This window comes from Ipomoea nil, unplaced genomic scaffold (assembly GCF_001879475.1).
Source record: "Ipomoea nil cultivar Tokyo-kokei standard unplaced genomic scaffold, Asagao_1.1 scaffold2845, whole genome shotgun sequence".
In the NCBI taxonomy this organism is placed as follows: domain Eukaryota; kingdom Viridiplantae; phylum Streptophyta; class Magnoliopsida; order Solanales; family Convolvulaceae; genus Ipomoea; species Ipomoea nil.
Window position 1 is genome coordinate 6,113,602 of NW_017619273.1, and position 71,181 is coordinate 6,184,782.

The 71,181-nt window shown below is 32.8% G+C and overlaps 8 protein-coding genes across 9 annotated transcripts; 6 read left to right on the plus strand and 2 right to left on the minus strand.

Moving 5' to 3' along the window:
- The first annotated feature begins 1,057 nt into the window (after positions 1-1,057).
- Positions 1,058-5,595, plus strand: LOC109160125 (protein SIEVE ELEMENT OCCLUSION B-like). The gene is made up of 8 exons (XM_019308300.1): positions 1,058-1,268; positions 2,149-2,289; positions 2,424-2,806; positions 2,958-3,040; positions 3,409-3,563; positions 3,768-4,349; positions 4,445-4,558; positions 4,813-5,595. Exons 1-8 carry the CDS (start codon positions 1,125-1,127, stop codon positions 5,458-5,460), a joined length of 2,250 nt encoding a protein of 749 aa, XP_019163845.1. The 5' UTR covers positions 1,058-1,124; the 3' UTR covers positions 5,461-5,595.
- Positions 5,596-12,873: 7,278 nt separating this feature from the next.
- LOC109160124 (protein SIEVE ELEMENT OCCLUSION B-like) lies at positions 12,874-18,600 on the plus strand. 2 transcript variants are annotated; one of them, XM_019308298.1, is made up of 9 exons: positions 12,874-13,078; positions 13,446-13,574; positions 15,152-15,280; positions 15,416-15,801; positions 15,988-16,070; positions 16,431-16,585; positions 16,800-17,378; positions 17,472-17,585; positions 17,852-18,600. In XM_019308298.1, the coding sequence occupies exons 1-9, from the start codon at positions 12,935-12,937 to the stop codon at positions 18,512-18,514; spliced, it is 2,382 nt and encodes a 793-aa protein (XP_019163843.1). In that variant the 5' UTR covers positions 12,874-12,934; the 3' UTR covers positions 18,515-18,600. The 2 variants fall into 2 exon arrangements, with proteins under 2 accessions (XP_019163843.1, XP_019163844.1); XM_019308299.1 differs by lacking the exon at positions 15,152-15,280.
- Positions 18,601-24,579: 5,979 nt separating this feature from the next.
- LOC109160330 (thioredoxin-like protein YLS8) lies at positions 24,580-27,418 on the plus strand. The gene is made up of 2 exons (XM_019308653.1): positions 24,580-24,837; positions 26,888-27,418. Exons 1-2 carry the CDS (start codon positions 24,718-24,720, stop codon positions 27,194-27,196), a joined length of 429 nt encoding a protein of 142 aa, XP_019164198.1. The 5' UTR covers positions 24,580-24,717; the 3' UTR covers positions 27,197-27,418.
- Positions 27,419-27,833: 415 nt separating this feature from the next.
- On the plus strand, positions 27,834-29,588 carry LOC109160329 (nicotinamidase 2-like). Its single transcript, XM_019308652.1, has 2 exons — positions 27,834-28,274; positions 29,267-29,588. The coding sequence occupies exons 1-2, from the start codon at positions 27,941-27,943 to the stop codon at positions 29,527-29,529; spliced, it is 597 nt and encodes a 198-aa protein (XP_019164197.1). The 5' UTR covers positions 27,834-27,940; the 3' UTR covers positions 29,530-29,588.
- A 6,671-nt stretch (positions 29,589-36,259) lies between these two features.
- LOC109159714 (cytochrome P450 86B1-like) lies at positions 36,260-39,214 on the plus strand. The gene is made up of 2 exons (XM_019307809.1): positions 36,260-37,744; positions 38,643-39,214. Exons 1-2 carry the CDS (start codon positions 36,449-36,451, stop codon positions 39,045-39,047), a joined length of 1,701 nt encoding a protein of 566 aa, XP_019163354.1. The 5' UTR covers positions 36,260-36,448; the 3' UTR covers positions 39,048-39,214.
- A 4,834-nt stretch (positions 39,215-44,048) lies between these two features.
- On the plus strand, positions 44,049-48,250 carry LOC109160155 (phospholipase A(1) LCAT3-like). Its single transcript, XM_019308355.1, has 11 exons — positions 44,049-44,318; positions 44,445-44,536; positions 45,353-45,480; positions 45,650-45,785; positions 46,105-46,156; positions 46,475-46,575; positions 46,827-47,006; positions 47,094-47,251; positions 47,461-47,515; positions 47,657-47,710; positions 47,922-48,250. Exons 1-11 carry the CDS (start codon positions 44,105-44,107, stop codon positions 48,093-48,095), a joined length of 1,344 nt encoding a protein of 447 aa, XP_019163900.1. The 5' UTR covers positions 44,049-44,104; the 3' UTR covers positions 48,096-48,250.
- Positions 48,251-48,911: 661 nt separating this feature from the next.
- LOC109160157 (pre-mRNA-splicing factor syf2) lies at positions 48,912-51,956 on the minus strand. The gene is made up of 7 exons (XM_019308357.1): positions 51,834-51,956; positions 51,514-51,675; positions 51,253-51,390; positions 50,430-50,632; positions 50,092-50,332; positions 49,661-49,797; positions 48,912-49,404 (listed from the first exon to the last, which is right to left on the minus strand). Exons 3-7 carry the CDS (start codon positions 51,371-51,373, stop codon positions 49,177-49,179), a joined length of 930 nt encoding a protein of 309 aa, XP_019163902.1. The 5' UTR covers positions 51,374-51,390; positions 51,514-51,675; positions 51,834-51,956; the 3' UTR covers positions 48,912-49,176.
- A 1,974-nt stretch (positions 51,957-53,930) lies between these two features.
- On the minus strand, positions 53,931-58,136 carry LOC109160156. Its single transcript, XM_019308356.1, has 3 exons — positions 57,549-58,136; positions 56,789-56,919; positions 53,931-55,131 (listed from the first exon to the last, which is right to left on the minus strand). Exons 1-3 carry the CDS (start codon positions 57,768-57,770, stop codon positions 54,327-54,329), a joined length of 1,158 nt encoding a protein of 385 aa, XP_019163901.1. The 5' UTR covers positions 57,771-58,136; the 3' UTR covers positions 53,931-54,326.
- Between the last annotated feature and the right edge of the window lie 13,045 nt (positions 58,137-71,181).

The following is a 71,181-nucleotide window of genomic DNA, read 5'->3' on the forward strand; positions in this document are numbered from 1 at the left end:
ACAAATTACGGTGCAAAAATAAATCTGTAACATACAAGCTCAGTATCACATTCTCTTTTCACTCTTCTTTTACATTTGGAGTGTGTTGCAAGTACAATCAATAGAACTCTTGTTTCCTAAATTTTTTGATTTCCTTAAATTTCTAGCTACTATGGCTCTGTTTGGCAAACCTAGCTGAAAAGCTATAAGTTAGGAGCTGAAAGCTGAAAAGGAGCTAAAAGCTGAAAAGCTATAAGTTCGGAGCTGAAAACTGAAGAGCTGTTAAGCTAGCTGTTATGATTGAAAGTGTTTGGTAAAATTAGTTTTTTGATAAGCTGATAAATGTAAAAAGACTAAAAAGGACATCTTCATAAAATTTAAATTAGTTTGTTTACCTATTAAAATTGTTTTTAAAAAATTAACATTTTGAAATAAAACTATTAGCATAATCATGATCTAGCATCTCAAAATGAAGTAGCAATATTGTTGTAAATAATAATAATAATAATAATAATAATAATAATAATAATAATATTTGGGATGAAAGTTGCGGATAAAGGAGAAGAGAAAAGAGTTTTAATTGAGAATGGTAAATTATGTCATTTCTTTAAAATAATAAGGATAAAGATGGGAAAAAAAAAAACTTAGGAAGCTGGGAGCTTATTTTAAAACGCTACCTAATGTAGTGTTCCAAAATAAGCTCTTATTTTAAGCTAGGAGCTTATTTTGAGAACATTACCAAACAGAGCTTATAGCTTATTAGTAACTTAAAATAAGCTATAAGCTCCTAAATAAGCTCGGTCAAACAGAGCCTATAGTGCATTGTTATTTTCTTAATTATGTTGGGAGTGAAAATACTCCATGGCATGTGGGTATGTCCACTATACGATATATAAAAGCATAAAGTATGGTTTAAAGTTAAAGCAAATAAATTGATTATTCCACTTATTTGCTCCCAACTGAAGCAACGAATTATCCATTTGATCTTCATCCTATTCATTCCATTTTTTATTTTTTATTTTTGGCTATATATAGGAGAAGTTAGCCACACATTTTGATTCACAAATTAAATTTGCAACCCCATTTTGTTTGCTCAATCTCTTTCCCCTTAATCTTGCTACCTCTCTTTTCCTTGTTTCTTAAAAATGGAATACCAACCTTCGACAAGTTCAAACATCAATGAAAATATTATCTTGAAAGAAGTTATGGATACTCATGGTCCAGTTAGCAAAGATTTTAAAGCAAGTTATATCCTCCACTTTGTGAAAAAGATTCTCTTTCTTATCATGGTTTGTCTATTTACTATTTCTTTATATTTATATTGAATTTTATATTTCATTTGGTACAAGTAACCATGAGTATATACAAAGTATATGTTAGAAATGTTATGCTATAGGTGGCATATTTATTTTGTTGTATAATTTAATAAATAACATGATCATCATATCGTGTATAGTACTTATATTATACTTACTATAGAATTCAAATGTTTTATATTTCGACAAATATTAAAAAGTGCACATATTGTATGGATTTCCAACTAGTATAATCTTGACGTAATTAATAATTATATTGAATAGAGTAACAATTTGGTAGCTAGGTTATATATAGATTTTTGAGTTAATGCCACATGTATAGTGATTTTGCCACGTTTAGTCCTACACTTTCAAATTGGTCATCGGTCATTCGACTTTCAAATTTAACTATTTGTGGTCCAAGTTAACCACCCATGGTCCTTCAAGTTTGAAAGTTAACCAGTCGTGGTTCTCTTGAAAGGACCATGGTTGGTTAAAATTTAATAGTTGAAGGACCATGGGTGGTTAATAACTTGGATTACAAATGGTAGTTAAATTTGAAAGGCAGAGGACCATAGATGGTCAATTTGAAACTTTAGAACTAAACGTGACAAAACTACTATACTTGGAGGACCTCAAATGGTATTAACTCTAGATTTTTGAAAATGTTTTTGATAGATTCAATGAAAATACGTTGCTTGTAAACCTTTGTGTATATATCTAAATGTTGTCTAAATTCCATAAATAAATCAACAAAAATAATACATACTTCCCAGTTGGCACGCTGGATGCAATGGTGATAGATTTTATGTGTGATGATGTTATTTTGTGTGTGTGTGTGTGTTTTTTTTTTTTTTTTTTTCATCTTTGATAGGTGGGTGGAAAAACCATTTATGAAGATGAGGAGGAGTCGGATGATAATGAACCTGACAACAACACTATGTCTAATGTGCCTCATGAGATGGAACTCAAAGACACAGAACATTCCTATCAAATAAAACGGCTTTCATTTGAGGTAATTCTTTTTTTTTTTTTTAATAAGCAATTAAAATAAATTTGAAATACTATATATGTAATTTTACAGTTAAATTTTAGAATTTCAACAAATTAATAGTCTTCATGCTTAAATTTGGTTTCATATATACTCAGATAGCAATAAGGTGTTCAGAAAATGCTGCAGTTGATCCACACTCAACTGTAATGCATTTTCTGAAAATGTTGTGTGCATATCCATGGGAAGGCAAACTTTTGATGATGTTGGCCGCTTTCGCCATCAACTTTGGAGAATTCAACCTCCAAGCTCGCAAGGGAAGTAAAACTCCATTATTGGCTATGGCACCCTCTCATATCCAACAATCCATTTCCCTTTTTATCAAATCAATCTTACGTCTTACTGACGCCATGGTTGAGCTTGCACAATCATCTTCATATAATTCTTCACCAGTCATACCGCATGCTTCTTATTGGATCTTTACAAGTATCATAACTTTTGCATCCTATTTCCGTTGCCTTCCGAATACTCTTGATTCAGAGTAAGATTTCATTTCAAATATATACAATTTATATGTGTACATATTTTCATATTACTTGTCTACGTAATATATATGCATATGTTGTGGATGAGTTATTATTACATACAAGCTAAGTGTCATTTATCAAATATAGAGTTTGTTATTATTATAGGTGGCTTTCGGACAATGTATCAAAGCTATCCAGTTTAACTGTCACTCTCAAAGATATATTCTCTTATTGCGGCCCAATGCTAGGTTGATTTTAATGAATTCAATTTTGTATTTTTTATCCCTAAAGTCATAAGATTATTATAGAATTCGCCCATAATTATTGGTTGTACTTATTTTTCGCCCTTAAGTTATCATTTGTTTTACACCCTTCGTCCTTTTATTAACTTTTTCATCCCTAAGCTATACTAACGTTGCAAATTTCGTCCCTAATGTTTTGTTAGTAAAGTTAAGTGATGAAAAGTGCAAAGCCAATGATAACTTAGGGACAAAAAGTGGACACGACAACCAATAATTTGAGACGAATTCTACAATTATTCTATAACTTTGGAACGAAAAGTGTAATTTTTTTCAATATATATTATAATTAATTTAATGACTTCTATTGTATACAGAAATGAAGAAAGAAGAGGATTCTTACAACGCATTGTGGTGTGCATTCTCGGATGATAATCCAGTCCCTTCCACTAATTTGGATGTTCTCAAATTAATATTTAATGTTAATGATGTTGACAAAGAGAAACCTTTATTTGATCCAAAAGGCAGAATGGTATGAACCTAAATTGAAATTTGATATTGTTTAATTAATGGTGAAACTAATTATTCAGCATTCTCATGAATTTGATTTATCAAAAATGGATAACAGATAGCATATATACATCGCGGAATATATTATTAACTAAAAATTCTCTCTCCATGGGTCCACACATGCATTTTTTTAAAAATATATTTGCATCCATTTTGATTATTGCAGGTAGGATTACGTTCATTTGAGAACAAAAAGTTGGTATTGCTTATAACGTCACACCTTGACATTGACTATTCACTGGTGCTTGCATCCCTCTTTTTTGAGGGCGGGATAGCTCGATTGTGGATTCCTATAGTGAATGATCCCACTTTATGGGATACTGCTGCTATGGAAAATGATTATAGAAGATTAGCAAACATGGCCAAAGTCCATACAGTAAAAAATGTACAAAAATATATAGCATCAGGATTTGCAAGATTTGTTAAAAAGAAATTCTTCCCAACTTTTCAAATAGGGAGTGGGCCTATCTTTGTTTTACTGGATCACCAAGGAAGGATGTTTCACTGCATTGCAACACACATGATAGTAAAGAGAATTATAGATATTGCTTCAAAGGGTGCTGGTCTTCCTGAATTTATGAAGAGAGATAGCAAAATTCCATTGTTCAAGAATGTGTTGAAGGAAATGACTTTATCTGTTAGACATTTAGTGTTTGACATTGATGAGAAGATAACTGATTTTGCTAATAAAATGGATAGTAATTTGGATGAATGGCTTGATGACATTGAGAGTGATATACGAAATTCGGTACGTTTATTAGCTAAAAAAGTCATATATAGTATGTTTTTTTAAAAACATTTTGTGAACTTAAGTATTATATATTTCTTTAATTTCATGGGTAGGCTGATAGCATCATGTTCAAAGCTATAATGGAAGAAGATCCTTGGAAGGAAAAAACTTGGTGCACTAATCTTCTAATGGGAAATCACTTCTTTATCCCACGAGCAAAGGAATGGGTAAGTCCAGATTCTGTATGCTATATTCCTTCCAACTTGTTTCCATTCCAACAAATGTTTGAAATAAGTTTGCATTCGCAACTTACTAAATATTACACTACTTAACTTTGATTAATTACCTGTTATTTTTTTTAACAAGAACAAATAAAATAATCAATTTATATGATATTTCGGCATATATATATATATATTATATTTTACACCGATGATAATTATTATTTTATTACTCTTAACAATTTATTATGATTTATCAGGTTAATGCGAATGAGAACATATTTTTCATTGGAGGGAAGGCCATTAAATGGGTTAAAACATTTGCATCCAAGGTATTAACAGAAATTCATTTTAACCCGCAACTTACAATTAAGATGGCCTATGTCGGTAGCAACTATAAAGTAGCATCAACGATTCGTCAAGACAGGATTTGTGAGACATTTGAAAGAAATGAAGAAGATCAATTTTGTTTTTGGATGAATCTTCAAGGCATATTTTTTTCAAGGATCAAATTCTTAGATGAGACTTATGGTGATGAAGAGAGTGACGAAATTGTCAATGGACTAAAACTTTTGTTAGCATATGAAACTAAAGGAGTAGCCGTTGATGGATGGGTTTTGCTATGCAAAGGGAACAAGATAGTCTTGTATGACCTAGGAAAGAAGATGTTGACAGTCATGAATGAGTACGCGAAATGGAAGGAAAGTGCAATAGTCAAAGGCTTTGACCAAGCATTCAAAGATCACCATCAAGAGATGTTTGGCTCTACCTGTACTACTCCACAACATCACCCTTGTGCTCTTGAATATCCATCTAATTTTGACAAAGTCCCAGAGAATATAAAATGTCCTCAACGTTGTCATAATATGCGAAAATTTGTCACTTTCAAGTGTTATCATGAACATTGATGTAAAGAACTTAAAGAACTTTATGATATGGAAGAGGATTAGGATATACTTGTATTGGTTGATATGAACACAATATGTATTTGCATTTGTCGTATGTAATGGTTTTTTTATCATGTAATTTAATTTATTTTTTTTTAACCTTCTGTATATATTTACATTATATTTGTATCAAAATTTGCATGTGAAGAAGTTGATTTTTTTTTTTTTTTTAAATGACTACTCTTAAGAAGGGAGATCGAATTCCTGGAACTCATCATTCAATATCAAAGTCTGCTTCTGTGAATATATATTTCACCTTATTCTTCCATTCAAGCCATCAGAGCCATGGAGCGTGGCTATTCCTGTAGTAACCGGTACTATTGGAGCAGTTACAGTGTGGTTACAGATTCCCGAGGGCGGGGAAGAGCTGCCCAGAGAACTAAACGAGCATTTAGGTGGTACTTTAGCATTGGATATCGTCATCAATGGCTCTGGGCTGCAACTCATTCTAGCAGCTGTTACTTGGCATCTTATTGGTTTATACATTACCAATTGTTATACCCTGCACCACAGTGCACATAGCACTGTGCGCCACGCGCCTCCCAAAACGACGGCATTTTGGTAAGTTATGTAGGGAGTTGACGTGATTATGTGCATTTGTTTATACAACTATGTGTATTTATTTATACAATTATGTATATTTTTATATAATTATGTACATGTTTTTTATACAATTATGTACATCCGAATCAGGAAATTAAAAAATATATATATATGTGTATTTTGTTATACAATTATGTACATTCATGTGTACAATTATGTGTATTCTAGTATAAAATTATGTACATTTTTGAACATGAAATTTTTTTAAAAAAGAAAATTAACCGCCAACATAGAGCAGCGAAATTTCAAAAAAAAAAAAAAAAGAAATATGTATCTAGTATATATAGAAAAAATATTAAAAAGTTTTGCTATCTCAATACAAATTTAAGATTTATGATTACTCTAAGCTAGTTATGTACAGGGACGGAGCCAAAGGGGGGCAGCTGCTCCCCCTCACCCCACCTCCACCCTATATATAGTCTTTGTATGTATATATGTATATATAGTACATGTTTTAGTATTAGTATAAAAAACACTATAAAGTGTTAACAATAGTGGGTTAGATTATGTGGTAGAGCATATATTTGGCAATAGTACGTGATTCATTAATTATGTTTCATATTTTGATATGAATATTCTTATAAAGTTTCGATGTGTTTTATTTTTCGTCCATTTACAACTATATTTATTAAGTAATTTATTTATTTTCTGAATCTGTCTGTACTGTTTCGTCCCCCTCAACCAAATTTCTAGCTCTGTCCCTGGTTATGTATCTGATAATTATTTGCCAATTAGGACTATTAATATGTAGGTTTATTGTATTTTTAAGTTAATGATGCTTAGAATAATCTTGGTTTGTGAATTATGCCGTGGCATTTCAAAATTGATTCTTTTCACTTCCTTAACCTATCAGAGCTCGCTCCTAGAACATGTCCATTTATCTAAGTCATTACTTCAAAATTTATTCACTTATATACAATTAACTAAATAAACATCCAATTTGACCACACAGTACGTAGTTTAAGGGCAACAAGCAAATTGACAAGAATTGTACAGAAAAATGTAAGCTAATATGACATTTATCAATATTTAAGTTCAAACAATAATTTTATTTATGTTTGACAACTTTTGACCATTTTACAATCTAATCTGATTCTTTTTCATATTTATGTAAGTTTTGTATATAAAATCTGCATTCAACCAGACCTATTGCAGGTTAATTTTTTAAAAGTCACCCGTGACTCATCATCTGCTATCACAAAAATAAAAATAAAAAAATGCACGATCTATGCATGATGGATTTGTGTTAATTTTCGCAAGTTAAAGCATATTGAAATTGCCATCCCTAAATCTTAGTATTTACAAAAATAGTTCTACCTTGTTCACATTGTTTTCCTAGTATTCACATTTTACTTCTTTTCATGTGACTTGAAAATGTGTTATCTATGCACTTACTTTTATTTCCTCCTCTATTATACTTGGGGTATTTGCAAGAATAAAATAACTTTTTGTTTCTCTATATTTTGTTCATTTTTCTTGATATATTCACTCCTAAAACAATTAATCATGCAAATTAAAGTTAACATGTAATAGACAAATTAAGCTCCTAGTACATTCTCTTTTCATTCGATCTTCTTCTATACTAATGGACATGTCAAAGCTATGCATTTTGGAGTTTACAGGCATCAAAAGCTATGCACTTTAATTTGGAGGCTAATGTATATAATTTCTTTCCTTAGTAAAAGTCTAAACAAATTAAATATTTTCCAAACAATTCCACTAATAATTTAGTAGCGCAGCATAACCATTATTAAGATTAATGGTACATTAAGATAAGAATGCGTATTATAACTTTATGTTTGGACTTCATAAATATAATAATTGTTAGATGACAAAAAATGAGATAAAATTTTGAAATTTCACATTTTTTACATGCATTTTACTTCTTTGTATATAACGTAACTTGAAAATGTGTTATACATTCACCTTTCTCATGTTTTATGTTTAGAATAATTGCATTGTAAGTAATGCAAGAATAATTTTTTTAAATTTTGCTCACTTTCTTGATTCACTCTTAACAAATTATGGTGCAAAGTAAATCTATAACATACAAGCTCAATACTACATTCTTTTTCACTCTTCTATTACAATTGGAGTGTGTTGCAAGTACAATCAATAGAACTCTTGTTTCCTAAATATTTTGATTTCCTTTAATTTCTAGCTTTACTTTAGTTAGTATTATACTTGGAGTACTTGCGCGCAAGAATAAAATAACTTTTCTTTCTCTATATTTTGTTCATTTTTCTTGATATATTCGCTCCTAAAACAATTAATCATACAAATTAAAGTTAACATCTAATAGACAAATTAAGTTCCTAGTACATTCTCTTTTCATTCTTTTTCTATACTAATGGACATGTCAAAGCTATGCATGCAATTTGGAGTTGGCAGGCATCAAAAGCTATGCACTTTGGAGGCTTTTATATATATATATATATATATATATATATATATATATATATATATATATATATATATATATATGATGTGTATTCAAATGAGGACAAGTATATTATAGAGGACTGTGAGGACAAATGTAGTGTTTGCCATTAGCCGGTATGTCGTGTGCATGACCGAACGTTGTCGTGTGCCACAGTTTGTATAACGCGTGCTAGATTTGTTAATTTATAGACCCTGGGTTCGAAACATGATGTTTACATTTATTCTTGTGTGTCATTTTGTATTAAGTTGCATGTGTGCCTGGTATTAATTTGTTATGTGCCCATTATTTGTCCTCACAATCCTCTATATATTGTTGTCCTTATTTGAACTCAACCCTATATATATTTGTGAGACAAGGCGGAATTTGTGAGACATTTGACAAATATCTATATCATCAATTTCTTTTTTGGATGAATCTTCAAGGCATATTTTTTTCAAGGATCAAATTCTTAGATGAGACTTATGGTGATGAAGAGAATGACGAAATTGTCAATGGACTAAAACTTTTGTTAGCATATGAAACTGAAGGAGTAGACGTTGATGGATGGGCTTTGCTATGCAAAGGGAACAAGATAGTCTTATATGACCTAGGAGATAAGATGTTGGTGGTCATGAATGAGTACGCGAAATGGAAGGAAAGTGCAATAGTTAAAGGCTTTGACCAAGCATTCAAATATCACCATCAAGAGATGTTTGGCTCTACTTGTACTACTCCACAACATCACCTTGTGCTCTTGAATATCCATCTAATTCTGACAAAGTCCCAGAGAATATAAAATGTCCTCAACGTTGTCATAATATGCAAAAATTTGTCACTTTCAAGTGTTATCATGAACATGGATGTAAAGAATTTAAAGAAATTTCTGAAATGGAAGAGGATTAGGATATACTTGCATTGGTTGATATGAACACATAATGTAATTGCATTTGTCGTATCTAATGGTTTTTATCATGTAATTTTTTATTTTTTTTTAACCTACTGTATATATTAGCATTATATTTGTATCAAAATTTGCATGTGAACAAGTTGATTTTTTTTTTTTTTATATATATATAAAATAATGACTACTCTTAAGAAGGGAGATCGAATTCATTCTTCCAAAAAGCTGAACCCCAACCCTAAAGGTCCCCTACACCCCGACCCGACAGAGCATTTGAAAGATCGAATTCATGGAACTCATCATTCAATATCAAAGTCTGCTTCTATGAATATATATTTCACCTTATTATGTAGGGAGTTGACGTGATTATGTGTATTTATTTATACAATTATGCGTATTTGTTTATACAATTATGTGTATTTTTATATAATTATGTACATGTTTTTTTTTTCAAAAAAATGTACATGTTTTTTTATACAATTATGTACACCTGAATCAGGAAATTAAAAAAATATATGTGTATTTTGTTATACAATTATGTACATCATGTATACAATTATATGTATTCTAGTATAAAATCATGTACATTTTTTAACATTAAATTTTTTTTAAAAGAAAATTAACCGCCAACACAAAGCAGCGAAATTTCAAAAAAAAAAAAAAAATGAAACGATGTCATTTTGCATCAGCGCGCACAATGCGCGCCCTGGTGCACAATATAAATTGCCATACATTATTGAACTGGTAGAAGCCCTTCTAAGTGTGACAAAGGGGCATAGTAAATAGTGCATATTATATATATATATATATATGAGAGGAAAGTTATACATTATTTATTCCTATCTTCAAATGTATAAATAAATATTTAGGGTGAGAAACTCTTGTAAGCATGCATGTTGTATCTATACAAAAATCTGTATCTAGTATATATAGAAAAAATATTAAAAAGATTTTCTATCCCAATACAAATTTAAGATTTATGATTACTCTAAGCTAGTTATGTATCTGGCAATTTTTCAATATTTATTGTATTTTTAAGTTAATGATGCTTAGAATAATCTTGGTGTGTGAATTATGCCGTGGCATTTCAAAATTGATTCTTTTCACTTCCTTAACCTATCAGAACTCGCTCCTAGAACATGTCCATTTATCTAAGTCATTACTTCAAAATTTATTCACTTATATACAATTAACTAAATAAACATCCAATTTGACCACACAGTAGTTTAAGGGCAATAAGCAAATTGACAAGAATTGTAAAGAAAAATGTAAGCTAATATGACATTTATCAATATTCACTCCTAAAACAATTAATCATACAAATTAAAGTTAACATGTAATAGACAAATTAAGCTCCTAGAACATTCTCTTTTCATTCGATCTTCTTCTATACTAATGGACATGTCAAAGCTATGCATTTTGGAGTTTACAGGCATCAAAAGCTATGCACTTTAATTTGGAGGCTAATGTATGTATATAATTAATATTCTTTCCTTAGTAAAAGTCTAAAACAAATGCAATATTTTCCAAACAATTCCACTAATAATTTAGTAGCGCAGCATAACCATTATTAAGATTAATGGTACATTAAGATAAAAATGCGTATTATAACTTTATTTTTGGTCTTCATAAATATAATACTTGTTAGATGACAAAAAATGAGGTAAAATTTTGAAATTTCACATTTTTACATGCATTTTACTTCTTCTTCCAAAGGCTGAACCTCAACCCTAAGGGGCCCCCACACCTCGACCCGACAGAACATTTGGGAGGATGTAAATCATGGTAACTCAACTGAACATGAATTACAGAGGCTAGACCGGTGCTCACTGCGCACAAGGAACCCCCCTCACTTTGAGAGAACATGCATTTTACTTCTCCGTAGTATATAACGTAACTTGAAAATGTGTTACACATTCAGCTTTCTCATGTTTTATGTTTAGAATAATTGCATTATAAGTAATGCAAGAATAATTTTTTTTTTAAATTTTGCTCACTTTCTTTATTCACACTCTTAACAAATTATGGTGCAAAGTAAATCTGTAACATACAAGCTCAGTACCACATTCTCTTTTCACACTTCTTTTACAATTGGAGTGTGTTACAAAGTACAGTCAATAGAACTCTTGTTTCCTAAATATTTTGATTTTCTTTAATTTCTAGCTTTACTTTAGTTAGTATTATACTTGGAGTACTTGCGCGAGAGAATAAAATAACTTGTTTCTCTATATTTTGTTCATTTTTCTTGATTTTATTCACTCCTAAAACAATTAATCATACAAATTAAAGCTAACATCTAATAGACAAATTATGCATGCATTTTAGAGTTGGCAGGCATCAAAAGCTATGCACTTTGGAGGCTTATATATATATATATATATATATATATATATATATATATATATATATATATATATATATATATATATATATATATATATATATATATATATATATATATATATATATATATATATATATATATATATACTTTGCTTACCAAGACTATGTGGTTTAATGGTACTTGGGTTGGATTTTCATGTGAAAGGTTGTGAGTTTGAGCCTTAAGTTTTGTGTTTTAGTAGGTTAAGAAAGTATATGAACAGATGCTACTATGTAATAGAGCCAGTAGCATTCAAAAAATATAATACTTTATTTTTTGGACTTTTGAAATATTTATCCGAACGAAGCGATATGAAAATTTTAAAATTTCAATATGTCCTTACATTTAATGCCAGTTTAACAAGATCAAACATCATTTTGACAATTAACTCACTTAGATGATGATGATGTAGCAAGTTAATTCATATAAACAAGCAGTAATTTTATATTTTTTCACATTGTTTTCCTAGCTATCTAGATGAATATTATAATGTTTGTCTCTTTTTTTGAATCTTTTTCAAATATAACTTGCAAATGTGTTACACATTATATTCACATTTCTCCTCTTTTATGTTTGGAAAATTGTAATGTAAGCCAGAATAATTTTTTTCCTCAAATTTTGCTCACTTTCTTTATTCACACCCTTAACAAATTATGATACAAAGTAAATTTGTAACATACAAGCTCAGTACCACATTCTCTTTTCACTCTTCTTTTACAATTGGAGTGTGTTACAAGTACAGTCAATAGAACTCTTGTTTCCTAAATTTTTTGATTTCCTTTAATTTCTAGCTACTATATGTGCATTGCATGGTCTTTTACTTTTTAGAGGCTAGGTAAAATATTGTTATTCTTATTATCATATTAAATGTTAACATGGTATGTACTTATTAATCAGATTTAGTATCCATACGATATATAAAGGAATAAAGCATTGTTTAAAGTTAAAAGCAAATAAATTTTCTCCCAACTGAAGCAAGGAATTGTCTTCATCCTATTATTCCATCTTTTATACTATATATATAATAAGGAGGTTAGCCACACATTTTTATTCACAACTGCAGCCCCATTTTCTTTGCTCTCTTTCCCCTTAATCTTGCTACCTCTCTTTTCCCTATTTCTTGAAAATGGAATACCAACCTTCAACAAGTTCAAACATCAATGAAAGTATTATCTTAAAAGAAGTTATGAATACTCATGGTCCAGTTACCAAAGATTTTAAAGCAAATTATATCCTCCACTTTGTGAAGAAGATTTTATTTCTTATCATGGTTTGTCTATTTATTATTTCTTTATATTTATATTGAATTTTATATTTGATCTGGTACAAGTAACCATTAGTATATATGAAGTATATGTTAGAAATTTATTTTATTGGATAGAGTAACAACGTAACATGGTAGCTATGTTATATATTGATTTTTGAAGAGTGTTTTGATAGATTTAATGAAAATAACTGTTACCATAAGTTGCTTGTAAACCTTTGTATATGTATCTAAATGTTGTCTAAATCCCATCACTAAATCAACAAAAATAATACATACTTCCCAGTTCGCACGCTGGATGATGTATGTATTTTATGTGTGATGATGTTATTGGTATTTGTTGTGTTTTTTTTTTTTTTTTCATCTTTGATAGGTGGGTGGAAAAACCATTTATGAAGATGAGGAGGAGTCTGATGATAATGAACCCATGTCTAATGTGCCTGATGAGATGGAAATCAAAGACACAGAACATTCCTATCAAATAAAGCGGCTTTCATTTGAGGTAATTCATTTTTCTTTTTTAAAGCAATTAAAATAAATTTGTAATACTATAATTTTAATGTTAAATTTTAGAATTTCAAAAAATTAATAGTCTTCATGCTTAAATTTGGTTTCATGTACATATATATTCAGATAAATGTTTTCTATTTCATTATTTATGCTATATATATATATATATATATATATATATATATATATATATATATATATATATATATATATATATATATATATTATATATATATATAGAGAGAGGAGGTTAGCCACACATTTTTAATCACAAATTAAACCTAGCTACATCCCCATTTTCTTTGCTTTTTCCCTTAATTTTGCTCTCTCTCTTTTCCCTATTTCTTAAAGATGAAATACGAGCCTTTGACAAGTTCAAACATCAATAAAAATATTATCTTGAAAGAAGTTATGGCTACTAATATATGATCCAATTAGCAAATTAAGATTTTAAAGTAAGTTATATTCTTCACTTTGTGAAGAAGATTCTTGATATATATATATTTTTTAATCATAGTTTATCTATTTACTATTACTTTATATTATTTATATTAAATTTTATGCTTGATCTAGTACGAGTAACTGTTTGTATAGTAACAACTTAGTAGCTATGGGTTATATATAGATTTCTGAAGAGTGTTTTAATTTGATAGGTTCAATGACAGATGTTTTATATATCTCAATGTTGTTTAAATCTCATTAATAATAATCTATCACAATATAGTCCACTATAAATTAAATAAATCAACAAAAAATATTACTCCGCAAGATCCCACCCTATATATATTGTATCTATAATAAATATACCAAAATTTAATTAAAAATTTATTTAGCTTAGATGGTTAGGTCATTATTTCCTTATAATATGAAATGGTCAATGGTTAATAGTTTGAATCTTATAGCATTATCATTTTTTAATATTAATAGTGAGAATTCTAATTGAATTTTTTATTTGTAACATTGTTATTTATTCTCTTTTTTATTTTTATTTTTTCTTTTTAAATATTAATTATAATGTATTTTTTATTCAAACTATTTTATCTAATTAATTATATTATATATTTTGTTTTAAATATTTTTTATCTTGATATATTTTGATTTTTCATCTCTAGTAAACAATATTTATAACTCGATCTCTAAGTTTTTCAATTTTTTATTCAAAATATCTCATTAGTTTCACTACTGAAAATTATGGAATTTCCGATCACCTGAAAATGATGTTAAATCAAGTCGAAAGTCTTGTTCTGCCCACTTTTGGTGTCCGGAAAAACCTTTATAGCTATTTCCGATCACTTTTTATTTTCAACTTGATTTAAAATCACTCTCATGAACTTGATTTAAAATCACTCTCAGGAACTTGATTTAAAATCACTCTCAGGTGGTCGGAAATTCTATAATTTCCAGTAGTGTTTTAGTATTTCGTCTTCACTGGAGAAAATTTCTACCCCTGCATCTGTGATAACATTATATTGATCGAATTTATTTTTGTTCTGTTTTTCTCATGCATGATGACATTCAATTGGATTTTTTTTACTTTTTAATTTTTTATTTTTCAAATATATGGTTTAGATGGCTGATTATTCTGACAATGAGTCTAGTGATGATAATTCTGACAACAACACTATGTCTAATGTTCCTGATGAGATGGAACTCAAAGACACAGAACATTCATATCAAATAAAGCGGCTTTCATTTGAGGTAATTCTTTTTTTTTTTTTTAAATAAGCAATTAAAATAAATATGTAATACTATATATGTAATTTTAATGTTAAATTTTAGAATTTCAACAAATTAATTGTCTTCATGCTTAAATTTGGTTTCATATGTATTCAGATAGCACAAAAGTGTTCATCAAAAAATGCTGCAGATGATCCACACTCAATTGTAATGTATTTTCTGAAGATGTTGTGTGCATATCCATGGGAAGCCAAGCTTTTGTTGATGTTGGCCGCTTCCTCCATCAACTTTGGAGAATTCAACATCCAAGCTCGCAAGGGAAGTAAAACTCCATTATTGACTGTGGCATCTTCCCATATCCGACAATCCATTTCCTTTTTTATCAAATCACTCTTACGTCTTACTGACACCATTGTCGAGCTTGCACAATCATCCTCATATAATTCTTCACCAGTCATACCGCTTGCTTCTTATTGGATCTTTACAAGTATCATAACTTTTGCATCCTATTTCCGTTGCCTTCCGAATACTCTTGATTCAGAGTAAGATTTCATTTCAAATATATACAATTTATATGTGTACATGTTTTCATATTACTTGTCTACGTAATATATATGCATATGTTGTGGATGAGTTATTATTACATACAAGCTAAGTGTCACTTATCCAAAATATTAGTTGATGACTATTGATTAAGATATCAAATATAGAGTTTGTTATTATTATAGGTGGCTTACGGACACTGAATCAAAGCTATCCAGTTTAACTGTCACTCTCAAAGATATATTCTCTTATTGCGGCCCAATGCTAGGTTGGTTTAATGAATTCAATTTTGTATTTTTTTTATCCCTAAAGTCATAGGATTATTATAGAATTCGTTCATAATTATTGGTTGTACTTACTTTTCGCCCCTAAGTTATCATTTATTTTACATTTTTCGTCCTTTTATTAACTTTTTCATCTCTAAGCTAACATTGTAAATTTTATCGCTAATGTTATGTTAGTAAAGGGACGGAAAGTACAATCCTAATGATAAGTTAGGGACAAAAAGTGGACACCACCAATAATTAAAGATGAATTTTACAATTACCATATAACTTAGGGAGGAAAAGTATAATTTTTTCAATATATTTTATAATTAATTTAATGGCCCTTCTATTGATATATACAGAAATGAAGAGAGAAGATGATTCTTACAACGCATTGTGGTGTGCATTTTCCGATGAAAATCTAGTCCCTTCCACTAATTTGGATGCTCTCAAATTAATATTTAATGTTAAGGATGTTGACAAAGAGAAACCTTTATTTGATCCAGAAGGCGAAATGGTATGGACCTAAACTTAAATTTGATAATTTAATTTAATATTGTTTAATTAATGGTGAAACTAATTATTCAGCATTCTCACGAATTTGATTTATCAAAAATGGATAACAGATAGCATATATACATTACGGAATATATTAACTAAAATTTTTCTCTCCATGGGTCCACAAATGCATTTTTATAAAAATATATTTGCATCCATTTTGATTATTGCAGGTAGGATTACGTTTATTTGAGAACAAAAAGTTGATATTGCTTATAACGTCACAACTTGACGTTGACTATTCAATCATGCTTGCATCCCTCTTTTATGAGGGCCCGATAGCTCAATTATGGATTCCTATACTGAATGATCCCACTTTATGGGATACTGCTGCTATGGAAAATCATTATAGAATATTTGCAAACGGGATCAAAGTCCATGCAGTAAAAGATGTAGAAAAATATATAGCATCAGGATTTGCAAGATTTGTAGAAAAGAAATTCTTCCCAACTTTTCAAATAGGGAGTGGGCCTATCTTTGTTTTACTGGATCACCAAGGAAGGATGCTTCACTGCATTGCAACACACATGATAGTAAAGAGATATATTGATTTGCTTTCAAAGGGTGTTGGTGGTGATTTTATGAAGAGAGATAGCAAAATTCCACTGTTCAAGAATGTGTTGAAGGAAATGACTTTATCTGTTAGACATTTAGTGTTTGACATTGATGAGAAGATAAGTGATTTTGCTAATGAAATGGATAGTAAATTAAATGAATGGCTTGAGGACATTGAGAGTGATATACAAAATTCGGTACGTTTATTAACTAACAAAGTCATATATAGAATGTTTTTAAAAACATTTTGTGAACTTAAGTATTATATATTTCTTTAATTTTATGGGTAGCTTGAAAGCATCATGTACAAAGCTATAATGGAAGAAGATCCTTGGAAGGAAAAGACTTGGTGCACTAAGTTTCTGATAGGAGGAGACATCCTCCTCGCGCAAGCAAAGGAATGGGTAATTAAGTCCAGATTCTGTATGCTATATTCCAACTTATCTCTTGTTTCCATTCCAACAAAAGTTTGAAATAAGTTTCCTTAGCTTCCTATTCATTCGCAACTTACTAAATATTATACTACTTAACTTTGATTAACTGTTTTTTTTTTATAACAAGAACAAATAAAATAATCAATTTATATGATATTCCGGCGGCCTGTATATATATTTTACACTGATGATAATTATTATTTTATTACTCTTAACAATTTATTATGATTTATCAGGTTAATGCAAATGAGCACATATTTTTCATTGGAGGGAAGGACATTAAATGGGTTAAAACATTTGCATCCAAGGTATTAAACCCGCAACTGACAATTAAGATGGCCTATGTTGGTAGCAACTATAAAGTAGCATCAACGATTCGTCAAGACAGAATTTGTGAGACATTATTTGACAAAGTTAAAGAAGCTCAATTTACATTTTGGATGAATCTTCAAAGCGTATTTTTTTCAAGAATCAAATTCTTAGATGAGACTTATGGTGATGAAGAGAGTGACGAAATTGTCAAAGGACTAAAATTTTTGCTATCATATGAAGCTGAAGGAGTAGCAGTTAATGGATGGGCTTTGCTATGCAAAGGGAACAAGATAGTCTTATATGACCTAGGAGATAAGATGTTGGCGGTCATGAATGAGTACACGAAGTGGAAGGAAACTGCAATAGTCAAAGGCTTTGACCAAGCATTCAAAGATCATCATCATGAGATGTTTGGCTCTAGATGTACTCCACAACATCACCAGTTTGCTCTTGAATATCCATGTAATTCAGACAAAGTTCCAGAGAATATAAAATGCCATCAATGTTGTCACGATATGCAAAAATTTGTCACTTTCAAGTGCCATCATGAGTACTTATGTAAAGAATATTCTGATAGGCTTACATGATTGATATCAACACAGTGTATTTGCATTTATCCTATGTAATGATTTTTTTTTTTACTTGTAATTTAGTTTTTTTTTTTTTAACCTGTTGTATGTGCATTATATTTGTATCAAAATTGGCCACACCAAAATTCTAATGTGAGCAAGTTGATTTTTTTTTTTTTTTATTATTGGTTTGAGAATGATCTGATACGAGTTTGCATGGGTGGCTAATTAGGGAGGCTGGGAGAGCAGATGAAGGCAGGAAATCCTAGCTAGGATATTTGGGCTAAATTTTTCTCTAATTAGCTAGGAAATCCTAGATGAAGGCAGGAAATCCTAGGCATGCCAATTTAAATTGATTTTAGAATTAATTTTGTAGTGATAATTTTGTGTGGGACTATTCTAAAAAAAAAAAAAAAAAAAAAATTCCTTTGCATTTTAATGCATTCGATGTGCTATTTGGTTGTGGGTGTGTAGATGTGTATGGTTTCGGTGTTGCTTGTGGCCGGCGGTAATGACAACTTTTTCTTTCTTGTTTTTTTTTTTTTTTTTTTTTTTTTTTTTTTTTTTTTTTCATATGTTTTCCTTTCGATTTTTGCTTCTTAGAGTTATTTGCCTTTTTTTTTTGTGGTCTGAATTTCGTTGTGCTATTTGGTTTTGTCGATGGGTAGTTGTGTGGGGTTTTGGTCTTGTTTGTGGCCGAAATCTATGGTGGCTGTTGGTGTTTTTACAAGTAGTGGGTGACCATTAATTTTCTTAAGATAGGCTTTGGTGAATTAAAGCATCAGATTTGGGAAGGGGGTATGCTATGTTTCAAATACTCATCATGTGTGCGACATAATTCCTTAAGAGAGATTATTAGTTTTGATGCTTGATATTTTCCTATGTTTGAATCTGACAACTGTGTTTTCATTTTTCATACACAAATTAATTATGCATGTTATGGCACACACAGACTAACCTATGTGCACACCCTAGTTTATCACATCAACCTGGCTTTCGTCTATTCCTTCGGACAATATTGTTTCACATTATGGCACACACAATTCTACCTAAGTGCACACACAGTTGTATGAACATCTATTCATACACCTATTTTTTTCCTTTATGTTTGATTTTGTTGGTAATTCGATGTTTAATATTTCATTCGTCGTACGCCCTTTGTCAGAAAGATTTGTTGTATGTGTTCCTTGACGATGTGGTTGATGATCGGTGTGGGGCCGTCGTACAAAAGCTTGTTCCTAGAAGGATGTAGATGCGTTGTCACGATGCACGTAACAAAGTACGTGGATTGTGGCGTCTTTGCGATGCGGCACATGGAGATCTTCTTGAGGCAATCGGTGGATGAGTGTGATTGTGGTTTGTAAAAGGGTTATAGTAGGGGTCTTGACTGGTTGAGGATGACTTATATGCATAAGATTTTGTCGGTCGAGTTTAACATACACCATTCCAAGAACATACGTAGCCCAGTTTAATGTCATAACACGATTGAACAATGCTAGTAACTTGTGTACTCATTTGAACAAGTTGATCAGTATTTTTGTTTAGTTCATTTAGGTACATTTATGTATTAATGTATTATGTTTATGCTGTTTGATATTTAATCCTCAGCTATTTTATCCCTTTTTTGTTCTTTTTTTTTTTGTTTTGGTTGATGCTTTGTTGTAATATTTCACACAACGTTAAACACGTTTGGGGGGGGGGGGGGGGGGTTGGTGCATGCACACATTCGTTAACCCAAGTGCACACGAAATTTGTCTATCAATTTTATAGAGCATCATGGAACAAACTTGTTAATCCAAGTGCACACCAACTTGTTTTATGTATTTTCTTCCTCACATTCATTCTTTACGTTATGGCATACGAAGTTCAATCCAAGTGCACACATATTTCTCTTACGTCTTTTCATACACACACTCATTCTGCACATTATGCCACACACAGTTTAAACCAAGTGCACACCGTAGTCTATAACATCAAAATGGTTTTCGTGGATTCGTTCTATCAGTATTATTGCACATTATGACACACACACTTCAACCCAAGTGCACACCAATCTCTTTTCCGTGAATTTATTTTGACAGGATTTTTGCACATTTTGGCACACACAATTCAACCCAAGTGCACATTGTCCATGTTTAGGGGGTGTTGGTGCATGCACATTCATATATGTCTACATGCGCACGTTCCGTTCAGTGTATCATTGGGTATTTTTTGTGGTTTTGTATGGCGTATTAATGGGTTCTCACTTTCTATGTGTGTCATGCGAAATACACTATGTGGGACATCGTAATTGCACATTATTCTGTATATCAGTTTTTGAGCATTATGGCACACACTAGTTAACACAAGTTCACAACGTAATCCACCACGTCATCGTGGTTTCCGTGTATTCATTATAACAGTATTGTTGGGCAATGTGGCACACCCAGGACAACCAAGGTGCACACCTACTTGTTTTACATTTTTTCATTCACACACTCATTCTCCACATTATGACACACTCTTTTAACCGACGTGCACACCATACTTTGTAACATCGACCTGGTTTTCGTCAAGTCATTCTATCAGTATTTTTGCCCATTGTGGCACACATACTTCAACCTTAGTGCACACCAACTTCTTTTATATTTTTTTTCACACACTGATCATTTTGCATTTTATAGCACACAGTTTATGTTCTGATTCATGGTCTGATTTCCTGCAACATAATACCAATGATTGTGCAGGGATTGTAAGTAATGCATTTACATTTATATGCACATACATACAAGTAGTATATAGATTGCTTTGGAATTCAAGTTAATCATGCCATCCATGTCGATGTGCGATTTACAAGTTTCAATGATCGGTATTGGACATAAGTAGTAGATTCCCCTGGAAGTACACTCGTTTTAGTTAAGCTATGTGGCACAATCATTTGCCCCAATGTGCACACGCTCAGTGTTTCTGTGGCCTGTGTGGCACATTCATTATCCCATAAGCACACACATAGAAATCCCGCCTACATCTATTTTCCGTAGACGTGATTTTCGTGTTATTTTAGTTTGGAGGTTCCATTAAAATCTTTCTATGTTATTTTAGTTTATATAGTTTTTTAACTGTTGGTTATGGCTGGAAATAAACACCAACAATTGAAATAGAATCATTGTTCCCTCCCTTCATCTACTTTAATTTGTGCAAATAATGGCACACATAGATCAACAGAAGGGTACCTGCTTGATGTATAAGTATATGGTGTGCACTTGTGTAACACTGTGTGTGCCATTATGTGCACAGTTATTGTATCTATGAGTAGGTATAAAACAAGTGGTATGCATATGGATTACATTGTGTGTGCCATAATGTGCACAATTACTGTGTGAACTTTGGGTATATGACTATGTTTAGTTTTGATCATTTTTTCTATCTTCGCGTTTAGGCTTTGTTTGCTTATTTTGAGTTATTGTTGTAATGTATTGTTCAGGGGAGCGGCCTCATGTTGAGGTTGGTGGGCAGTCAGGGACGCAAGCTACAGATGGTGGCCATGCTCAGCGTAGGAGGCCTCAAGCATGACGTAGCCAAGAACATCCGTAGCATAGTTGCATACCATGAGGCGGATTAACAATGTTGGCTACATGTGCTCATTTCAAGATCATTCGTAGCTACGTGTGCTCATTTGGAGCTAGTTGATCAGTACTTTACTTTAGTTTACTTAGGTAAATTTATGTATTCTGATTATGATATTTGATAGCTAATCCTTGGTTGATTTACAATTTTAATTTGTTTTTCATTTGTTCATCCAAACGCTCCTTGCGTACGTTATGACACTCTCATGTTCTACGTTATGGCACCGTCATCTTGACCTAAGTGCACACAGAAGTGTAAAACATCACCATGCATGGTTTGCGTGTATTCAATCTATTTGAATTTGTGCACATAATGGCATATATAGATCAACAGAAGTGCACGCCAATTCAAGGTCAAAATAGTTCTACACATTATGGCACACACAGATCCACATAAGTGTTGCCCTTTCTGTATGTTATGGCACGCTTATATTCTACGTTATGGTTACGTCATTCTTTTGCAAGTGCACAAAGAAGTGTATAAAATCATCATGGTTTCCGTGTATTCAATCTATTAAAATTTTAATATATAATGGCATAAAACAAACAACATAAGTGCACGCCAGTACAAAATCAGAATAATTTTACACATTATGGCTCACCCAGATCAACATAAGTGCACGCGGGAACATGGTCCAATTAAAACTACACATTATGGCACACATGATGTAACGCCCATGCACACCAACTTCTTGTATGCCTTTTCGTGCAGAAACTCAGCACGCCCAGTATGGCACACACAAGGAAACCCAAGTGCATACCATAATGCATCACCTCATCCTAGTTTTTGAGGCTACAATATGTCAGTACCACTGTACATTTTGGCACACACAGTATAACTTAGGGGCCGAGCATACCAACTTTAGTTTCGTCTTTCCATCCGTTATGGCACAACCATTTTCATGAAAGTGCACACCACATGAGAAAAGCATTCCGTAATCAATTAACTAAACTTTTCATATTCTCAAAATGCCCATAATAGCGTCTAGGAGAAATGGATACCAAAAGGAGAGTTTTGAAGTTCTCAAATAACCACTAAAGAAAAGTTGTTAAGCTCTAAAAACATTAGGACCGATCGATGTGCATGAGCTCAGGGCTTCCATGGCCATTGTGGCACATTCATTACCCCATAAGTGCACGCACGAAATTCACGACTACAGAAAATGGGATGTGTGAATGTACACAGGGTCCTGTGGCCTGTGCGGCACACTCATTACCCCGTATGAACTAGGTGGATGTGGCATGAGGGCTTGTGTTCTTTGGTGGCTCACTGTGTGCCATTATATGCAGAATTAATGTGTGTATTAAAAGACGGTTAACATTGGGGTGTGAACTTAGATTGTGTTTTTTGTGCCGTATGTGCACTGCCCCGTAAATGTGGGTGTACACAGCCACATATGCCTAGGCTAGTGTGTGCACTTCAACATTGTAGGGGGTGTCGTTTAGTAGGGCGAACACAGTTGGCGATGGCATGAACATTATTATTGTTGCCGCATGCGATTCCACACATTGTTATGGGATTTAAACTGGCCTATTAGTGCATGCTTACACACTCCATTACCCGTCCCTATGAATTTAAATTATGAACACAACCAATGTTACGTATTCAAATATAGAACTTATTGTCATGGTATTCTGTTGCCATTATTTCGACCGGAGAAAATCACTTGGTCCACGTCGTTGGCTGCTTCAGGATGCACACGTCTGGCAGAGATTCGCAAGCGTTGGTCAGAGAGGTCCCTGTCGCAGCGGTGTCGTTAGCGGAATAGCAGAAAGAATAGAGTCTTGAATCATATACTTCTCCTATATTATTCTTGGGATAATTTCAAATACAATATTAATTATTAATTGTTGGGTGCTGAAATTTACCCTAGTATCCATTGAAATTACTTATACTAATGGTCTCCTTATTACTGATTAATTAATATAAACCATTGATTGGATGAGATTCAAAGGCTTAGATTAGTTCTTATGTTCCTACCTAAACATGAGTTCTCACTTGAAGCCCTCCCTTTAGAATCATATTCGGACATTTGCTTAGGTGAGAACGTGAGAACAAATCGTGTGCATCCGCCATCTAATTAATTTTAATGGTTTAGATTAAGTGTGTGCGAACACGGATTAAATGTGTACAAACGCAATTAAGTGTGTGCAAATGCGATTGATCTTGACCATTAAATAATATTAGATTGATGCACATGATTTGTTCTCACGTTCTCATCTAAGCAAGTGTTCTCATTGGACCCTACTTTGATCCTATATAGCTTTTCAGCTAGATTTGTCAAACAGAACCTAAGTAGGGTTCCAACATAAGCTCTTATTTTAAGAACATTACCAAACAGAGTTTAAGCTCTTAAATAAGCTCTGCCAAATATGGTAGAAATCAGACCCCAAAAAAAAAAAAAAACGCGTGCCGAATTTGTTTGGTTGGTTGGACAAATTAACACGCGCCGACCTCTGCTTGGTAAAAAACGTCAATTATAAAAGATCAGGCCATCGTGGTTCCCACTTTCCCGATTCTTCTTCTCCTTTTATAATCTTAGCGACCTACAAACCCTAACACGCTACCATTTGCTCCACCTGCTTAATTTGATTTCAGGGGAAAGAGAAGAAAGGATGTCGTACTTGCTGCCCCATCTTCACTCCGGTTGGGCGGTCGACCAAGCCATCCTCGCCGAGGAGGAGCGCCTAGTCATTATCCGCTTCGGCCACGACTGGGACGAGACTTGCATGCAGGTATGTTCTTTAGCTTTTCGATTTTCATTCCAATTTCTTGATTTCACTTCTGATTATGAGGGAAAACATATTTTGGGTTTATTTATACTTAATTTAATAGCTTTTTCAGCAATTTCATTTGACTTATCTCAATATTTGTAAATTATTTGTTCTTCGATAGTAAAATGTAACTTCCGCGGGTTGAAATGTGTCCTTAGATGCGGAGAACAGTATAGTGGTGAGTTCAGTGTTATGTGATTTCCTAATGGAGTAATAATTCATGAACTGTTGTGACAAATTTCTTCAATAACCAAGCTATAGAAGTTAAGTGAAACAACTATTCTATGAACCTAGAGTGTAAAATAAACCGTACTCTCTTAATGTAACTTGAGTATGAGCCATTCATCACTATCCGTCTTTCTTGATAATACATTGAATCCAGGTTTCAAGGCTACATAAACAATGGATTTCCAGGTTCTGAATTATGGTTTCTGATTTTTTACTCTACCTAATGCTATGTTTGAGGACAATGCTACTTATGGGCTTCATGACTACACACACACACACACACACGCAGGGGTGGATCCAGAGTGGGGGAAGTTTCAGCCCTGCCCCTTCTCCACCCCCTTTATATATATGTATGTATATTTATACATATATAGTAGTAGCTTTTATATAAATAAGTAATGTATATACAAGTTACTGATGGCTTCATGGACGGAGCCATAGCTTTTTCTTCCTTTTTTTTTATATATATTATTTTTTTGGTGAGAGTCTTTTTTATATTATGAGATGTAAAATTTAGACTAACTTGTGATTTTTTTTTTTGTCTTTTTTTTTTTTTTTTTTAATATTAATTGTGAGATGTAAAATTTATATTGACTTGTGATTCATATCAAATTTTGAAATTTATTCCTAATTGAGTAATTTACTACTTATATTTATAATGTGTGTTAATTTGTGAGATTTATAGATGTGCTATGTGTGGTAATAATTATTTAAATTGATTAATTAATTTGTATGTGTTATGTGTGTTAATTTTTGATTCAGTCTAATATATTTTCTAAAAAGTCTACTTTTTATGAATTATTTAGTCAATGTAGTTTATAAGTTTATATTGTATGTCCTTGTATTCAAATTAATCTAGAAAAACTTGAAGTTAATCTAACTGAAGAAAAAGCATTTATGAATATCATATCAATAGAGGTGATATGTGATTTATAATGTGTTCTTATTCAGACCATTTTATCCAAGTGCTTTCACCCCCAGTCAGTAATATTCCTTTCTGGCTCCTCCCCTGTATACATATGTATATAGTTTCCAAGAAGTGAGTAATCATCTTGGTGCAATGATTTGTCATGGGTTCAAGCTTGCGTTTGGTGTTACAGTATGGTGCATTGATAATTTCCTGTGCAGTGCATATTAATATATTAGTGGTTGTATTGGGTTTCTACGTTGAAAATGTGCTTGTTGAGGAAACAGAAGAGTGAATGAGCTTGCAACATAGTGATGCGCATAATGCTTATTAATATACACATCTGACTCCTTACTGTTGAAACTTTAGAAAAATAAAGTTCACTAAATTCACATAATTGGTGTGATGTACAATGGGTGTTAATGATTGAACTTTATTGCATTAGCAGTTGGCTAACTGTCTTTGTAAAATATTCAGTATATAGTATCTTTGATTTCCTTTTTTCCCAATTTATCTGTGTTTCCTACTTTCCTTCTAATTGGTCTTATTGTCCATCTGCCCCTCTATGACATCTATTAATACCTGGTGTCAAATCATGGATTCTAAATTCCTACTTGACCATTTGCCAATGACTTCATGGCCTAATGGGAAAGAGGGACTGAGGGAGACCACCTGACCTGGTTTTGAGTCCCACCGAGAGCAATTATGTGTGGGATGCTTTAGGGGTATTATGTTTTAATTTTTATTGAATGTGCCATTGATTGCGTATTCACTTATGTTTTCCTACAATTTTTTTTTAAATTATTATATTGCATTGTTTTCTTATTTTGGAGTGGCTTCAGCCTTCAGGGTTACTAATTGGTTTATGGTTTTCAGATGGATGAAGTTTTGGCCTCAGTTGCTGAGACATTAAAGAACTTTGCTGTCCTATACCTTGTCGATATCACTGAGGTTCCTGACTTCAACACGATGTATGAACTGTATGACCCGTCGACTGTGATGTTCTTCTTTAGGAACAAACACATCATGATCGATCTTGGCACCGGGAACAATAACAAGATCAACTGGGCACTGAAGGACAAACAAGAGTTCATTGACATTGTCGAGACTGTTTATCGTGGTGCTAGAAAGGGCCGCGGTCTTGTCATTGCTCCAAAAGATTACTCCACAAAGTATCGATACTGAGCACTTGCATCGCATCTGCTGCAACTTGTTGGTACACACAAACATGAGTTTGTTTCTTGCTGCACAAATGTTTGTGAATAATCTTGACCTATATATATATATAGGAAAATACTTGGTGTACTCTCATTTTAAACTCCCAACTTTTATTCTCTCGCACATGTTTTTGATTTAGACACTTTTCAGTGGACCCACATGATGAAAATAACCAATACTGATTTGCCATCTCAGGGAGTATAAATGAAGAAGTAGAATTTTAGGAGTTTATGTAGTAGAACTCATATATATATATATATATATATATCCTGATGATGTTGATACTTGATGTGTACTAGTAACATTTGTAATCAACAGCAGACGATGTGTCATTAAAATACATCAAATAAGTCCAATTTATTGGTAACTAATCAGATAGTAAGCACGCCGACTAAAGTTGCAAAATAAAATTTATTTAGTACATACTATATTCAATAATAATTGTAAATTTCTGTCAATCACTATATATAAATAAATAAGCTAAAATTCAACTATTAAACATCACTTCTTCTTTTTTTAAAGACCGGCCCTGTTTTAAAAATATCATTACTTCCTCCACTTCAATAATGTTTTTGTCATGTTTCAAAATAATAATAATAATAATGTTTTTGTCATACTGAAATATACTATCAGCGATTGAAAGTTTTGGGTGCTGCTAGAAGACTTCTCTGAAAAATCTAGAGAGATATCTCTGGACCTCACAAAACCAAAATGTCATCTTACCAGAAATATGACGTCAGGAAGCGAGATCCAGACCCCAAATCCGCCGTCCTGTTGGTGATCGACATGCAGAACTACTTCTACTCCATGGCCAAGCCTATTCTGCCGGCGATCAAGGCCACCATCGACCTCTGCCGCGGACAGTCGATGCGCGTGATATTCACGCGCCACCGCCACAAGTCTCCGGATGACTACGGCATGCTGTACGAGTGGTGGGACGGCGACCTCATCATGGACGGCACCGTTGAGGCGGAGCTCATCCCCCAGCTGGGCCGGACGGATTCCGATTTGGTGGTTGAAAAGACTACTTACAGCGCCTTCGCAGGTAACATTTTCATTTTCATTTTATTTTGTTTTTCATGTGAATTATTATATTACATTTTAATTTGAGACTTAGAGGAAAAATATTATATTTTTAAATTAAAATGTAAAAGGTATTATATTTTTCTCTTAAAAAATTATTACCCTTTCTTCTTAAAAGTATGGTTAAAAAATCGTTAGGTGCTCTTTGCGCATGAAGAATGTCATAGCGTCGATTGATCGGGTCGGGCCTGGGCACCCGTGTTTTTCTATTTAATTAGTTATTATTTTTATTTTTAAGATTTAGTAATTATAAAGTATTTAATACTTTATAGTTAATATTAAAATATTAAATATTAATTTAAAAAACATTTGAAGGATTTAGAGTTATTTAAAGTCATTTTGAGTGAAATAATTTATTATAAAAATAGAACAATAGCTAATTGACCAACTAGGTGACCTAATTGACTAGGTGGTTGACACTTAGGCAGCTGGCCTAGATCATTGGTTACGGTGGTAAATCTAGGCGTCTAGGCGGCTGGCCAACACTTAGGCGTGAGCTTATGAGTAACAAACAATTTATTCGTAATTAGCGTTGTGTATTACTCCTTCCGTCCCATTTTATATGTCGGGTTTGATTAACGAGGCCTGACTAAAATTATTTACAGTTTAATTTTTCATAATATTAAGTTTAGAATTAATATCTAAAATTTATATGTTTAGAAATTACATTAAAAGTATTATTAAACACACAAAAAAAAATCAAATTTAAAATTTTTTATAACATGCTAATAGAAATAAACAAAGAAAAAAATGTTAATTTGATCAATGAATAGTAATTAATTTATATAAAATGGGACAGAGAGAATACATCATCATTTCAACCCAAATAAGAATCTGCAAGCTATAAGATAGTCTCATAAAAAATTTTGCCCTCCTCATAACTAATATGACTATCATTGTATGTATTTTTATTATTTGTATATTTATGTGCATTATTCGGGGCTACATATGTAGGCACAAACTTAGAGCAGAGTCTGAGTGAGATGGGTGCAAAAGAGGTGATTGTGACGGGGGTGATGACCAACTTGTGCTGCGAGACCACCGCAAGAGAGGCCTTTGTTAGGGGGTTTAGGGTTTTCTTCTCCACCGACGCCACCGCCACCTCCTCCGCAGAACTGCACGACGCAACCTTGAAGAACATGGCGTACGGTTTTGCCTATCTTCTTGATTGCAAAAGGCTTCAGGATGCATTTTCAAAGCCTCAGCTGGAGGAGTAAATATTATTATCATTGCATTTTGATTTGGTGCCATATATAATGTACATTTTTCTCGGTAATATCTATTCTATATTTCTATACTTTTTTAAATATTTTTAACTCAAAGAATTTAAGTTATTACCACTAAAATATGAATTTATGACCACTTATTTAAAATTGAAAAAATGGTATTTTTTCTTCCTGAGTTATATACATATAGCACTTTTCCTCTCCTGAATTATTCAGGTAAGTACACTAACCCCCTTCAATCATTCTAAAAGTGGTCCGATTTCTCCCCCTGATATATTAAATTGACATTTCTACCCTTAAAGTAAACGTTTTATTTATTTTTCTTCTCCAACAAATTATTGCGTATACGTAGGGATGACCACAGTTCGATTCGAACTGAATCGGACACTATACCAATCGAATTAAAAATTTCCGGTTATGATTCAGATCCATAACCCAATATTTGGATTTCAGTTTATTAAAATTACGAATCGAAAAAACTGGATCTTTAACCGTGAACTGGCAGTTTTGGATCCGGTTCGCGATTTTGAACCGTCTTTATTTTAAAACTTTATCTTTTATTTTAAAATAGTCTAAATTCAACAATAAATGTATCTTATTTTTTTCAATTCGGAACATGAACCGGCCGTTCCGATTCGCGATTTTAATAAACTCTAAATATCGAGTTTCGATTCTGAATTGTAATTGGAATACTTTGATTTGGTTGCTATAGTGTCTGTTTGGTTTGAACTAATTTGTGGTCATACTTTGTTGGAGAAAAAAAAATAAATGAAATATTTATTTTAATAGTAAATATGTCTATTTAACATTTCAGGAAGAAAAACAGTGAAAAAAAGTATTATAAATATATAACTCGGGACAGAAAAAATGCTATTTTTCTTTTAAAATTTAGAACGGTAATCGAGATAAGAATTCAAAATGGTCACCGCATGCAAATGGTCAAAGAAATAAGTTGTTGAGCATAGCCTCAATCATGCACGTAACCACTTGATATGACCGACGACACTTGTGACATAAGCCTAAACTAGAATTGCGACCAGCGGCTAATAGGTTGCCAAATCATTAACCTATTCAAATGACAATAGACACTTGTTAAGCCTAACTTGCGACCAATGGTTAATAGGTTGCCAAATCATTAACTTGTACAACTGTTTGGTGAAGGGAAAGCAAAGAATATTTTGGATTGAAAATGTCTATTGGATATGAGTTTAACCGTACCATCCATTAGGTTAATAATAAGATGTCAGCTAGATATGGATAAATCTTTGAAAATGTTGTTATTTAAAACGAATGGAATGGTAAGTTGAAAACGTGTATATTAACCTATACAATATGCAAATGATGATCTTATGCTACAACCATGCATATAAGTACTCCATACACTAATTAATGATAGATTTAGTGGGTCGGTTTAAAAACCTGAAAATGTTTTACAATTTCTGAAAAATAATTTTTAGAAAATAATTTAACTTTTAATATTTGGTTAAATGTTAGAAAATTATATTTTTGTGTTTGCCTGAAAGTTAAGAAATTACATTTTTTCTGTTTAGTTCATTTTCCTGAAAATGAGATATTATTTGTTAAAATAATAATAATAATAATAATAATAATAATAATAATAATAATAATAATAATACTCCATAATAACTAATAAGTAGTAGTGGTGGTGTGGTGTTGGTGTGGTACTATACAGTGTTGGTGGTTGATAGTACTAATTCCCGTGGTCGGTCGGATCGTATGTACTGTAGAAAGTATGTATGTATGTAGTATACAATATGTATGAACACGAAGAGAGAAGACAATAAGTAGCTCAAAATGTTCTTCTTTTATTGATAAAGTTCTTGTATGTTTATCTATGGTGTAGAGAGAAGAGCATAGCTTAAGAGAGAGAGCCGAGAGATGGCCAAATGGTCTCTTTTATTCATAGGAATGTATTTGTGTTTTGTGTATAGAGAGAGGGTGGAGAAGGATTAAGAGAGAGAGAGAGCTGAGAGACCCCCCCCCCCCCTCCCCCCGCCAACATGAAGGGCTAGAAGCCCTTATATAGGGTCAACGAGGTGGCGGGTTTGACCCATCTCGGGTTTGACCTGCCACCTTTGACCCCGACCCGCAGGCCAAGACCCAAACCGCGAGACCCCGACCCGACTGTAAGCGATGGCACGGACCCGGAGTATATGTAACTTATCAGTGGTAATACTAATTTGGAATCTAGAAATTACGAGATGAGATAGAGGATAAATATGAGAAAATAAAAAATTCGAAAAATGTCTTCTAACTAAAAATCTAGTTAGGAAGACATTTTTTGTCAAGTTGGACTTTTTTTTTTTTTCGTTGAACATAAATATTTCATTTGACTTTAATTTATTTTTCTTGAATACACAAACACATGATGAATATTCAGAAAATGACTTTCAAAAGTCATTTTTTTAGTTTCCAAACACTCTTATTGTAATTACATTTCTTCTAGTGTGTGAAAAAAAAAAAAAATTAGTCTATATATAGCATTTTGGCCTTAGAAAGTTAGAATCAACACTAAAATAGTCGTTTGGTTTTCTTGATTTGAAATTCTTTAAAGTTTTAATTGTTTCATATGTGAATTCTCTTTAATTTTTCGGTTAATAGGTAGGAACATTTTTTCTTGGAGTTTCAATTTCTTAAATTTGAGAAATTAGAGTTATATTGACTTCACTTATCATTTGGGAAGAAAAAATGGCATTAATTTGGGACAATACTAACCTCACTCGGCTTTATTATGTAAGGGTATTTCAGCCTTTATATAGTAATTATTCTCAAAAATTTATTTTCTAATAACAAAATAATAGCTAAGGTTACAAGGCACGGTTTATCCAATGCGCACTTTCAAATAACAATTGCGAGTTTTTTTCGTAAATAACAAATAATTGGTATAAAATCTGCATTAATCCTTTTCATAATTTTGAATTTCATTTCTTATAAATTCTTTTATACAAATCAAACCATTTATTAATGACTAAATGAATTTTTTGGGGGATTACCCATTTGGATTTTAGAGTCAGGCTATTGGCACCCATGCAAAACCATCTCATTTTCAAAAGCGTGCCTACGATTGTTTTATCACATTTGCAATTCGTCATTTTTTGAAAGTCATTGCAATTCGTCATTAATTCATTACATATCCATAAAATATAATGTTGACTCACTTTCAAATTTCACAACACATAACAAAATTAGTATTCGTCCAATACTTTATAAAAAATTAAAAAAAAAAAAAAAAAAAAACTCCGTATTTTTACATTTTTGAATAATTATTTCTTTACAAATTTTGTTAATATTTTTAAAAAATTATGCCAACTTTAATAAATTCTGTATATTTATTAGTTTTTCGTGACTTGGCTAACTTTACTAAAAATGAATATAATAACAATACATAAAGCATGTGAAAATTAAGAAACTTTATTAAAAGGGAAACATAAAATCAGTCACTTTTTTTTATTAAAAAATTATTTTATAATTGAGTATTAAGGATTAGTACACTTGAGTTAAACGGCTATACCCAATACGTGCAGCTTGCCAACCTTTTTTGTGTTTTAAGATAACTTAGGTGGTGGTTGGGCAACCTAGCTAGTTTATTTGTGCCTAAAATATATTTTGGGTTGGGTCCTACAACCCAAACTCAACAAATAGAAAAATAGAAAAAAGAAATTACTCTTTATAGACATCAATGATCAAACTAGAAATCGCATATTGCAATTTTAGAAGTTCATCCGACATAATAGGAGATGAGTAAATTAAGGTTATTCAGTGATTCATTAGGTAAAAAGAGCAGTGTCTGATGCCCACAATGAGCCCATCATATTGGGTGTAAATACAAAAATAATTTTTTTTAAAAAAATTCCGGTTTGGTCATTTTTCATATCAAAATAGTCAATCCAAGGCGTGTGATTTACATTTTTCTTAAAATCGATTTGATTCCTCCAATAATACTAAAAGCTTTGAAGCGTCAATTTCTCAATATACAAAAAATTAATATTATGTATGATTTATTCGAGCACTCAAATAAATAGTACAACGAAGTGAACAAGGGAAAAACATAAAGGATTTTAAGAAAGTTGGAAAAAAATTTAGAAATGGAGACAGATCGTAGAGTGAAAACGAAGTATTTTCAAGCTATGGAAATCATTCTACAAAACAACACTATTAATCTGAAATAATACATAATAGGGAAAATTATTGTTTTGGTCCCTCAATTGTTTTGTAATTATTAATTTTGTCCCTAATTTTTAATTTGATTAAATTGACTCTCCACTTGACTTAGGCGGCCAATTTGACAGTTTTTCCTTTAAAAATCTTATATCTCCCTTAGTAAAAAGGAGTTTAATTTATTATTAGGGGCAATCCCAACAAAGTTAGTCGGACAGTTGAGTTGGTAATCAACTAATCATAACTCATAAGGTTTCAAATTTGACTCTCGAGTTGGTTTATTGACCTGCTTTGTTTGAGTCGATCAGCTATGGAAAACTTAATAAGCTCGTTTACTTCCTTGTAGCTCTTTGCCTTTAGAATCATAAGACGGATTTCACGCAATGCATACCTTCAGGTAGCGGTTGTAGACTTTTTCAAACTTATTTTATCACAAAATAATTAAATATAACAAATAATACAGTATCATAGCGTAGACTTAATTCTTACCCCAAAAGGCAATCACGCAGGGCTAAATGCCAGTGCGCACAAGGAATCTGTCCATTTTGGACATAATTCCTACACTGCCGCTACCGAGGTTCAAACCTTGGTCTCTTACCCCAAATACTGTCCACTAAATCTTGAACTAAGCCCGTGTGGATACGTAGAGTTAATTCTATATTTACTGCTCGATTATGTGACATTTTCAAATTTAATTAGTCAATATAAAAAGTGATCATATTATCTTTATTTCGGTGACAATTTTAAATGTAATTTAATTCTTCATTATTTAATCTATTTATAAACGAATCATTGACTTTTTACCACTTTTAAGTTTTAAATACAACAGTCAACCCAACAAACATAAAGTTTATTGTAAATCACTTTTCAGCATCCTATATATGTCATAAGCTCATAACTTACCTAATTAGAACACCAAATAGTATACAAAACCACAAATGGTAGGTGTTCGTGTATGCCAAGTTTACTCTAACATCTCAATTATTGTACCCCAAAACTAACAGGTTTGAGTACAAGAAATTTCATGAATCTCAATTAGTCCAGCATAGCTACCACGTGTCGTCATTAGCAATGATACTTCAATAATTATTATTAAACCGTACTGTTAAAACAAAAAGGTAGTACATATGATACGGATCCAACGGAAAATACTATATGTATTTTTATTCTTGCACTTAATTTTGATGTAGATATTTTTATTGTGTCCACATGAAGAAAATAATTTATCATCGCTCGTCACATTAAGAAGTAAAATTTGAAAGTACATATATTAGAACTCGATACTCCCATTCTAATACTTAATTTGGCCTACATTAAGAAAATAACTTATCGGCGCTCGCCACATTATAAAGTAAATTTGAAGGAGTAGGATTTGAAAGTATATGTAGTAGAACTCTTAAAAAACATGTTAATCTTTCTTAAATACTCATGATTCTTTACAATGTAGTATATGTTCTATATTTTCTCACTAGGGTTCGTGACCACTCATTTGGAATGGTAACAGAAGTATCATCACACTACATAATAGTTGGCGAAAAATTCCCTTTATCTATGAGAGGAATCAAATTTTTCATAAGTATTACACTTTCGTTCATAAATATTACAAATTATCTCATAAGTAACTCTTCAACTCCTAATATTACATTTTGATTTAAAAAATTACAATTTTTCTCATAAATAATTGCTCAATTTCACTAAGACTATATGGTCTAATGGTATCCGGGTTGGACTTCCAATTGGAAGATTGTGAGTTCTCAAGTCTCGGTAGAGGCGTTATTGGTTCTTTGTATTTTAGTAGGTTGAGAAAGTATATGAATGGTAACAGAAGTATCATCACACTACATAATAGTTGGCGGAAAATTCCTTTTATCTATGAGAGGAATCAAATTTTTCATAAGTATTACACTTTCATTCATAAATATTACAAATTATCTCATAAGTAACTCTTCAACTCCTAATATTACATTTTGATTTAAAAAATTACAATTTTTCTCATAAATAACTGCTTAATTTCACTAAGATTATATGGTCTAATGGTATTTGGGTTGAACTTCTAATTGGAAGGTTGTGAGTTCAAGCTTTGGTAGAGGCGTTATTGGTTCTTTGTACCTCAATAGGTTGAGAAAGTATATGAATTGTTCAATCCCCCGTTTCACGGATATTTCACAAAAAACTCACTCACTCTTTTATTAATGAGTAAGTCTTGTATAAGACTACGTGATACCTGTAATACTTTTTAGTTAAAATATAATAATAATTTTTTATTCTAAAAAATATTATTCGTCGGTTACATAGAAGACTTATTTTATTAATAATTAATGATGATTTAATATGTATAATTTTAAATTTGGAGATATAGAGTCAAAAATGAAATGAAAAAAAGGAAGCAAAAAAAATGGGTGGACTTTAGGTTAACTGTCACACCCACTTCTTATCCTCCTAAACCCAAAGCCTCCCCAAACGGTCAACAAAAACCCAACAATGGAAAGCATGCAAAACACAACACAACACCACCAAAACAATCAATCAATAATAACTCCAAACACATAAACCCTATTTCAAGAAAACTACAATCTTCCTTCCTAGTAAAGTGAAAACCAATTAATTAAGCCTCCATACATACAGTTAGTCACATGAAAGAGCAGCCTTCAAAATTTCAGCTCACCAAATTAAAACCGCTATAATAAGCACATAGACTCATGCACGCCAACTCTACCATATAACTCACACCATGCCCATGCACTCTCACAACATTATGACCATAATCAACCCTCAAAACATGCCTATTATTTCTTCCTCCAATTCTTCCGGCACCGAACCTTCCCGAGGCGGCGGTGGTGGCAGTGGCGGCGTATTTTTCTTTCCCGAGGTTCAGATGCTGGAATTGGCCCTCGCGGTCACGGTTTTCGTGACAATACATGCCCTGCGTCAAGGGAAGAAACATGGGTTAGCTTATTGGCCAATTGTGGGGATGTTACCTTCTTTGATTCTTGGGCTCCAGGAGGACATGTATGAGTGGATTTCTGGGGTTCTTTGCCGCATGAATGGGACGTTCACCTTCAGAGGGCCATGGTTCACTAATCTCAACTGTGTGGTCACTTCTGATCCAAGAAACCTGGAGTATCTTCTCAAGACAAGATTCTCAAACTTCCCGAAAGGGGAGTATTTTCGCAGCACGGTCCAGGATCTTCTGGGGGATGGGATTTTCAGCGCAGATGATGAGATTTGGCAGAGCCAGAGGAAACCAGCCAGCCTTGAATTCCATTCTGCCAAATTTAGAAACCTCACTACTAATTCCCTCCTCGAGCTCGTCCACTCGAGGCTTTTGCCTGTAATGGAGGACTGTATCGAGCAATCCGTGCCCCTCGATCTGCAGGACGTTCTCCTCCGCCTCACATTCGACAACGTCTGCATCATTGCCTTTGGAGTCGACCCGGGGTGCCTCCGCCCCGGGTTGCCAGAGATCCCATTCGCGCAGGCCTTCGAGGCTGCAACAGAGGCAACTATCACTCGATTTGTCCTCCCCACGTTTATATGGAGGAGCATGAGGGCTCTCGGGGTGGGGACAGAACGGGGGCTGAAGCAGTCTTTGAAAAAGGTGGACGAGTTTGCAGACGAAGTGATCAGGACGAGGAAGAAGGAGCTGTCCCTGGCATCAGACGGCAGCAAACAGAGATCAGATCTGCTAACTGTGTTCATGGGACTGAGAGGTGAAGATGGGAGGCCATTTTCGGATAAGTTCTTGCGGGACATTTGTGTGAACTTCATATTGGCTGGGAGAGACACTTCATCTGTGGCACTAAGCTGGTTTTTCTGGCTCCTGAATCGAAAACCCGAGGTGGAGGAGAGAATCCTGGGTGAAATCTGTCAGGTTTTGAACTCCAGGGAGAATGGTGGTAGTACCAACACAGAGAATCAGGACACATTGATATTCAAGCCAGAAGAGATCAAGAAAATGGACTATCTACAGGCTGCTCTTTCAGAGGCTCTCAGACTCTACCCTTCAGTTCCTGTTGATCACAAGGAGGTAAAAATCTTCCCAGAATTTGCTATTTCACCATATCCAACCACACCAAGAAATTACCACTTTCTTCCACCATTAAAAAACAACCCAAAGGATAAACATATAGGGGGTGTTTGGTAAATGGTTCTTAGCTGATTTGATTAGTGGTTTGACTAGTTGATAGCATTACACTGCTGGAAATTATGGAATTTCCAACCACCTGAAAGTGATCTTATATCAAGTCGAAAGCAAAAAGTGGTCGAAAATAGCAACAAAGATTTTTTCGGATGCCGAAAGTGGTCGGAACAAGGCTTTCGACTTGATTTAAGATCATTTTCAGGTGGTCGGAAATTCCATAATTTCCAACAGTATTAGCTGATTGTAGAAAAATGTTTGGTAAATTAACTGCTGATTACATACAAAATAACTTTCTCACAAAACTACTTTGAGAAGCTTATTGAATTTTAACATTTTGGAGCACTAATAAGTTGTTACAAAAAGCTAATTAATCAAACACTTATATTGATGGTTTAACTAAATCAAACAGCTAATAGTGGTCAGATCAGCTAAAATTGGCTGATAGACTATCTATTTTACCAAATAGGATCATATATTCATAATAGGCAAGAAACTGGACTAAAAAAATGCCCCGTAGAGCTAACTCAGTTGCTTCGACCAATCACCCTAAAACATTACTCCAACGTCAGTGTGGGGGTTAGGCAAGGGGTGTGAACTTGGGGACTGACGGGCTACGGGGGCAATTAGCGGTTTACCTCCTCTAGCAGCTCTTGGACGAGATTCTGGGGGCTTAGGATTAGTCAAGCATAAGCTGAGAAACCTGATAAAATTAGTGTAGCAGAAACAAAAGCAATGGTTTTCCACCATCCATTTCTTAGCCACCTTTCCTCTTCAATGCTTACAGGTTCTTGAAGATGATGTTTTCCCAGACGGCACAGTGCTAAAGAAGGGAACCAAAGTGATCTACGCAATCTACGCAATGGGGAGAATGGAGGGCCTGTGGGGAAAAGATTGCAGAGAGTTCAAACCAGAGAGATGGCTAAGAGATGGAAGGTTCATGAGTGAGTCTGCTTACAAGTTCACCGCCTTCAATGGCGGCCCAAGGCTCTGCTTAGGCAAAGATTTCGCATATTACCAGATGAAATTCGCAGCTGCATCTATACTGTACCGCTACCATGTGAAGGTGGTTGAGAATCATCCAGTCAAGCCAAAAATGGCTCTCACACTCTACATGAAATATGGGTTGAAGGTGACTCTTTCCAGGCGCGATCCTCCTCATCTTCATCACTATCTGAACAACAATGAGTAAGAACCTGTGGGTTATTATTCAACAATATTATACTTCTTAATTGTTGTTTTTTTTTGGGTGGTAAGTAAGATATATAGACTGGGAAACTGGGTTGTTCAAGAATGGGAGACTGCTATTAAGAATGGACTTTGCTTCTTTCAATTTCTGTATATTTATTTTTCAGAAACGATTCCACTCAGAAACAACCATTTTATTTCTTTGTGTGTATGATTTTTTATCTTATTACCATTTTCTACAGAAGATTTGGTTACATGGAAAACACCGAATCTGAGAAAAATAATACTTGCTGGACCAAATGTTGAATAATCTTAGTAGGATTGAAACTGGAAACAATTGAATTGACTAATGATGAAATAAATAATTGGAAAGATATATAAGAGAATACCTACTCCTTTCTAGTTGATTTTGGTCACCAAATTTACTAATTTGAAAAGAGAAACACTCAAGAAAGCAGCAGCACAGATAATGGATACGGGTCAATTAAATTGATATTAAATAATTTGCAAACTTAAAAATTGATATAAAAACTGATATGCATATAAATATTATAATTCACAAATCAATGTTGGTTATTTGAGCATCCATTTTGCTTAAATATTTCTCAAGAATCTTTGTATGACATAAAAACATTACCAATAAGTCATACATACTAATTACGTTATATATTGCACTATCGAAGAAATATACAACCGATGATATAAATATCACCCTAGAATGATTATTTAGAAAGATAAATTCAATTCATTCTTTAACCAACATATTGACATTTAACATTAAAACTAAATGAAAACAAGCATATGCATGTTTATAAATCTTAGAAAACTAACATTTTTTTATATATTACGAATAAAGAGAATTTGTATATGTGAAGATTTAGTTGAAGAAATTTAAGAAAACTCTATAAAATAACAAATATGCCATTCATTAATTTGAAATTTTAATGTATAACACTATTTTTAATAGAATTTGTTAATGGTGGATTAAAAGTATCACTTTACACATAATTAAATTGAAAATTTTGTGTATTCAAAAAAAAAAATGAAAATTTTATATATATGGTAATAATTCACGGACTAAGTCTACAATATATATATTTATAATTAATAAACTAAAATTACCATTTTCTCTTTATAATGTACATATTTAATTTGTAGCTATACATTCCTCCGGCTCCATGTAATTTATGTATACATATATTGTTTAATTTTGGTGTTTTGAGACAATATAATGGCTCTGCCATGTAAGGTAAGGTACGGTTTCTCATCCTTAAAAAATCTTATTTATGTTGAGGGTTATTTAATATTAACATTATTGAAATAATAATAATATTTTTCAAATTTTCTTTTTATAAATGAAATGAAAATTTTATATGTTGAGGGTTATTTAATAATTTATTTCATTTAAACCAAGGTTGCAAAACACGTTAGGCGCTCCCTAGGTGCTGATTTTTTTATTTTTTTAAAAAAATAATAAAAATTAAACCTAAAAGTTTTAAAATTCACTAGGGTTGTAAGTGATTGTAAAATCGTTTTGAATATTGTTAAAACCATCTAAATACATAAAAAAAAATTAAAATTAAGAGCAAAAGAATCATTTTTTGAAAAAAAAAAAATAGAAAACTCGACCGGTTTAGCCGGCTAGGCGGCCGCCTAGCCGCCGGGCCGCGGAGGAGGCCAATTCTGGCCAAATCGTCCGCAGCCAGGCGCCAGCACCAGCACCAATTAATTGGCGCCTAGACGCGATTTGTGCAACATTGATTTAAACTAAACTTGGGAGGTAAGTAATATTTATTTTGAAGAATAGGATGACATAATCAAGATTCAAGAATCAAGAATCAAGAACTAATGTCAAAAAGCTATTGAAATTTAATGAAGAATTAAGTGTAACCGCCATTCTGTTAACAATAAGATATCTTATTCCATCCGTATGTATCTATTTAAAGATTCTTAATCTCAGTTAGTTGTAAGGGAAGCGCTGCGCTCTCACTAGCTACTTTCGATCGATCGTCACTTTCTTCAATTGTTTATTTCCATATATAATCATATCGCTCTCTTCATCAATCATATCGTCACTCTCATCTCTCCATCGATCTGAGTTTTGTTTTTAGGGTACTTGGGATTTGTTTGGGGTGTTCATTTAGGTTGATTTCAATTCGCTCGCGGCAATGACGATTCTAGCTGGTGATCGAGGGCTACCCAATCTTAAGATCAGAATTTCATTCAACAAAAGGGAAGGAGATGATGGGGAAAAGGGTTTGAAGATGATCACTGAATCCAAGAAGCGTGCAGGTTCTGATGATGACTTCAAAGTAGAAGTTAAGAGGCGGCGGAGAATGGAGTACTGGGGTATTAGAGAACTGCGAGAGGGCGCTGCCGAAGAAGATGATTCACAGAAATTGCGAAAACAAACCTAAGATTCATCAAAAGAAAACGCCGCTATTGCCCAAGGAAAACGCCGCCGTTGATCATGCTTGCACTACTACTACTACTGTTGATAATGCTCATCAGCTTTCTCCAACAAAGGCTCTACGTGCTGCCGAGATGAAGAAACGTTATGCACATCTCATTTTCAAAGCGAATCACCTTCCTCTCAATCAGGGAGATATTGCTGACCATATGAAGCAACAACAAGAAAGAGAGAGACTGGAGATGGTAGAGAAAGCCAGGGTTGAAGAAGAAATCAAAGCTGCCCAAACACTTGTACGGATGAGGGCAGAGGCCGACCTCAAAATCAAGAGAGAAGCTGCCAGAATCGCATTGGAGAAGATGGAAAAGACGGTTGAATTCAACGATGCATGGCAAATAATGAGAGATTTTGAGAGTTTATTGAATGCTACAATTTGTTAATTTTTGAGTGGTATATGTATGTTATAGTATTTTCTGTTTTGATCTCCAATTTTAATGTCTATACAAATTTTCTTCTTGAATACTTGGATTCTTGATGTACAGCCTCTATTGGGCTAAGTTAACTGTAGTAAAATAGAAGGCTAAGATATTGCCATAAATTCCGATCGAGTTCCAAGTTCTGAAGTTTTTTGGGTAGTTCATGTTCAGAGCTTTATCTTCCGTTTGTGGAAGCTAGTTTCCTTGTAATCCATGATAATAGCTTGTATAATTCAAACCATTTCATATTCTACATAATATTATTAAAAATAATATTCAGTGATACCCTGCATTATTTGAAATAATCAAATATTATTGTATTTTAGTCAGTATTGTTACTAATTAGTATGATAAAATTGTTAATATTAGTATGATAAAATAATTATATGCTCATCACATGTCTTTTATTCATTCTTTATAAAGTCAGTTCTGCTAAACCATAGCTAGTTGCTATATAACAAAGCAAAAAGCTTTAATTTTTTAAGTAGAACTTATAGCTTATTATAAGTGCTGTTTAATAAAACATGAAAAATTTAAAATAATATATTATTTTGAAATGTTACTTTAAAATAATAAATTCTACATGATATTATTAAAAAATGATTTTCATTTGTATTATGCATTATTTGAAACCATTTCAATATTACACAAATATTGTTATGAATTGATATAATAAAAATTTTCATATATACGTGTGTGTGAGTGATATGACAAATTATTACATGTAATTACACGCCAAATTAAATGGCTAAATGGCAAGGAATTTATCCAAAAAAATTTGCTTATATATTATCGCCGCATCTCCTCTATCCAATGGCATGATATGTTTGGTTATATTAGATAGATATATGATGGAGACAAGTACTAACAAATACTTCGTAAAAAATAACAATTTTTTAGTACTATTTTCTTTTACAATGTAGTATATGTTCTATACTTGAGTTCGATCTTATAACCATTCCTCAAAAAGAGTTACAGAAATACCTTTTGAACAGAAGGTGCTTAGCACAAATAGTGGCAAATTATTGTGTGGACATGGTCCACACAATGTTATGTGGACCATAACAAAAAGTACATTTTTAATATACTGAATGTACATTATTTTTGTACTGACATTATATAATATAATGTACACTCAGAACAAAAATAATGTACATGCATCCCCTTAATACAATGAACATTATTTTTGTACTTAATGTACATTAATTTACCTTATACAAAATATGGTCCACACAATAATGATTGCACAATAGCACCTCAAATCAAACAACAATTTAGTACTAATTTTATTGGCTCAAAAAATCTATGTAATAATTAGAGTTGTAGTATAAAATGTTTATTAGATTTAAGTGTAATATTAATAATTATCCACACCCGCAAAATTCTCGGGGTGAGTATGTGGTAGGAATTTCATTACCCATGCGGGTGCATATCCCCGCACCCACCCCGCCCCATTGACATTCCTACTTAATTAAGGACTTCATCACTCTTTGGCCTACACTTGAAAGGTTTATTTAATCCACTTTTTTTTTTTTTTGATATATTAAATTTCGCTAGACTAACCTAAACTCCAGAACCCCTATGTTTAAGATTCGCTAGAGAATGTAAATCAGAAATCACTCCAAATTTTCATTCTTTATTTGTACATTTTGCACATATAAGATGATACCAATAGAACAATATTTTAAGATGATAAATCAAACCAATTAAGTTAACCCCGCAGGACATATATTTAACCTTTTTCTCCTATTGCTAATTAGTTTTAGCAAGATTTGTTTTTTCTCCGTATTTCCAAATACCATTGCATATAGTATTGAGACTACAATTTGAGAGTATAATTTTCATAGAATTTTACTATACGTATTTCCAAATCTTACTACTTCAAATTTACTCTCTGATGTAGCGAACTCTCTGATAGGTTATTTTCTTCAAGGAGATCTATGTGAAAGTGTTTATATCACTATTTTAAGTGTGAGAGTAAAAATTTGAAGTATAGAATAAAAGTACATGTAGTATTTTCCATTTTCATATTATTGTATATATCTTGAAAATGATAAAGCTGACGAGTTTTCTTCTAGAACAGCGTACCATTTTAGTCAAATGAAGTACTATCACCTAACTCTATAAACTACCAACCTACTCGCTCTACTTCAATGCTCCATATCCGACCTGCAAATGCTTGGGAACTGCTTTCGGGGTAAAAAATGCTCCGGCGACGCCGTCGCCGTCGCAGACCGGGACCCGGTTCTCCTCGTGTCGGGCATAGCCGGCTCCATTCTCAACTCCAAGAACAAGAAAACCGGGTTCCAGACCCGGGTTTGGGTCCGGATTCTCCTCGCCGACCTAGAGTTCAGGAAGAAGCTCTGGTCTGTCTACAATCCCCAAACCGGTATGCTTTTGCAGCACAACTACATGCACCATACTTCCACTGCTTTATTCTTTTAATTAATTACTTTTTTTTGATAAATTTGTCATCTAGCTAGTTCTAGAAATTGATTAATTATCTGATCTTAAGGGTACACGGAGTCTTTGGATGATACCTGCGAAATTGTGGTTCCTCAAGATGATTATGGCCTATATGCAATTGATATTTTGGATCCTTCAACAGTGAGTTTCTCTTTCAATTTGCAAAATATAGTTTAGTTGCATGGCCGACAATGGAGTTCATTTTATTATACACTATGCTTGCTGCTTTCCTACTGCTTTATTTTGATTGAGAATAATAATTAGTGCTAATACTAGACTTTACCAAATTTTCCTGAATTGGAAACTTAATTATCAAATCACTTGAGCAGACAACTTGCATATACAATGGAGGGACCAAAGCCGATAGCTTTAAGCTTTTAGTCAAGCTGGGGTTTAAGTGTATATCTGGTTGGGTGGGACCTTGATGCATCTTTCCGTGTGACACAATTCTAATCCTATTTCATTTTTGAGATTATTACTTACTGGCATCACTAAAACAACAGTTAAGCTATATGATTAAAATGGTGGAGTTTTATACTTGACTCAGGTTTTAAACTAGTAGTTTGTTTAGTTGGTAAAGTACTGGTACTAGTTTTGAATTTATCAGAATTCCACTGTAAGTATGGAGTAGCGGATACTTGGATTGGGTATGCATTGACAAACTGTTAATTCAAATGAAGGATACAAGTCTTACAAATTCTATAAGATTCATTGTTTCCAAACTTGTCACTGTTGTAAGAAGGAGATTACTTATGGAAAGAGGAAAAAAAAAATTATGTGACACTTATTGCAAGATGGCAGAATGGGTTGGAAGATCTCTAATTATTGAAGATATGTTGTTTCAATTTCATTTTGTGTACAGAATTTTCTCAACCATTTTTCTTATGTCTGTTCAAGATTTCTCTTTTTTTGCTCTGTGATAAGGATGTCTTTATACCTTGTAATTTTGATTTCCAGCTTGTAAAGTGTATGCATTTGAGCACTGCATACCATTTTCATGATATGATTGATATGCTTGTTGGATGTGGATACAAGAAAGGAACTACACTGTTTGGATTTGGCTATGACTTTCGACAAAGCAATAGGTACTCTTTAAATTCTTAATATCTCTCTCTAGTCTCTTCCTTTGAAAATTTTCCCTATTTTTAACTTCTCTTTCTGTTGATTTTACTAACAAACAAATAAACTTCTTTTCAACCTTTCTTATTGAATATGTTTGTGGTTCTTAGCAATCTTTTTAGCTAATGGGTGCAGGATTGACCAGGCAATGGATGCCTTAAAAGAAAAGCTGGAGGCTGTATATCAAGCATCTGGGGGAAGGAAAATCAACATAATTTCACATTCAATGGGTGGATTGCTTGTTACATCTTTTATGTCACTTCATACTGATGTATGCAAGATTTCCTTTTGACTATGAAATTCAAAGCCAAGTTTTCATTAGTCTCTGTTGTGAGAGTATAGGTTAAGAGAGTAGGCTTAGTCTACTCTTCTTCGTCTTGTGCTAAAACTTCATTTCACTCATAGCAAACTTCTCATATCTCTAGCTTCACCTGTTAACCATATTTTCTTTCTTTTCCCTGATTCACTATCTCATCATTGATCATTCTGCATGGGACATGAACTTTCAGGGCATTATGTTTTGCAATTGTCTCTCTTTTCTTTGTTCCTTAAAAAAAGCATTAACAGTGTATCAAAACATTCAACTCCAGGTATTCTCCAAGTATGTAAATAAGTGGATTGTCATAGCCTGTCCGTTTCAAGGTAATTTCTTTGACTGACTCATCTATATGGTTTCTATCAACACTCTTGGGAGTAGTAAAGATTTTGACTGTTATTTGACCAATCTAAGGCAATGAAGAAACAATTTAATAGGTTTGGGTTCAAACATAGATGATCCTAGAACAGTGAGCACAAAAGATCAGGCAAATTTGTATACATTTGTATTTAATGCATGTAAGAGAGTTTAAGAGACTATGAATGAGAATAACTGTCACATGATATGCTAATGATAATAATTGTATTTACTCATCTATATCTCTATTATATTTGAATGTTTGACTTCTGTATTTTGCTAAACAGGTGCACCGGGATGCATTAATGATTCTCTGTTAACTGGGGTGCAATTTGTTGAAGGCTTTGAAAGCTACTTTTTTGTTTCTCGATGGACAATGCATCAACTGGTAAGTTATACAAAAGGAATGGTTACCCCGATTTTATTTGAGATGTATACGTCCAGTGTAAACAGTGAGCTACTGTGCTTCATCTCAATGTGTGGTGATTGTTTTCTTCCAATGTTCAATGAACTTTCTTGGTAATGTTTATTGTATTCTAAAAAATATGCTGTCTTTTTGAAAACCCTTTTTATTCTTCACTTGTCTTTACCTTTCCCTTTGATACATTTAGATTGATTCGAGTTCAATGTTATGCTTAGTTAGTAGAATGTCCATCAATCTATGAGATGCTGCCAAACCCCGACTTCCAGTGGAGCAAGACACCTGAAATTCAGGTGTGGCGAAAAATGTCCGAGGATGGAGAGACTTCGGTTGAGCTGGAGTCTTATGGCCCTAAAGAAAGTGTGACCTTATTTGAAGAAGCATTAAAGACAAATGAGGTATTACACCTGGCTACAATATCTACATGAGAAAACAACCTTTTATTTAAGGAATGTTTGAACTTATTTCTGTCTTTCATGTTACAGATGGAATATAATGGGAATACAGTTGCTCTACCTTTCAACTTTTCAATTCTCAATTGGGCCATTGGTACTCGTAAAATTGTTCAAAGTGCCCAACTACCGAAGGGAATTGATTTCTATAACATCTATGGAACAGCTTTTGACACACCTTTTGATGTTTGGTATGTGACTAGCATGCATCTCAAATTAGGAGATTCATAGTAGGTTAAGGGTCAATATAGTACAAAATTTTACATACATACATTAACTTTTCCTGAATTTGAACAGCCTAAAACCCTAAGTTTAATAGTTTATGCACATTATAATACGTGTCTTCTGTATGTAACTCTCAAGAACATGCACATCTGACATGTATGTATATGATTTGCAGTTACGGTTCAGAAAAAGAACCAATCGAGGATTTATCTGATATCTGCCATACACTGGTAAGTAAGTTGCATGTCATTGTATGCATTAATCAGATTAATTTAATTTGATTTAAATGCATAATTAGAAGAGATTAAGTTTTTCCTTGTAAACTGCCCCCAAGAGTCTTTACTTATTTGGACTACTTTAATATGCTACAGCCTGAATACTCCTATGTGGATGGCGATGGAACTGTTCCGTCTGAATCAGCAAATGTACGGTGCTTTTTTATCTTTTAGTTTCTCTTCCTGTTTCCTTGATTTATAAAGTTCATAGTTTTCTATTCATTTCCAAATTACTTTACAAATCATTATCTCAAACTTTCTGCATATATATGATGAACTGAATTTGCATGAACGAGTGTCCCGAGTGGTCTGGGTTGTTTCCAAGAATTTGCATTCATATCACGAAAATTTTCATCTGCAGGCTGATAATTTTGAGGCAGTGGAAAGGGTGGGAGTGTGTGGTGGTCATCGGGAACTACTAAGCAATGAAAATGTGTTTGAACTGATTAAAAGGTGGTTGGGAGTGATGGAGACGGGCAAGGTGAATCGAAAGAGTTGCAGAGTTATGGATGGTAGTTTAAGCGGACAAGTGTAAACTTACAGACAAACTTGTGTGTTGTGTTTCCTTTTCAATTTGACCAAGTTGGGATTGAAATAGAATAAGTGATGTTAGGTGAAATTTGAAGCTGCTATAGTGCTAATGAAGGTTAGGTACTAGTTTTAGTAAGGATAACAAACTTTCATTGAAAATTTCTGAAACACCACAACATCCACACATTTCGGAATCGTTTGCCTAATTTCCAATGGAATAGATGCTATTAATGGCGGGCGATAGACTAGGTTTGGTTTGGTTTTGACAATAGGAATGACAAATTTGCGTTTTTAACGAAAATTGAAAATTTTTAGAAGCTATTAATGGCGGGCGATAGACTAGGTTTGGTTTTGACGATAGGAATGACAAATTAGTGTGTTAGTTGATCCTATTGTGACTCCGCCACTATTTGCTATTTTCAATGAGATTTGAATTGAATTGATTCATGAATGAAATTCTAAACTCAATTAATGAGGTTTGAAATTTTGAATTAATTCATGACTGAGATTCTAACCTCAATTAATGCTCAGCATTTTAAAGTTCTACTTTGATGGTGATTAGTTTGGATCCAAAATTTAATTTAAAGAGTGTATTAAAGAAAAGAGGAAGATGAAGGCTTTCTCTAAGGTGCCTATATGTATATACAACTATGGAGCACCCAAAGTACTCCCAAAGGCCAAAGCCTACAACTATTACTATTTACTACTCCCTAGTCCCTACTATACTATAGAGTTGATGTTCAAAATCTTCTATAACCATTTCTATGAAGTCCACAAGGCGACCCTAACCAAAAAACAAAAAACAAAACAAATCATGGAATACCTTATAAACACAGCAGCTGCACTACCTGAATTTAAACATGGCAGACTTCTATAACAATGCCACACATGTTATTACATGATGTGTCAAGAAAAAACCATTCTTACACCCAATCCCCAAATCATGCAAATATTATCAAACCAGCATCTGCATGGCTGCATAAGTTACATGTGAATTGCTGGAATGCATTAGCATCAGGCTATGTATGAACATTACACTAGAAATTGTACCGTACTCAAAACTCTTAATCTAATGGCTTGCTAACTCAATCAGGTAAGGCAGTTCCTCTCTCCAAGTTGTTCTTGATCTCCAGGGTGTATTTTCCAAAAGCTCGCTCGATCTTTTTATTGAAGTGCTCATTACGATCGTTGATAGAGTCGATATCCTTCTCTTCATGGTACCTTCTCCTCCTACTAAATGCTTTGCGCTTCTCGTCTCGGTCCGTGAGTTCCTTCACCATTCTATCAACCTTGTCATCCGAAACTTTTGTAGCCTGCTCAATTGAAGAACATGATCACAAGTCTTTAATTTAATATGTTAACACTAAGAGGGCATTAGTTGATTGGTTTTGTTTGGGGGGGGCGGAGTCGTTTTATGTGTCTGGTTTAGTCAAAGAGGCTTGACTGATACATTAGAAGTAGAGTTGGTTTGACCAATAAATAATAAACATGATAGGTATTATGTAAAATGGCCAGAGGGAGTACTTATTTGCTTTTAAAAAAAAATGATAAAAACAAAAGAGTACACACCTTCCCATATTGAAGACTTGAAGCTTCTCTGTAAAACTCGGGATCGGCCTCCTTCATTTTATTGTATTCTTCAAGGTCAACCTGAATGTTCTTTGTTCTCTTCTTGTATGCATTGTATAATGTTTTCTGATTAAAAACTGCAAAACAGGGGGTACAAAAAAGTAAAATTCTCAATTACCAAAAAGATGAAATATTCTGCAAAAAAGTGGACGAACATGACAATGAACAAATTTTCAATACAAAGACATGTAATAATAAGTCCAACATGCACTATCAAGTCTAATCACAACCCATTTATGGTTTATACTCGTATTGCATTGTGTGCAGGAAGGGCAAAACCGCAAAACAAGTAGAGATCATATATTTAAGTATTTAACATAAATCTTGTAATCATTATAGTTGGATTATAGAGTGAGCAAAAGTTAACATACCATCCCAACCAGCTGGAGCAGGCTCCTTCTCCCACTTCTTATACTTTGCCTCAGCAGACTCTTGCGTATCAAGCATATATGCCTTACTCATCTCCAATCCATTTGATTCAAGCAATTTCCCAATTTTCTTCTTCCTTTCCTCAAGCCATTTTTGCTTAGACATGCCTCTAGACTCCGCTGGAGTTTCCATTTTTCTCTTCTCTGTCACCATGGCAGTTTGATTGGCCTTTCTTGCCTCATTCTGTTCAAGGTGGCATAAATAAAATGAGAATAAGATAGAGAATATTGCAACGCTCCCTACAAAACTACAAATGAAAATCAAGGGGCTTTACTATTACCATCTTTAACCTTAGCTCAAACAACTTTTTCTTTCTCCCTGTAAGATTGGCCAAATCTACTGCCATGTTATCCATGGTATTGGTGTCTCCATCCCCATCACTGTGACTTTTCATGCCATCCTTTTCCCCATGAGGATCCTCATCCCTATCAGAGTTATCAACTGAATGGGCTTGAATATCACGATCATTAGGTTGCACTACTTCTGGAATAGTAAAACATAAAAGACGTATGGTCAAAGACAGTTTATGAAATTGAACTCCATACATTGCAGAAGATAACAACCCTTAACTTTCATTTGAGACATAATATAACTTCATACACCCTACACATTATGGAACATAGAACTCTAGGGTCCATGTTTAAGAGATGCCTCAGAATAGATGGCTATGAAATTGTTGTCCTATTTCTAGTATTGATAAAGTAATGCATAGGGCATCTTTGCTTAGATTGTTTCTTAGATTGAAAATCAGTACATCTATACTTCAATGGGACAAAGGGAATTTGGGAATCCATCATTTTGGGAGGGGGGTTACTCTTAGCCACAGGGAAAAGAATAGAGAATTACTCCAAATAGCATCTAAGAAATATTGGATCATATATGCAATGGCCAGTGTAAGAGAAGGACATATCCTCATAAATCAGAAAAGGTATAAGAACACACAAGCAATATGGATCAATCATCAGTCCATTGGGCACAGGATTCCAATTATAAAGCTTATATGCAATAAGAAGTAATATATTCACACTTGAACTCAACAAGATGCATATCTATGTTGAATATTCATAAGACAAACAGGTTAAGGAAAAAATGATGAGACTAACCAGTTTCTGTTTGTTTCATCCGCTTTGCTTCAGCAATTATTTTGAAGCAATATTCACTGCATTCATGGTAAGGATTTGATGCATTCCGACAGCTGGGATGCACTCTTCCCTCTTCAGACATGCTTTCCTCCCTAAACCCTAAACAAAAAAAAAAAAGGGCATTTTTCATTAAAAGAACAATGGATTAAAAGCAGTGACATATGGAGTTCATTACTACTATATAATGGATTTATACAAGATATATGGAGGGGATGAACTAACCTTGGAGAGAAGCAGCGATGACCGGCGAGAGGAGCGAGGATCGGAGAAAGCAGTCGCGAAGGTAAGAGCACTGAGCAGAGGCGGTGGCGACCTTTTGAAATTATCTTCCTCTTTTCCACCAAACTACAAAAGCGCCGGCCGGAAAACTATACTTCCCCACACCTAATGATATGCAAAAGAATCAATCAATCCTCGGCGAACCCTAAATCTACCTTCTCAACCCTACGCTCTACACCCTCCCCTACGTAGTAGCTAAAATACTTGGCCTCCAGATATTGACAGCAGATAATTAAGGAATAAAATAGTTGCATATCCCTCACCTTCTTCGCGAGCAAGAGGTGGCGCAGCCGCGAGGAGATGACGGCGATGGATGAAGAGAGAAAGGGGATCCCGGAGAACAAAGCAGCAAATTGCAAGTGTACGAGCGAGGGTAAAAAGAAGGAATATATGGGTGTGTTTGGTTAGCACATAGAAATTAGAATTAGAATTAGAATTAGAATGAGAATGAGAATGGGTATGTATATCAAATACTTATTAATAGTAGTGCTTGAGATTGAATAAGGGAATGAAATTCTTATTTTATTTGGATATGAATTTTTTAATTGATGAGATATTCGAAGTACATAATAGTGTTCTAAAAAATCTATCAACCAAACAACAATAATAACTTTCATACTCATCCCTATGAGTAAAATCCACCAATCAAACACACCTTAAATTTCACCCGGAGGATTTAGGATCTTTTTCCCAACTTATCAATCAAAATTCTACCGAATTTATTCAATTAGATATTTATCTTTTTTGTATAGGATTTATTCAATTTAGATATTTATCAAAGTCTTTTATATGAGTTATCATTTCTGGTACTTGACAAATTATTGTATGAACTATGATCTACATAATTGTGTGAACCATGAATACAAAATATATTTTTAATATATTAAAAGTATATTAATTTTATTCTAAAGGTACATTATTTAATAATATATAAAATAATATACTTTTAATACTCAAATAATATATTTTATATACATAAATAATATATTATTATTATTATTATTATTAACTTATCAAACCAGCTAATCCAATCAACTATCCTAATTTAATTAGCTATTCACTATCAGCTATCAATCATTTACCGAATACCATCGTAATCTTTCAACTAGATTTGAAAAAAAATAATAATAATAAAAAAATCTTACGTGTTTTATAATTGGCTATTGCCACAGCAGATTACCACCCTCTCCCTTTGGGATGATGCCTATTCACTAATAAATACATGCCCATGTCTCATATCTTATCATCTTATTATGTGCTCTGGAAAGTGACGACCATTCTCAACCACATGCACTCATAATAATACTACTAATTAGCCCGCATGGCCGCATGAGCACTGAACAGCTTAGTTGATTATAGGAATGAAGTTTGAGAAGAATAATATTACTAATTAACAATATAATTGCACAGCCTATTAACTCGCGCGTTATTCCATGCATTACAACTCATGCAATTCAACTTTAAAAGAAAATGAATAAATAGTATATATGAATCCTAGCTTCGATTTATGAAAATATTCGCACTCACTATTTAAAGATGTATACTAAGTATAATTCGCTTTATAACCTAGTCAGGATAAACCAATTTAAGTTGCTCTTCTTCATAACCTAGTTATATATGAATCCTAGCATTGGCAATTTTTATCTATCTTCTGCATAGCTTTGATAACAAATCGAAGCATATGCTCCATCTCAACTAAAAGTCTAAGCTAATAGTTGGATTGCACATTAATGGTTATATGCTCAACAGACAAAAATTCACAAAAAGATAAAAAATAAAAATCAAACCATTGTAGTTACCTTTAAAATGTGTAATATTACTTGCAATGTATTCCCTCTGCCTCACTTTGTGTATGGTTCAAAATTTTTTTTTAAGTACTATTGACTCTGTTACAATATAGTATTTGTTCATAGTCACTTTGTGTCTGATTCAATTAACAATATTTGATTAAAAAAATTTTGAATTTAAATTTTCTTTTAATCAGTGGTTTGATAGAGGCATTATGGGGTGGTGCAGAGGGGTCCGTCACCCAGACCATAGTATTTCCTTTGCCATCATGTTTGACAGCCGTGGTTGTCCGAATCGCCGGACAACCACGACTGTCTGTGAAATACGCAGCCACCGGATGTCCGGCGCGGAGTGAAATTCTTTTTTTTTTTTTTAATTTTAAATTTATTTTTCCTTTTTAACAATTGAATAGGCAATATGTTAGCAACCTGCAAAAAAAAAAAGTCAATCGAACAAATTTAACTAGTAGATGAAACTATTTGACACTTAATTTAGTTCGTGATAGAAATTGAGCACTTCGCAGGGCCTATTTGACACTTCTGCCAAAAAAACACACACACACACACAAAGCATCAAAAGAATATTAGATAACTCCTTTCTTTCGATTTCAAATCAAAAGTTGTACTAAACATCTCTATAGTATATACCTGCTATTGTCAAAACAAAAGGCCTAAGTATACATATTCTGTGATGGTCTCAGGATGAATAAACAGAACCACTGGCAAATTCTATCAGTGTGGAAACATTTTACAAAAATCTTTACTCTGCTGCTTTAGATTTTCAATCTCTAACAAATTTAACTTGTACATCTGCAATGGATACGATACGAAATGCCCTTCAGCAAAAAGCTAAATGTTTGTATCTTCTTAATAATTACTATCGCTTATTTCTATTCCCGCTTTTCTATCTGTGGCCAAAATATCAAAGAAAAATGGTCTGGACAGTGTGTAACCCAAAGAATGGTGGTACTAATCAAGTGCAGCTTTGTTCCATCGACCGCTTATTGGATTAGGTAGGCCATCAAAGATTGATCTTGTGATGGCTGCAGTTGAAAGCGCCTGAAAATCTGTCAAGCTCCATTTTGACGTTGGCCACAGGGATGACAATGGGCTACTATCGGAATCCTGCAAATTTGAAGCACTTGATGACTTTCTAACTCGGTGGTGACTCTCAGCGACAAGTGAATCCCCCAACCCAATAGAAACGGGACTAGCTTCACTATCAGCAGCTATGGCAGTCCGACTAGCTGAATTAGGTCTCAAAGCCAGGCCTTTGCCAGGAATAGGTGAAAATCCAGCGTCATTGCTGTTATCCTCCTTTAGCATCATTTCATGGGTGCGGGTAAAATCAGCCTCAGACTTTTGACGCCTTCTGAAGGATTTCTCGCACGATCTATCAGACCCGTTGTCTTTAGTTTCTTGATTAGATTCGTAATCCACCAAATGACCATTCTCTATCAAGAAAGACAAGAATCCATTTGATACGCTTTTACATTTTCTCTGAGGATTGAGTGGCGGATTGAGCATAGGTGATGTGTCAAGAGAAGGGCCATCATCGTCAAGATAATTAGATATTCCCTGGTATGTGGTCATTTCAAAACAACCTTCAAATATAGCTTTCTGATATGATGCTCCAGGACCATAATGACCTTGTGAACTACTCATTGTTGGGGAAGGTTTTCGCTGGCTAGGAGGTTTCAGTTTTATTGACTGAAACGAATCAAACAAGTCCGAATGTCTGCGATTAGGTGGGGTCTGCTCGGAGATGCTAGCTCTGCCAAAAGAATGTTGTAGTTAGGCACCATGCATCCTACAAAGTCTAGAAAAATTAAAAGACAGACTTCTTAAATTAGCAACTAATTTCGAGCTCTAAGTCAGGGTATTCAGAACTAATAATTATCCAGTAATGCACTTGAAAGAAACAAGATCCGTTTATAGTTATAGAAAAATGTTTTTAAAAATTGACAGTATATTACATTGTTATTCCTCGCGGTTTTCAGTCAAAAACAAATAAGCACAGGAAAGTTCCAGCCCAAAACAACCACCTCCATTTCTACACATTAACACATGCCATTTCTGCAAGTTTGACCATATAATTGATCTTCTATATGCAAAATATTTAATTTCAAAATATGACCAGGGAAAACAACACTTATAAAGGTGGAAGAAAGTGAAGGAACACAAATAGTAAAAGAGAGATAGATGGTACCATGATGCCTTCAGAAGGTTTGTCTTAAGACCTTTGGACACATGCTTTGTTTGGCAATAGTAATGGAGTACTAAGCTAGTATCTAGACATTAGTTGAAAGCTTAAAGCTAGACGGCTGAAAAAGTATGAAAATCAGTTGATAAACTAGCTAATACAGGTAAAATTACTAAAATGAAATGTTTTATGACCAAAAAACACCACCTTGGCCTTGCACCTATTATTGGAAAAAAGAAATACTTTTTGAATATATAGGAAGATATTTACAATTTAAATTAAGTTATACAATTACATAGTAACCAAAGGTAATATGTCATCATACATCACAAAATAAATTAAAATATATCATCTTTGACAATGAAACCATTTTTTTTTTCAAAAAAAAAAAAAAAAAAGTATTGTCCCTAGTTGACTAGTTTATTGGAATGCAAAGCTTACTGGTTTATACAAATATTGAAAAGCTTGGAGCAAAATAAAGATGTCTTTGCCCAAAAGGGCAAGGGTAAAATCTGATTTAATTACTGAAAACTAGCTTCCTATGAGTTAAAAACTACTTGGCATAACTTCTCATAAAGTAGCTTAATTTTTTTCTTTATTATTATTATTATTATTATTATTATTTTATTTATTTATTTATTTTTAAGCTTGTTTATAAAAATCACTTAAAAGCAAAGGCTTGTTTTTTGAATAAGTCAAGCTTATATGGTCTATGCCAAACACACTCTTAATAATAATTTGGTCTGTTAATAAGCTACTTAGTATCATATAAACTTGTATACAACATAAAAAAATTAAGGGGGAAAAACGGCATTGGCAATTGGCAAACATGCAAGGGGCTTAAATATTATATGAGATATGCAGGCTATTGTGATGACCAACATGCAACTAATAAGAAAGGATGTTGAGTGAGGAAATGGCCAAAAGACATTTATATAAACAAATTGCATTGAAATAAAACTCTCATTGTACTAAAATTGGGAAAACACTGTAATCGTGCTGATTTATAATTATTAAAAACAAACAAAAAAGAATAGGAAAAAAACGACCAACAAAGCAATGTCATCTAAATGAACTACATCATATAACAAGCCGGTGGGTGGTGGATGCCTCTCAACTTAATAAAAAGTTCAGATCAGACTTAATGCATTTACATTGAAATCATCAATCAATCGCACCATAATTGAGAAAAACAAGTTTTTTGCGTTAAAAAAAAAGTGAGAAATACCCTTGTTTATCAGAACCATTTGAAATGCTTGGAGATGGTGGATGTCTCCCCGGTAACGGTATCTTAAGTGTCTTTCGAGCAAACATTTGGAGATCACTCACTAGTCCATTTATCCTCTTAATGTCGGCCACCTGTCACTCCAGAACAGACAATACCAAGAAAAATGATCAGCAACTAAGGTTGATATTTCTAGAGTAGCACAGGTCGTGAATAGATTCGATGCTCAAAAATATACACGAGTTCCACACTAAAAGGGGCATTTTCAATCTTGACAAAAAAATGCCCACCCCTCCTACTTCCCGTGAGGCTAGGCACTATCAAGATCCATACATACAAGTAATAACCAAAAAATGAGATGCTAATTGCTAAGAAGCGCCATCCTAGACCTTGTAAAGGATCCATTACTTAGCTTAGGCTATTGAACACCATGAAGTGACTGATCAACAGCTAAATCTTTCTTCCCTAGTCAGATAATAGCAACATATATGTAAACAAGCCATTAATTTTCCAGGCATCATTTTACTCTGCAATTCTTATATGTCTATATATATAAGTGGCCATCTGAAAAACTGAAATCACTAACGAAATCCAATACCGATAAACAATAACAGAGAGTTAAATAAAAAAAAAAAAAAAAAAAAAAAAAAAAAAAAAAAAAGTATTTTGATTAAACCAATTTCTTCAGTTACCAAATTATCAGAGAAAACGACATGCCCAGTACTGGAAGTAGAAGCATGAATATAAAGATCATTGGGTTTACCTCAACGCCATATCGAATAGCGACGCCGGCGAGGGTATCAAATTTGGACACATGGTGTTCGATATAATTCCCCCCTCCCCCACCGACACTCCCGTCACAGGCGGCGGCAGAAACGCCACCCCCAGGCAAGGCCGAGGCCGAGGAATAGGATGCCACTCCGATGCAGCCATCTCCACTGGAATAATAGTAATCTTCTCCATTCACTCGCACCCCTCTCTCCATTTCCTCCAAAATTAGTAAAAATAAATCAAAGAAAAAAAAAAAAAAAAAAACCACCTCCCCAGGTCCCCAACCCAAAGAACCTAGAAGAAACAAAACCAATCCAATCCCAATCTACACATTCTGATTGATCACCACACAGTACATTATAAACATCCGCGCAGTTTCTTATAAGCGCAAGAGTTTACAGAAACCATATGCATATAGGAAATGAGATTTTGGGGAAGATCTGGGCACAGAGTGGATTGATCTCGTGATTTGTATAATGTTTTTTCCGTACAGTGGGCTCTGTAAATGGAGAATTGAAGAAGAAAAATAAATGTGAAGGATGAAGATGATGGTGATGAAGGATAATGATGGCAAGGGTGATTTGAGGCTTCTTTTATGGCTTTTAGTTTCAATTCCAGGAGTTTTCTACCATTCTGTTTTAATTATTTTTCCCTATTTTCTCACTAATTTCTTTTTTATTTTTTCTATAAAAAGTGGAACAATAGCTATAAATTATTTAGCTACATTGTATGTGTCATAGATATAGATACAATATTTTTTACTAAGAAAATTATACAATGTCAAAAAGAATACCGTTTTTATTGCTATAAATAAATGATATTTTTACAAACAATTATTGTTTTACAAAAAGGGCATTACCCCATTTCCATTTATAATAAAATTAATAAAAAAATCTACAATATCCAACATCGGTGTTTTTTATATCACGTACAAATAAAAAAAAATTTTGCTATATATTCAATAACAAAGTTTAACGCAAATTATTTACATTTCAATTTTTTTAAAAAAAAATTATTTTAGTATGACTGAATAGTTCATGCCAAAGACCTTATAGTCAAGCGGTATGATGAACTTCGGTAGGTTAAGAAAGTATATATGAAGTCCACATGGGCTTAGCTCAATGGTTCAGTGGGCAACATTTAGAAGAAGAGACCAAAGTTCGAATTTTGGTGACGGCACTGTGGAGATTATGTCCACAGTGGGCAGATTCTGCATTTGGCAAACATAAGACTAAAAATTAAATACAACAAAATTAAGATTTATATAAAAAAAAATTAAAGACAATTAATTTACGGATGAATAATAAAATAAAGTGGGACAAAGACTTGATCCATATATTGGATCCATCAAGAGCATGCACATATCAATATATCATATTATATATTCGTAGGTAAAACCATCATGCATATTATATTTAATTATTCACTTTACCTGTTCTTTAATAACTTCTTGTAATGTTATAACTTTTAAAAGTATTAAATAATTTTTGTATTTTTTTTGTTGTCTAAAAGTATCTCTCCATTCGAAAGTCAGAAGACTAATTTTTGTCTCTACTGTCAGCACACTAAGTGGTAGGGGATTGGTCAAATGATTTAAGGGGCGAGGTGCTGAACCACCACACCAACCATGTTGGTTAATAATGTTTGTATTTTAATTAATCATGTAGGAGTCTTTATTTTTGAGTGAAGTGAAAAAATATTTATGTTAAATAAAAAATATATAAACCATGTTTAGTAAAATAGTTAGTCTATCAGTCAATTTTGGCTTGTTTGACCATTGGCTTATTTGATCACTATTAACTGTTTGACTTAGTTAAACAACTAATATGAGTGTTTTATAAATTAGCTTTTTGTAACAGCTTATTGCTTCAAAACACAAATTAAAAAGTTGTTCAAAATAACTTTTTTCGATTACTTTTTTGAAAAAGTCATTTTGTATGTAATTAGATATCAGTTAATAGCTAATTTATTAAACATCTTTTTACAATCAACTAATGCTATTAACTAGTCAAACTCACTAACTCAATCAGCTAACAACTATTTACCAAACACTCCATAATAAATGATGTTGAGATAATAACGCATAATCATGCGATAAAATATGGCAATGAGAAAACCAAAAAGACAACATGGAAGGCATCATCTCGGATGGAACAAGCTATTACAAGGTGTTTGGTTGGAGGGGGGTAATTATGTGGGAAATGAATTGTAATTTCATGGGAGTTGAATTACTGGGAATAAAGTGGGAATTTAAATTTCAGTGTTTGGTTGACAGGAATAGAATTACTGGAAATTTCAATTCCAATGTTTGGTATACATGGGAATTGTTAAGGGAATAAGTAATATAAAGTCAAAACTGTCCATTATTGTTGTTAGACATTAATTTTAGGTTAAAAAAGGATGGGGTAATTTTGACTCATCACTATCTTTTTTTCTCAGGAATTAAAATCCTGGGGGGACATGAGATTTTAATTACATGAAAATGGGGGAATTGCATTTTCATGGAATTGCAATTCCTTCCAACCAAACTACGAAATTTAATGGCATTTGGAATTAGGTGGGAATTAAGTGGGAAGAGAATTTAAAATTCCTCAAACCAAACGCCATGTGAGAGTAGTTCAAAAGCCCTTCAAAGGAGTTCTTGAAGATAATATAATTCCTCTCAACTATTCAAAATATGTACAAGAAAATTTCCGACTTAATGCCATCCCAACAAAGTGTTCAAGGCATGACCCTGGCTTGGACTATGTTGTCTAAGTCACACGTGATAATTTAAGTCTAGTCATATATGTGTGGTTATTAAGACATAAGGGCGACAAAGAAGCAGTATTATTGCTAGAGAATTGAAATCTAAACCCCCAGTATTGTGATCCCATGGGTATTTATACATGGCTAATCGATGAAAAAGGAAACAAAAAAGTTAACAAATTTAGGCTTAGTTTCCTAAGTTGTGAGATTTCTTTCTTTATGCAAGAGAATAAAATCTCGTCCTTAAATCTTAAAAGGATCACAGGATATTGTCTTTTTCCACGTTGGGCCCCGCGATTCATTCCTCCTATTTCTTACCGACCACCCGCGTCTGATTGCCGCTGGGTGCTCTCGACTGAGTGTTCTACTTGACCTTCCCGACTAGGTACCCTACTCGGAGTGTCCACCACCTTTAATATTAACATTAGTTATGTGGACTAAACCTATTAGCTAAGCATATATATCATGTCAACTCGTTTAAAATCGTTTTTACGTTCGTGTTTAGAATTCTAACCCAATAATTTTAACGAATCGTATTTGTGTTTAACCTTATCGTATTCATATTATTATCATGTCAACCAGTTAACGAATCTATTTACACAAGTTTAGGTCTATAGAGTCACTTCACCATCTTCATTTGTTATCACCATATCTATATATAGCTATGTCTACATTACATATTTGCACCCTTGGAATAAACATTTCTAAAATTATCTAATAATCTGAAATTTTATAAAAGTGAATGCAGATTAGTACCCCTAATTTATGTCTGTATCTTTATGTTTATTGAATTATATATTACACTATAAATATTGTACTATTTTTATCGAACAAAATTACGTTTACACCATTAAATTTAATTTTCATTAGTATATAAATACTACCATAGTTACATTTAATCATTAACTATATATAAAATTCTTACTTTAACAATTATTAATAACACCATAATTTATTTAAATTATCAATTATACTTTTAAATATAATATGAATTCTACAACTATAAATTTTATGATTTTTTTTTAAAAAAAGAAGTATATATTATTATTTTTAAAAAAATATTTCAATATAACTATTGCTTTTAATATTGAATACTAAGGGAAAATGGCACTTTTTCCCCCTATGTTATATACTTATAGCATTTTTTCCCCCTCAATTATTTAAGTGGCTCTTTTTCCCCCTGAAATGTTAAATGGACATATTTACCCTTAAAATAAATATTTCATTTATTTTTATTCTCCAATAAATTATTACTATAATTTGGTTCAAACCAGATACTATAGTAACCAAACCAAAATATTCCAATTACAATTTATAATCAAAACGCGATATTTAGAGTTTATTAAAATCGCGAACTGGAATGGCCGGTTCATGTTCCGAACTGAAAAAATAAAATACATTTATTGTTGAATTTAAACTATTTTAAAATAAAAAATAAAATTTTAAAATATAGACAGTTCAAAATCGCGAACGGGATCCGGAACCGCCGGTTCATGATCCAATTTTTTTTTTTATTCTTAAATTTAATAAATTGAAATCCAAATATTGAGTTCTAGATCTGAATCATAACTGAAAACTTTTAATTCGATTGCTATAGTGTCTGGTTCAATTCGAACCGAACCGTGGTAATAGCTACATATACGCAATAATTTGTTGGAGAAGTAAAATAAATAAAATGTTTACTTTAAGGGTAGAAATGTCAATTTAATATATTAGGGGGGAAAACCACCACTTTTAAAATAATTGAGGGGGCTAATGTGCTTACATAAATAATTGAGGGGGAAAAAGTGCTATAAGTATATAACATAGGGGGAAAAAGTGCCATTTTCCCGAATACTAATATTGAACATTTATTTTTGTGCACTGCACATAGAATAAAAATGTGTTGATATTTAATTATAGTGTTAAGTTATACATTTTTCTTACTTTATTATACACTTACAATTTTCATTTGATTTTACCCTTCTTTATTTCCTTCTCCTATAATTTGTTAGTGTCATTAAATCTAATATATAACTTGTTAATTGTGCTTTGTGCAATTATTACAAATCATTTTTGATTTTACGTTTCTTTTTTTGTATGTAAATCACTCACTTTGAGAGGTTACCCCACATTCCTTACCCCAAAAGAAAGGATCCTGGTGCGCACAAGGAATCTGTTCACTTTGGACATAATTCCCACACTGCCGTTGTCGAGGTTTGAACCTTAGTCTATTACCCCAAATACTGCCCACTAAACCATTGAACTAAGCTCGTGCAGGTGGTTACTCCACATTCCTGCTGATGAGTCTCGATCCCGAGTAATTGTTCTCAAATTTTATTCATGTGATCTTGACCAATTGAGCTGCCATGTAAACTTCTTGTTTATAATGTTTATATTGATTATTTCTATTGTCTTTCTCTCTTAGTACTTGTGCTACTTTTGTTCTCATTGTGCATTTATTTAACCACGCAGTGTTTAACATTTGACTAGTAATATAATAGAAATAAAAATAATTTCCAAGCATGATGGAAAATTCTATACTTGATCCTCTAGATCAATACATTTTGTTTAAAAAAAAAAAAACAATTGATGTAAACTTGCAATTAAAATACCATAACCTAAGTATAAAATCCTTCACTATAAATTATGGATATTTAACAATCAACATCACACTATTTATTTCACTTAAATTAAATCTTTAATCATATTTGACATTTGGGTAAATTTTCATTGGTCATGAAATCTCAAAGTGACAGGTACATGAAGACTAATCATATACAAATTGCATGCCAACTATAGTTAATTATATGGGTTAGCTGATTGGTTTTATTACTATACTAGACTTGGGTTTACCTATTTTTAATTTTTTGTTTTGTTTTTTTTTTTTTTAATGGCCTGTGTGGGGTATGTTTGGCAAAGAAATGGATATTATTATTTTCATTATGCATAATGCATTATTATTCATTCTCTCAAAAGGTTTGAATCTCTAACTCCAAGGAGTGACAGAGCATTGCGCATAAAGGATTTACCTATTGTTTTGGGCATAATCTTCACATTGTTGTCACCGAAATTCGAACTTTGATCTCTCCTCCTAAATATTGTCTACTGAACCATTGAACTAAACTCATGCGAGCACACATTGGTATTCCTATCTCATAGGGTAGTAGTTTTAAGCATGTTCTATTTGAAAGAAATAAATTTAGATTATCAATTTTCCTTTGCTACTTTCATTTTTTTATAAAAAAAAAAATAAAAAAAATGAAACAACTTTTCTACTTCGGAAACACCCAAAATGTTTGTATAATAAATATAATTTTTTATTGAGAGAATTGGTAAGAAAATTGTTAATGCAACTACAAGATCAGAAGTTTGACTCTTGTAAAGCGTGTGACCTTTGGATTAGGCTTTCTTCCAAGTAAGAGTTGGACTCTGACGGTACAACTCGAGTCAAATTTGAATTTGTTTCTCAAAGTCTTTCTAGTATGATTTGCGAGTTATTGCATAAGAGTGAAGTTTACCCGATGCATATTCTAAGATAGTGATTATATGTTTCCCTTGTCACCGAATATATATTGATAAAAATTGGACTCTTTTTCTATTTTGATTCAAATTGTCTAAGAAAAATATCTTAGATGGTCACACAATTGTATTCTTTAATTTATTGGCCATTTTAATAATTTCCATATGTAGTTTACTTTTTTTTTTTTTTAATGCTACTGACTCTATTACAATATAGTACATGTTCATAATTACTTTCTCAATCTTCTAAAGCACAAAGAGCCAATAATGCTTCTACTGAGAGTCCAACCTGAGTGGCTAGTTTACCTTATTTTTAATACATTGTTTTAAATAATTTAATTTGTATGGTGTACACCATTTTCTAATTAATAATCCTACCAAAATCGGAAGGAAAATAATAAGTATCCATACAATTACTAGCTATAAATAGTCACTAGCTCCCTAATATGTCAAAATGTCACATCATAACATGCAAGAGCATCCTTAATAGACCGTTTGGTTGGAAGGAAGGAATTAGGGTGGAAAGGAATTATAATTCGGTGGGAAAAGAATAAGGTAGGAATAAAGTAGGAATTCAAATTATAATGTTTGGTATGCAAAATAAGATTACAGGGAATTGAAAGGGAATAAGTGATACAATGACTGAAATGTCCTCATGTACTAATAATAATAATAGATGTCGGGGACAAAAATGTCTTTCCAATCTCCAATTCAACACTAAATTACAATTCCTAGGGTGAGTCCAGAATTGTAATTCAGCATTAGGAGGGAATTGCAATTCGGTGGAATTGCAATTCCCTCCAACCAAACGGCGTAATTGTGGTCTCCGCGAAATTGCAATTCAATTACATCTAAACTACCTCCAACCAAACATCAATAGTTGGAATTTTTTTTCCAGTGTTTTGTGTGGATCCTAACATCCACATTATCATCCACTATCCAACTCAATCATAAAAATCCTTATTTTCATTAATTTTAAGTTTTTTTCTCAATTTTTTTGGACCCACCATTTTACAACATGATAATTTAATTAATTAATTATTTATTTATTATCATTCTATAAATTATAATTATAAAATTGATCCAACATTATTGACAATTATAAATGTAATAATATTATTATTGATAATTATAAATTTAATAATAATATTAAATTAAAAAATTAAATAAATAAACTTACAACATAAATTTTAAAATTACTGCGTATGTTAAATTAAATTAAAAAAAAAAAAACAACAAGAAGTCGGCCGTAGCATCGACCAATTTTTTTTTAAAAAAAATAAATTAAACAAAGATTGATTTTGTCGGCCACTCTGAATCACTCAAGTGGGCGCGTGTGTTGGGTAGCCCGTGACTCCGTGAGCGCAAACCGCACTCTCCTTTTGTTTTGTTTTTTGTTTTTTTTTTCTCTTGCAAAAATCAAGCTTTGAAGGAGAAAAAAAATCAATAAAAAACCAGCACTCTCATTAGATAAAAATCACCTCTTCAGTTTTTCACGGTTGTAAAAACCAACAAAGAACCCCTATTAGGGATGCTTTAACTACCCAAATATATAATTTATTAATGACATATGTGCTCACATTATTTATCTGTGTATTTGTTATATTTTAACTCCTGTTGAATGGCTGTATAGGTTGGGTTAGTTGTTGTAACTTTCCTTCTTCTATATTTCCTCCTCTATACACTATTTATAGTTGCCTGAGTTTTCATTAAATAATACATTCAGTTCATAAACTCTATATGGTATCCAAAGCCTAAAATCTCCTACGAAAGAATATTTATTATTTTTCTTCCTCTCCCATACAATAACTTCTACCTCTACTATCAACACCAACGAGATCATTCACCTCAATGGTCCCACACACTTTCCTATCAAACTTACTACCTCCAACTTCCCAGTGTGGCGCCGATAGGTTCACGCCACCCTGGTTGGCCTCAGTCTCCTAGGCTATGTTGAGGGTTCCACCAAGGAACCGGTCAAATTCTCGGATGTTGCTCAATCCATCCTCAATCCTACTCATTTAATTTGGGATCGTCAAGACCAAATCATTGTTAGTGCGCTTCTAGGAAGCTGTACTGTTACAATCTAGCCGCTCATCTCGTCGGCCACGACGGCTCATGATGCGTGGCAACGCCTTGTTGTAGGTTATGCTAGTGCCTCCCGAGGATGTATTATCTCTCTCAAGGCAAAGCTAACAAGAAACCCAAGAGGCTCTCGGTCTATTTCAACATATCTTAATGACATGCGCGCCATAGCCGACAATCTTGCCTTGGCTCAATGTCCACTGTCGGATGAAGACTTGCTCGTGTACATCCTCACTCAGTTAGGAGAGGAGTACAACTCCATTATCTCTGCGATCTGCGTTCGTGAAAAACCCCTATGGCTGGGTGAGTTAGCTGATGTCCTAACTGACCACAAACGTCAGTTGAAGGATGCAAACGATTCACGCCAACTGTTATTGGCAACTGCTAATGCCACTCAGTAGATTTCGTCCCCTCGGCACAATCGGCAGTGGAACCCCACTCAGAATGCCCGTACCAATACTAGCAGTTACGGAACCAACCGACCGAGTTGGCAACAAGGGGGAACTGACCGACCCATTGTTATATAATTATCATATAATGAGTGATTGTTTGTGAGTAATAAATATATGGGTGTGTAGTATATATGGTCCAAAATGGAATACAATAACAGAAACAATTGGATTAGAAGGTTATTGTCAATTTCTGAAAGGAATAAGGTTCAAATTGACCACTGAACGTAATCTGAAAATGCAATTAGGTCACTGAACGAAAAAAAAAAAGTGTAATTATGCCACTGAACACTGCAAATATATGCAATTTCACCTGATAGCAAGTTACCATCAATTTTAGCAGGTTACCTGCTTACATGGCAGCTGAGTTGACATTTTTAATAATTTTAAATAAATTTTAAGAAAAAAAATTAAAAAAAAAAATTTAAAAATAAAATAAAATGCCAACTCAGCTTAATTTATTAAATTATTTATTAAATTTGAAAGTATTTTATCATAAAATTGTACTTAATTTTATGATTGTATCAATTCTGGTTCTTCAATTAATTTTTTAGTTAATTAAATACCTTAAATCCAAAACATTTTTATAAATCCATACTTTTATTTTATTTGTACTGTTTACTTAGCTTGTATCCCAATTTAATTGTTTAACTATTCATTCTTATGCAGAAGAAATTTACAAAATTTTATTAAATTGTGTAGTATTTATTTAATATACTTTCAGGGTTCGATCCAGTAGCCTTCTCTCAATAAAAACCACAAAGTGTCAATTGAGTATAAGGTGCTCAATTGTGCTTCGATAGATCGAGAAATTAGGTATGTATGAACATATATATACTTAAACAACTCAACCGTTTTATATTATCAAACAACTGTTATTTAATTACTTTTTAGGGACAAAGTAATATTTTTGTTCTCTATTGTTTTGAGATATAGGGGTCGTTAGAGTTGAGGATTCAATTTTTTGGGTAAAAGAAAAAATCATTAAAATGGTCATATATATTCAAATGCTATATTAGAACATTTCTTCTGCAACGCCGTGTGAATGTTAATACATAATTTCAACTTTCAATTTTATAATATAAACTTTTAGTCAGAAGAATTAAAGTCAACACGGTACCATGTCTTATGCTTTGGCGTAGCTTGATTGGTCTGTCACCGACAGATCCGCGTACCATATTTTACAACGTGTTTTACTGTTTCATAATAAATAAATTAATAATAATAATAATTTTATAATAATACTACGATCCTAAGATTCTTCGACCAAATCATATCGTGAATTTAGGGCTGCCCTACGAGTTGGGTTTGATTCGCATTGACAGAACATTTTGCGTGTCCGGGATTTAGTGCACCCAAATGTTTCCAGTTAGACTTTTTCTTTAAAAAATTTGAAGAGAAGAAAGAGAAGAGGAGAAGAAAAACATTATATTGTAATTATTATTTTATCTATTAAAATTTTATGATTATTTTTTGTCAGAAATTTAAGTGGAATGACTAAAATTGAGAAAAATCAAATAGTTATGGTACTAAATTGATAATTTTGAAATTTATGGGTTGCAATTAACAACACATCAATAGTCATAGGATCAAAAGCGTAAACTGTAATTTATACACCTCCATAATATGCCAATTATTAATGTCGCTCCTGAATTATTAGTGGTGTAAATGTTGCTCATTAATTTTTAAAACGGTACATATATTGCACTCCCGTAGTGTAAATGTTGCACCTCAATTTTCCTCTCTTACGGGACGGGAGGTCAATATATGTACCGTTTTGAAAAATTGAGGGACAACATTTACACCACTAATAATTCAATTTTCCTCTCTTACGGGACGGGAGGTCAATATATGTACCGTTTTGAAAAATTGAGGGACAACATTTACACCACCAATAATTCAGGAGTGACATATATGCAGGCAGCTCAGTTGGAATGGAAGTGTGTGGGGCCCTTGGGCGCTTGGAGTTCGGGATTCAACCTTTTGGGAAGAATAAATTACTTCGCCTGTGTGGGGCCCTTGGGCGCTTGGAGTTCGGGATTCAACCTTTTGGGAAGAATAAATTACTTCGCCTTCCACATGCAGACTGTTGTGCGAGTACAATTTGATTGCTCTATATTTTAATTACAACACTTACTAAGGCTCGATCTCATGACCTCTTACATGGGAGAGGTCACTATATACCATCTGAGCACAAGGTAGTTGACATATTTAAATTTGTTTATTTGAGCTATTATTGACAAATGCTTGTGATGTATGTTACAATTTAATTTCGTCAAGATTGGATTTTCGAAATCAAACACGGCAAATATATGTTTTAATTGGAAAAATTATATGATATAAACTGAGAAAGACGAAAATACCTCTTGAATACATGATCAAATGACGGAAAATTTAACGTGGCTTAAAATTAGAACACTTTTAATAACAATGGTCGCAATGTGACAAAATTAATTATGGTAGACTAAAATTAAAAAGGCTCCTATAACAGTAGGACCAAAAATGAAATTCAATTTTAAATTAAGTCAAAGTAGGTTAAATTGTGTTTGTGTATGCAACAATTCTTTTGTAATAGTTGTTTTAAATAAGATCCAACCAAAACTCACTAGAATACGAAAATCAATATTACACAAAAAGTATGTTAACTAATCCATTAAAAAGTCCCACAATTAAGTCTTTTAAACTTGAAATATTAGTCCTCAAATTTTCTAGGCTACAAGACATTACCTAATCACAAAACAAAAATATGAAATGTTACTAATCACAGTAAAATACTAACACTTCACATTCTACAAATGAGGTAAGGCAGTTAGTTTTGTATAACTTACACAAAAAAACAAAACATTAAGTCATGTTCAATCTACTAAAGAGACAAATATCATCCTGTTCAATCCACCAAGGAGTTGGACAAAATATTGTTATCTGCACTTGAATATTACAGAAGATGCAAATGGAAAAAAAGAAAAAAGAAAAAAGAAAAAAATAAGAAAATAAGAAAGGTGCTCAAACATCAAACAAAAATATGAATGTCAAAACATACGGACCAAAAGATGGAATTGGAGTAGCGAGCCCATTTCTGTTCTCCAAAAATATCTATTGAAAGATAGAGTCAACTAAAAGTTTAAGAATGTAATTTTGATTGGGAGTTTAAGAGGTTGTTCGGATTGTTAATTTGGTAATAATAATTGAAGTGTCAAGGTGGGCCGAAGCAATAGTTATGTTGTGCAACCGAATGTACCATGCGCATGGTGCATACGATGCAAAACGACGTCGTTTTGATTAAAAACGCGCGTCTCACTTAAAAAAAAATAATTCAGGTTCGATTCTCGGCAATAGCATTATTGTGGATATATAGTTATGAATGTCTGGATATATAGTTATAAATTTGTGGATATATAGTTATGAATTTATGGATATTTAGTTCATTCATTGTGGATATTTAGTTCATTCATTGTAGATATTTACTTCATTCATTCACTGTGGATATATAGTTATGAATTTATGGATATATAGTTATGAATTTCTGGATATATAGTTATGAATTTATGGATATTTAGTTCATTCATTGTGGATATTTAGTTCATTCATTCATTCATTGTGGATTTTTACTTCATTCATTTACTGTGGATATATAGTTATGAATTTCTGGATATATAAAAATGCTATTGCCGGGAATCGAACCTGATTTCTTCTTTAAGTGGGACGCGCGTTTTTTTAACCAAAACGGCGCCGTTTTGCAACCGTATGCACCTTGCAAGGTGCATTCGGTTGCACAGCATAATTTGCGGGGCCGAAGCCCGCGGGCTAATCCCAAACTGTCCCGCGGTGGGACAGGTTAAAGCCTATAATTTTTTGCACGCGAAAATACAAGCCTCGCGAGCTTGGTCCGCAGGCTTTATATATATATATATATATATATATATATATATATATATATATATATATATATATATAACATTAAAATTTTAAAAAATGTACATGCTTGTGCTAGTAGCCCTTATATAAACCATACAAAAATTAATAAAATTAGTCCAATAAAAGAAATGTTTGAAAAATAGCTTATCAATCACCTTTTGACTTATTTCAATTAATTTTAGTTGTTTGATTTAATCAAATAGTTAAAAATATAAGGAATAAGGGTCAAATAGGCCATCAAACTGCACACAATTATGTAATTAGGCCACTAAACTAAAAAAAACAACAATTAGACCACTAAACTAAGCAATTTCATTCAATTATTCTAGTTTACAGGTTTTGTAGGTTACTAACAGGTCAACCAAACAATTTAAAATATTTTTTAAAAAATTATTATTTAAAAATAATAAATTAAAATTATTAAAAAAAAAAAAAAACATTAACCGTCTCCGCCGGAGACGAGTTTCTTGTCTCCGGCCATGGACGAAGAAAGTTTCTTCATCTCCATGGTTGGAGACGAAGAAACTCTTCGTCCCCGGCCGGAGACGAAGAGAATCTTCGTCTCCATGGCCGGCTCTTCGTCTCCATTGCCGGAGACGAAGAACTTTCTTCGTCTCCGGCAGAGACGAGTTTTTTTTTTTAAATATTTTAATTTTAATTTTAATTTATTATTTTTAAATAATAATTTTTAAAAAAAATATTTTAAATTGTTTAGGTGACCTGTTAGTAACCTACAAAACCTGTAAATTAGAATAATTGAATGAAATTGCTTAGTTTAGTGGCTTAATTGTTATTTTTTTTGGTTCAGTGGCCTAATTGCATTATTGTGTGCAGTTCAATAGCTTATTTGACCCTTATTCCAAAATATAAAATGAATGTTTGGTAAATAATTTTCTGGCTTAACTTATTCATACAATAAGCAAAAAA

What these genes read in the sequence shown, in the direction of transcription:
- LOC109160329 (XM_019308652.1), top strand. Translation starts at nt 27,941, where the DNA reads ATGTCATCTTACCAGAAATATGACGTCAGGAAGCGAGATCCAGACCCC. An exon ending in TACTTACAGCGCCTTCGCAG is followed by an intron (nt 28,275 to 29,266) that starts GTAACATTTTCA and finishes CTACATATGTAG; the next exon opens with GCACAAACTTAGAGCAGAGT.
- LOC109160124 (XM_019308298.1), top strand. Translation starts at nt 12,935, where the DNA reads ATGGAATACCAACCTTCAACAAGTTCAAACATCAATGAAAGTATTATC. An exon ending in TAAAGCGGCTTTCATTTGAG is followed by an intron (nt 15,281 to 15,415) that starts GTAATTCTTTTT and finishes ATATGTATTCAG; the next exon opens with ATAGCACAAAAGTGTTCATC. An exon ending in TCGCGCAAGCAAAGGAATGG is followed by an intron (nt 17,586 to 17,851) that starts GTAATTAAGTCC and finishes ATGATTTATCAG; the next exon opens with GTTAATGCAAATGAGCACAT.
- LOC109160330 (XM_019308653.1), top strand. Translation starts at nt 24,718, where the DNA reads ATGTCGTACTTGCTGCCCCATCTTCACTCCGGTTGGGCGGTCGACCAA. An exon ending in GGGACGAGACTTGCATGCAG is followed by an intron (nt 24,838 to 26,887) that starts GTATGTTCTTTA and finishes TATGGTTTTCAG; the next exon opens with ATGGATGAAGTTTTGGCCTC.
- LOC109160156 (XM_019308356.1), bottom strand. Translation starts at nt 57,770, where the DNA reads ATGGAGAGAGGGGTGCGAGTGAATGGAGAAGATTACTATTATTCCAGT. An exon ending in CTATTCGATATGGCGTTGAG is followed by an intron (nt 56,920 to 57,548) that starts GTAAACCCAATG and finishes CTGGAGTGACAG; the next exon opens with GTGGCCGACATTAAGAGGAT. An exon ending in AATGGTTCTGATAAACAAGG is followed by an intron (nt 55,132 to 56,788) that starts GTATTTCTCACT and finishes TTCTTTTGGCAG; the next exon opens with AGCTAGCATCTCCGAGCAGA.
- LOC109160157 (XM_019308357.1), bottom strand. Translation starts at nt 51,373, where the DNA reads ATGTCTGAAGAGGGAAGAGTGCATCCCAGCTGTCGGAATGCATCAAAT. An exon ending in TTGAGCTAAGGTTAAAGATG is followed by an intron (nt 50,333 to 50,429) that starts GTAATAGTAAAG and finishes CACCTTGAACAG; the next exon opens with AATGAGGCAAGAAAGGCCAA. An exon ending in CAAGTCTTCAATATGGGAAG is followed by an intron (nt 49,405 to 49,660) that starts GTGTGTACTCTT and finishes TCAATTGAGCAG; the next exon opens with GCTACAAAAGTTTCGGATGA.
- LOC109160125 (XM_019308300.1), top strand. Translation starts at nt 1,125, where the DNA reads ATGGAATACCAACCTTCGACAAGTTCAAACATCAATGAAAATATTATC. An exon ending in AGATTCTCTTTCTTATCATG is followed by an intron (nt 1,269 to 2,148) that starts GTTTGTCTATTT and finishes CATCTTTGATAG; the next exon opens with GTGGGTGGAAAAACCATTTA. An exon ending in CCGAATACTCTTGATTCAGA is followed by an intron (nt 2,807 to 2,957) that starts GTAAGATTTCAT and finishes TTATTATTATAG; the next exon opens with GTGGCTTTCGGACAATGTAT.
- LOC109159714 (XM_019307809.1), top strand. Translation starts at nt 36,449, where the DNA reads ATGCCCATGCACTCTCACAACATTATGACCATAATCAACCCTCAAAAC. An exon ending in TTCCTGTTGATCACAAGGAG is followed by an intron (nt 37,745 to 38,642) that starts GTAAAAATCTTC and finishes CAATGCTTACAG; the next exon opens with GTTCTTGAAGATGATGTTTT.
- LOC109160155 (XM_019308355.1), top strand. Translation starts at nt 44,105, where the DNA reads ATGCTTGGGAACTGCTTTCGGGGTAAAAAATGCTCCGGCGACGCCGTC. An exon ending in GATGGACAATGCATCAACTG is followed by an intron (nt 46,576 to 46,826) that starts GTAAGTTATACA and finishes TGTTATGCTTAG; the next exon opens with TTAGTAGAATGTCCATCAAT. An exon ending in TTCCGTCTGAATCAGCAAAT is followed by an intron (nt 47,711 to 47,921) that starts GTACGGTGCTTT and finishes TTTCATCTGCAG; the next exon opens with GCTGATAATTTTGAGGCAGT.